The sequence below is a fragment of the Dipodomys merriami genome, unplaced genomic scaffold, assembly GCF_024711535.1.
Source record: "Dipodomys merriami isolate MVZ:Mamm:240054 unplaced genomic scaffold, mDipMer1.0.p SCAF_39, whole genome shotgun sequence".
Classification (NCBI taxonomy): Eukaryota; Metazoa; Chordata; class Mammalia; order Rodentia; family Heteromyidae; genus Dipodomys; species Dipodomys merriami.
The window spans coordinates 6505579-6577501 of record NW_027205492.1 but is presented as its reverse complement, the minus strand read 5'-3'; positions in this window follow the sequence as shown (position 1 = coordinate 6577501).

The following is a 71923-nucleotide window of genomic DNA, read 5'->3' as shown; positions in this document are numbered from 1 at the left end:
CCAGAGCCACTGATAGCAAGGCTGATTCTCCTCTACAGGATGGAGTGGTAGGGGAGAGGGGGGCAGGGGTGGACAGGGATACCAAGACACAGGGTCTTGGTATTTTTGGAGTCTGTGTGGGGCTAGGATCAGAGGACTCCTTTTCTTTGAGGCCTTCCCCTACACTAAGTGCTGGGTTACTTCTTGAATGCAGAGGTGACAGGGGCCAGACATTGTCTCCACAGGCTCAGGGCTCCATGACTTAGCTTTAGCTATGAGCAGGCCTTGGAGGCATCAGGCCATAATCTAGCTACTGAAATGGCTGAGAGCTCAGTGATGGAGTTGAAAACCCAGAGGCAGCCTGCACAGAAAGTCTGGGAGACTCGATTTCCTATTCACCATAACATACCAGAGGCATGACTCAAGTGGTAGAGCACCAACTTTGAGAAAACAAGACACCAAGAATGTAAGAACCTGACCTCTACCATATCTACCAGATTCCCTTAAAAGAAATCACTTATGGGCCGGGTGCCAGAGAATCACATCTAGAATTGTAGCAGCGCTGGAGACTGAGATCTAGGCATTGGGGTTTGAAGCAGGCCTGAGCAGATAAGTTAAGGATATTCTTCTCTTTGAATAACTACCAGAAAAGCTGGAAGTAGAGTTGTGCTTCAAGTGTTAATGATTAGCCTTGAGCAAAAGAAGCTCAGGGGTAGTGAGCAGGCCAGGAGTTCAAACCCAGAATCTAGCAAAAAATAAAAATAAAACCCCACTAATTATTAAACTATTATTTTAATTCTAAAAGAAAGCAGGATAATCTGTGGATTTGGAAACCAGACCTGGCAATGCTGGACTGCAGAAGATGAATAAGAGCTGAAATCTTGAAAGCACAGCAGCAGTAGCTCTCTGCTTCCAGCCCCAGTGCTCAGCACCCACTCTGACTATGAGAGCTCACTGCATCTGCCCACAGTGGGAAGTGCTCTTCTCGTGAATCCCAGGCCCACAGAGCTGAGGTGCTTACCTGAGCAGATGATGGCAGAGTCAGGATGGGAGTGTGGCAGTCCTGCTTCACAGCCTTCCCCGCTGGCTGGGGCTGAGGCTGGACCAGGGAATTCCACAGCCTCCTGTGGCCCGCTAAAAATGGGATACTGGGGATACTTTTAAAGGGTTTTGGAGATGTGGACGTGACTGGGATTTGGGGAGGACGTGCAGGACAAGCAGAAACCTCTACAGATCCTGGGTCTGCAGGTCAAGAGAGGCCTGGGGCTGTTCTCTAGCAGAGAGGTAGCTGCAGAATCATGGCTGTGGGGCAGGTTACAGTTCTGCCTTCTGTGGAAGCTGGTCACATGGGCTGAAATCATACAGAAAGGCAGGCAAGGTGAGGAGGGAGTAGAGGAAAGGAGAGAAGCCATGTGTCCTCATGGTGGGGGCTTGATGTCCCATTTGGGGTCCACAGCGGCTGTTGGTGGCGGAACGCAGTAAGAGGAGGATGGTGCTTCCTCACATTCAAATGATGACTGTACAGGATTCGAGCTAGCACTGAGGCAGAAGCTTAAATATTACAGCAGGCTGTGGGCATTGCTGGAGAATCTTCTTGATACTGCAAGCAGCATGGCTGGGAATGTGGCTTAGTGATAGAGTGCTAACCTTGAGCAAAATAAGCTCAGGGACAATGCCCAGGCCCTGAGTTCAAACCCCAGGATTGGCAAAAAAAGAAAAAGTAAAAGAATAAGGCAGTAGACTGACGAGGAAGGGGTCCAGGCCTGTAAGTTCGATATTCAGCAGGCTGATGTCAGGAACATTAAACATTTTTTAATTCTGAGAATAGAACTTGAAAGCACCTGATGCTTTCGTTCATTGGCTAGTACTTTACCAACTGACCACACCTTCCACCCTAAGAAGATTACAAATCAATGTGAACCCAGTGGAAGAGTTTGTTAAACTTCATCTGCAAAGTAACCTCCTAAACCTGGGCTGCATGCATTGCTCAGGGGCAGAGTGGCAACTGCGTAAGGAAGCTAAGTGTGCACAGAGGTCTGAGTTCTAACAATAAAAACTGAAGGAGTCCAGTGCTGGTGGCTCACGCCTGTAATACTAGCTACTCAGGAAGCTGAGATCTGGAGATTATGGTTCAAAGCCAGACCAGGCAGGAAAGTCTGTGAGACTCTTTTTTTTTTTTTTTTTTGTCGGTCGTGGGGCTTGAACTCTGGGCCTGGGTGCTGTCCCTCAGCTCTTCAGCTCAAGGCGAGTGCTCTACCACTTGAGCTACAGCGCCACTTCCAGTTTTCTGGTGGTTTATTGGAGATTGGAGTCTCACGGTCTCTCCTGCCCGGGCTGGCTTTGAACCGCGATCCTCAGATCTCAGCCTCCTGAGTAGCTAGGATTACAGGCGTGAGCCACCAGCGCCCGGCGTCTGTGAGACTCTTATCTCCAATTAACTACCAGAAAACCAGAAGTGGTGCTGTGGCTCAAGTGGTAGAACACTCATCTTGAGCAGAATAGCTCAGGGACAGCACCCAGGCCCAGAGTTCAAGCCCCATGACCGACCAAAAGAAAAAAAAGAAAAAGAAAAGAAAAACAAAACAAAACAAAAACCCAAAGAAGCAGAAATAAAACAAAACAGGGAGGCAGCCCTTGCAGAAATGTTTACTGTACTACTACTACGGCTGTGGTCTGTGTGCCATCTGGGGACAGGTGAGAGGACACACAGACCCCATCTTTGTGCACAGACAGAAGGAAGGGAAGAGAGGCAGGCCGGGATGCTGCTGGGTCCTGAGAAGGAAGGCCCATGGCGCTGCTCAGACCCTGGGACCTGAGCCACACCCAGGCTCTGGGGATGGAGGCACTGCAGGGGATGGAACACAGGCTTACAGGACCTGAAGTAGAACAGAGGCTGGGAGGCTGAGAGTGGAAGAAAGAGGCCACCTTTGGGGATCAGAGTCAGGAAAGGAGGGAGGGCCAGGTGTCGTTGGAAATGAGGGCAGCGTCAGTGACCCACAGACACATGGACAGGCCGTGTGCAGAGAGGCAGGATTTTCTAATACAATGAGCATGACAGAGCACATTTCTGTGACAGGTCCTATACTTGAGTCGATGGTCACCATGCATGTTGATTGCACAGGAACATGACAAGCACACAGAGAGTGTGGCAGATGAATGAGCACACGTGGCTGTGGGCTGACTGGATGCTACCCTGCCCAGGGGAAAGAAGCCCGCTGCTCTGACAATCCCCCATCTCTCATTGGGCAGCCTGTCCTCCAGCTCCCACCCCAGTCTCCTTTCTTCCTTGGGAGAGGTCAGAAAAGGGCCTGCAGTTCATCCTCCCTGCCACACTGGGGCAGTGGAGAAAGCATAGGGACCCAGACCTGGCTTCAGCTTCCAGTTGCAGAGCACAGCCAGGAGAGCAGAGTCCGGCCATGGGCTGCGCTCACTCACTCTGCCCAGAATTTGTATATCTATCTATCTATCTATCTATCTATCTATCTATCTATCTATCTATCTATCTATCTATCTATCTATCTATCTATCTATCTATCTATCTATCTATCTATCTATCTATCTATCATCTATCTATCTATCTATCTATAAAACACACATATATCTCTCTGTCTCTCTGTCTCTTTCCCTTTTTTTTTTTTTTTTGGGTCTGGTCGTGGGGCCTGAACTCTGGGCCTGGGCACTGTCGTCCCTCAGCTCTTCAGCTCAAGGCTAGCGCTCTACCACTTGAGCCACAGCGCCACTTCCAGCTTTTTTCTTTTTTTCTTATGTGGTGCTGAGGACTCAAACCCAGGGCCTCATGCATGCAAGACAAGCGCTCTACCACTGAGCCACCTTCCCAGCCCCTCTCCCTCTTTTTTGTTGGTCGTGGGGCTTGAACTTTGGGCCTGGGTGCAAGTGCTCTATCACTTGAGCCACAGCCCTACTTCTGGTTTCTGGTGGTTTATTGGAGATAAGAGTTTCACGGACTTTCCTGCCTAGGCTGGCTTTGACCACAATTCTCAGTCTCAGCATCCTGAGTAGCTAGGATTACAGGTGAGCCGCTGGCACCCAGCTACATTTTTTTTTTTTTTTTTTGGGTCCGATCATGGGGCCTGAACTCTGGGCCTGGGCGCTGTCCCTCAGCTCTTCAGCTCAAGGCTAGCGTTCTACCACTTGAGCCACAGTGCCACTTCCGGCTTTTTTCTTTTTGCTTATGTGGTGCTGAGGAATCGAACCCAGGGCCTCAGGCATGCAAGGCAAGTGCTCTACCACTGAGCCACCTTCCCAGCCCCCATATTTTTATTTATATACTTATTAAGTATTATTATTTCTGGTGGCAGTCCTGATATTTGAAATCTGGGCAAAGGAACTGTCCTTGAGTGTGTGGTGTGTGTGTGTGTGTGTGTGTGTATGTGTGTTTCTTATGAACAAGGCTGGCCCTCTACTACTTGACCCACAACTCAACCTCAGGATGTTTAGTGGTTAATTGGAGGTTAAGCATCTCAGAAACTGACTGGGCTCTCTTTTAACTGTGATCCTCAGATCTCAGCCTCCTTCCTGAGTAACTAGAATTTCAGGTACGGGCCTTCAAGGCCTGGTTTCTGCTTGGAATTTTTTGTGCTATCCACTAACAGGAAGAACAACTTTGCTTGAAAAGACCAGTTTATTCTGTGTCAGAAACGGGAGACCCAAACTTAGGTGCACCTGTCAGGAAATGCATGTCCCCTTCAGGAAAGGAAGCAGTTCACAAGCAGTTTCACAGCCAAAGAAGAAACAAAGGAAAGTCTACATTCATTGCACAGGCATTGGAGCAGGCATCAGGAATCAGCCACATTCCCAGCCTGGAAAGGGGAATGGTAAGGCAGGGGCCAGGCCACTAGGCTGCAACCCATCCTCCATGGCAGGGTGGATTTGGTGATGTTTCATATCCAATCACCAATATCCCACCACTGGACTCCAACAAATTGGCGTTTAATTAGCTTAAATTCCTGGGTTGGGTCTTGGTCGAAAAGAAGCCAGCCGCATTTGCACAGCTCCCCATCCTGCTCAGGACAGCTCCTGCTGGAGCAGACAAAGCAGGGGCTCACAAGAGTTTCAGGATTATAGCCAGGGATTTTCTTTAACAAAGTGTCATCAGTGTCGATTGCAATACAGTAATCTGACTTCCCCTTCTTCACAATTATATTATCTGTATTCATAGAGGATGGAGGGAGGTATTTAAGAGCTAAGACAGCAGGGTTTTTATCTCTGAAATACACGTACCCTGAGAAGGGCTGTCCTTTTGGTAGATTTAAAACAGAGTCAGGCCAGTCGCGAACCTGTAATTCCTGTTCAGCCTCATTGAACCAAAGAATGAGGGGTTCGTTCACTGAGAAGAGCGTAAGCTTTGAGTTGTTCAAAGTAGAATAAGATTCATCCATGAGAGAAGGACGTTTGGTAGGTATCACAGGAATAGAGCCACTGATGTCCAGACGGGACAGCAGCAGCAGCAGCATGTGGACTGTCCCCACAGTCACCAGGCTCCCCATTTGTGCCATCATTAGGACAACACAGCAAGGCAACTCCAACCACGTGGCAGATCCTAGAAGCTGTGCAGCCAGGTCTTCTGCAGGTCCTGAGGAGGGAGCAGGACCCTGGGGGATTGGAGTCGGTGTCCTGGGGCTCAGGAGCGTCCTTGCTGGCTAAGGGCTGTCCCCCTGGTTTCCTCAAGTCCACGTGGATGTGTGGAGGGAAGGAGGTTGGGGTGAGGGGAGGCACGTTGGTCCCAGCACAGCCCTGCAGTGTGGCCTATGGATTGAGCAGCAGGTTCCTGAGGCGGAGGGGTTTGAGGTGGCGTCTCTTCCTGTCCACACGATCACCTCCACTTGCTGCGAGAGGAATCTGCAGACAATTCAGGAATTTTAATTCTTCTTTCCAGACACAGGCACAGGTTCCCTGTAACCCAAGTGAGGACAGTACACAGAGAGGTCACAGACAAGCTGTGCCTGCAGCTGAGGGCGTCCGGGCCATGTCCAAGGACACAGACATAACAAGGACACTGAAGGAGACCAAGACTCCAGCCCTGTGCTTCTGGCTCCACTTGTAGCAAGGCTGCTTCCTCCTCTAGAGGATAGAGCGGGTGACAGGATTTTTTGGTTCTCTTTTGGATCTGTATTGGGGAGAGGGCTGAGATCAGGCGAGTCCTTTCCTTTGAGGCCTTCCCCCACACTATTTGCTGGGTCACTTCTAGAAGGCAGAGGTGACAGGGCCAGGCACTGTCATGCAAAGCTCTATCTATGAGCAGACTCCAGGGTCTTGGGCCTGTAAACCTGAAAAGCCAACCTGAATAGAAAGTCTGGAAGACTCCATCTCCGATTAACCATGAATGCACTAGACTGTAGGCATGACTCAAGTGGTAGAGCACCACATTTCAGAAAGCAAGACAGTGAACATATTAAATACCTGAATTCTAGCACACCTACCAGATTTTTTAAAAACCAAGGTCACATCTAGGTTGGGCATAACAGGCTCACGCCTATAATCCTAGCTATTTAGGAGACTGAGATCTAGCTATTGGGGTTGGAAGCCAGCCTGAGCAGGAAAGTTAGAGAGATCCTTTTCTCCAATTACCAACCAGAAAAGCTGGAAGTGGCATTGTGGTTCAAGTGGTAGAGCAAAAGAAGCTCTATCCTCTAGAGGAGGAAGCAGCCTGGCTACCAGTGGAGGCTGCAGCACAGGGCTGGAGTCTGGGCCTCCTTCAGTGTCCTTGTTATGTCTGTGTCCTTGGACATGAGTCGGAAGCCCTCAACTGCAGGCACAGATGAAGAAGTATGAAGTGCATGAGTTAAAAAAAAATTAAAACCCTCTAGGTACTAAATTATTATTATCATTCTAACCAAAGCAGGTCAAACTGTGGCTTTGGAAACTAGATCTGCAAATGCTGGCCTGCAAAGAAGGGTTCAGAAGGATGAATAGAAGCTGAAAGCTGAAAGGCACAGCAGCAGTCACTCTCTGCTTCCAGACCCTGTGCTCAGCATCCACTCTGACTGGGAGAGCTCACTGCATCTGTCCACAGTGGGAAGTGCTCTCCTCATGAATCCCAGGCCCACAGAGCTGAGGTGCTTACCTGAGCAGGTGATGGCAGAGTCAGGATGGGAGTGTGGCAGTCCTGCTTCACAGCCTTCCCCGCTGGAGGGGCTGAGGCTGGACAAGGGAATTCTGCAGCCTCCTGTGGTCCGCTAAGAATGAGACACTGGGCCTGAGACCGGGGGACATTTTTAAAGGGCTTTGGAGATGGGGACGTGACTGTGAATGGGGAGGACGTGAGCGACAAACAGAAGTTTCTACAGATGTGTGTCTGTAGGTAGGGGAGAAGGTGGCCTGGGGCTGTTCCCTGGCAGAGATAGCTGGAGAACTGTGCTGTGGTCAGACTATAGTCCTGACCAGGCAGGGAAATTGTGCTGAAATCTTAGAGAAAGGCAGGTAAGGGAAGAAGTCCATTGGGCTGGGGTGGGGTGAGGAGGGAGGGCAGGAAGGAGACATGCCACGTGTCCTCATGGTGGGGACTTGATGGCCCATTTGGGGTCCACAGCAGCTGTGGGTGGCAGGAATGCAGTGAGGGGAGGACGGTGCTTCACCACGTTTCTTCACATTCAGATGATGACTGTACAGGATGTGAGCTAGTGCTGAGACAGCAGCTCAAGAAGTCACAGCAGGCTGTGTGTGTGACTAGAGAACCTCATTTATTTATTTATTTGTTTGTTTGTTGGTCATGGGGCTTGAACTCTAGGCTTGGGTGCTGTCCCTCAGCTCTTCAGCTCAAGGCTAGCGCTCTACCACTTGACACAGCGCCACTTCTGGTTTTCTGGTGGTTTATTGGAGATAACAGTCTCACAGACTTTCCTGCCTGGGCTGGCTTTGAACCACAATCCTGAGTAGCTAGGACCGGCGCCTGGCTTAGAGAACCTTCTTGATGTAGGAAGAAGGCAGCAGACTGAAGAGGAAGGTGGGCCATGCTTATAAACTCCCTACTCAGGTGTCTGTTGTCAGAAAGATTGTAATTCTTTGTTTTGGTTTGAGACTGGGACTTGAACTCTGTTTAGCTCACTGGCTAGCGCTTTACCAATGGATCCACCCTACCCACGCTAGGAAGATTACAATTCAATGTGAGCTGCAGTGGAAAAATTCCTTAAACTTCATCTTTAAAACAACCAGCTAAAAAGGTCAGATAAGTTGATGTTAGGGAAATGAACCCTAAGATATGTATTCAAATTTTTATGCGATTGTTTCTAACACATTTATAAGATTATTTCTTTGTTGCTTTGTATGTCCCTCCCCCATGGTATAACCCCTGCTTTCACTGTATTTAATGTCGGTATAATCTGTGGAGGGGAAGGGAAAAAACAAATCGTTTAAATAGGGATACAGGTGGACCCATTGCAACAATGAGATGTATAAGTCATTATGTCAAAAACAGAACTTTACAACTTTGGTGGGTGGGGGGGGCAGGGGGAGGATGGGATGGGACGGGAAGGGGAAACAAAGGAGGAGGCTACAATGCTTGACAAGAAATGTACTCATTATCTTGCCCATGTAATTGTAACCCCTCTGTACAGTATTTTCACAATAAAAAATAAAAAATAAATAAAAGAACCAGTTAAACCCGGCAGGATGAATAAATCAGGGGGTAAAGCACCAGATGAGAAAGAAATCTAAATATGGCCAAGATCCTGAGTTCAAACCCCATCCTTACTAAAAGACAGAGAGAGAGACAGAGATACAGAGAGACAGAGACAGAGGAGACTGAAAACATTAAAAAATAAAGTAGGAAGAAGGCCATAGAAGAAATATTTGCTGCACAACTACCATGGCTGTGGTCTGTGTGCCACCTGGGGACAGGTGAGAGGGCACATCGTACCACTTTGTGCACAGACAGAAGGAAGTAAAGAGAGGCAGGCCGGGATGCTGCTGTGTCCTGAGAAGGAAGGCCATGGTGCTGCTCAGACCCTGGGACCTGAGCCACACCTGGGCTCTGGGGATGGAGACACTGCAGTGGATGGACCACAGGCCCACAGGACCTGAGCTGAGACCCAGGATGGGGGGCGGGGCTGAGAGTAGAAGAAGGAGGGCAGATTTTTGGGTCAGACTCATGGAGGTAGGGAGGAGGCATCATTGGAAATGAGAGGCAGTTACCCACAGACACCTGGGCAGGCTGTGTGCAGGGTGGCAGTATTTTCTAATGAAATCAGCATGGGGTACATATTTCTGTGACGGGTTATGTGGGAGATACTTGGTTCGGTGATCACTGTGTGTGGTGTTTGTACAGGCACTAGACAAGCACACTGAGACTGTGGGAGATGAATGAGCAAACGTGGCTGGGCTCTGATGAGATGCTGCTTCTGCTCACCAACCTCTCAATGCCTTGCTCAGTGTCTCTGCCTTAGCTTGGCTTGTCATTCCTCTCAACCCCTTTATGATGGTAAAAAACCGCCCCATGCCGTTGGTTCATGCCTGTAGTGGTCCATGTATGGACCACTATTCTGGGGCAAGAAAGTACGTGAGGCTCACCTCTAATTAACCACAAAATACCAGAAGCAGAGCTGTGGCTCAAGTGATAGAGTGCAAAAGCTCAGGAACAGATCCTAAACCCAGAATTCAAGTCCCAGGACTGGGAAAAAAATCTTTGCCTTAGAGCCAGACCCAAGTATGAGGTGTAGGTAGGGATGCTCAGTGATAGAGCACAGGGTTTAAGTCTCAATACTAGGGGAAAAAGCAACTTCAAGATGTCAGCATTAAGCTGGATTTGGGCCTTGGCTCCTGGTAGGTTCTGGGTAGAGGAAGAAGAGCATGGGATTTAGGCAGACATGGTATGGTGTCAGGTGACTGAGCACACGCAAGCTGGCCATGTTTAGACAGTCATTCCACAAGTTCAGCCTGAGCTCCTGCAGAAGCCACTGGGTCTGGAGGGCTCCAGGGTTCATCCATTCCACAGCTGTGTGTGGGCTCTGCACAAGGCAGCAACATAGACCTGAGAGACACTAAGAGCTATCTACTTCAGGATCCAAAGGGATTGCAACAAGACAAAGCTACCTGGACAAGCTTCAGAGTGGAAAAGAAGGTGCTGGCGGGGATGGGCTGGTGGGTGCTGCTTCAGACAGTCAGCCCCTGTTCTTCTGTTGGGATTTCTACTGGGAGCAGGTGGCAAAATGTGTTGTGCTGTTTTGTATTTCTGTTTTGAAAATATAGTGCAATACAAGTAAAGTCAGTTTGGCGTTTGGTCCAAGTAAGGCTTCCATGTCCATCTCAGGCTCCTGGGCTGGAGTGATGCTGGGGGTACTGGGCCCTCATGCAGTTCAATGACCCTTGTTTTGGTTCTACTTTGTGGAGCTGGAGTTAGAACCCAGGGCCTCTTACTTGCTAGGCAGCTGCTCTAACACTTAGTCTCACTGCCAGGACAGCTTTTCAGCAGTTAATTTCTGCTTTAGGCTACCTTTAAATCTCAGTTCTCAACATCTCAACCTTCCAACGTAATAAGCCTTAAAGATAACCCTGTACTCCATTACCTTCCCTAGTGTCTCCTGATCACTGATGAACTTCCTGTCCTGTGAATTTTCTCAACCTCATCTGTCACCTAGTGGGAGCCCATGGTGGGGTCCTGTGCCTGGCTTTCCTACTGCTTAGACACGTCATAAATCCATGCTTCCTCTAGGACTGAGCCTCGCTCCTGAGTGGACAGCCCCATTTTGGTCACGTGCCCTTGTTTTGACCTTGGTGTCCTTTGTGCTTCTTGATTCTTGCAAGTAACCAGCAAGATGGTGGGGGAGAGAAGAGGCTGGAGCGAGGCAGCTGTGAGTAAGCGAGATGAACCATAGCCTGGCTGTGAGTTCAAGCTCTGTTAATGGCACCCAAAATGAATGAATGAATAAATAAATGGGTGCTTGGATGGATAAGTAGGTAGGTAGACAGACAGACAGACAGACAGACAGATAGATGGGTGAATAGATGGATGGTTGGATGAATCAATGAATTTGTTGCAAGAAAAAGCTTGGTGTGTGAATCAATTGATAGAGGGTCTGCATACCAGGTGAATCTGTGGTCTTCATTTCAAACCCAAATGCAGTGTGTGTGTGTGTGTGTGTGTGTGTGTGTGTGTGTGTGTGTGTGTGTGTGTGTGTGAGAGAGAGAGAGAGAGAGAGAGAGAGAGAGAGAGAGAGAGAGAGAGTGTATGTGTGTGCATGTGTGTGTGTGTGTGTGAGAGAGAGAGGGGGGGGAGGAGCAGGGAATGCACCAGGATCCAGCACCTACAGCATGAGGGTATGCTTGCTGAGAGGTATGTTAGGACAGGACAAGTTCCAGGTGCAGCCCCAGGCCAGGAGGGCGAAGGCCTGGCCTGTGCCCTCCAGGATTCTGGATGCTGCTGGGCTCTCACTTTCTTGCTCAGAATTGCTGAGCTACCCATGGACACCAACAGCCATAACTCTGCTTGCAAAGGCCAAAGGCCTCATTTATTCTGTACCAGGGACCAGGCACCAACACCTGGGAGCGTCCGTCAGCGAGCGAGCGCCCCCTGCAGGTCCAGTTTACAATCAGTTTCACAGCCAAACAAGAAGGAAATATCAATGACTACAGGGCCCAGATACACTGGTGTGGGCACTAGGAAGGCAGGCTGGAGGAAAGGGGAAGTAATTTGTGGAGGTGTCACATATTAATCTTTGTTCTTTCTGCCCTGTTTGAATGATTGTGAAGTTTGAACTCAGGACCTTGACAGACAACATACCGTTAAACTTTTCTGATTGTTGAGGCCTTTGGGTTTTTGATAAGATTTTTTAAAATTTTATTTTTTTATTGTGAAAATACTATACAGAGGGGTTACAATTGCATGGGCAAGATAATGAGTACATTTCTTATCAAGCATTGTAGCCTCCTCCTTTGTTTCCCTTTCCCATCCCTTCCCTTCCTCCCCCACCCCCTTTTGATAAGATTTGATTACCTGTCATCCTCGCCCCACCATTCCACTCCAACAAATGGGCGGTATTTCAGCCTATGGGGTTGGGTAGGATCAAAGTCAATAGGAAACCAGCCACATTTGCAGGACCTCGTCAGCGAAAGACATCTGATGCTGTGGCAGTCAATGCAAGAGCCCACAAGCTTTCTAGGATTATAGCCCGGAACTTTCTTTAACATACTATGATCAATGTTGATAGCAACACAGTAATCTGACTTATTCCTCACAAAAAATACTTTATATGGATCTGGCAGAGAATGAGGGAAGAATTTAACAGCTAAGACTGCAGGGCTTTTACCTCTGAAATACAAAAACCCTGAGAAGGGCTGTCCTTTTGGCAGACGTAAAAGCGAGTGTGGCCAGTCGAGAGCCTGTAATTTCTGTTCAGCCGCATTGAACCTAAGAATGAGAGATTTATTTACTGGGGGGAGTGAGAAGTTTGAGTCTTTCCAAGCCAAATGAGACAGATCCACGAGAGAAACATGTGTGGCATCCCTGACGCGAACAGAGCCACTGGTGACCAGACAGGACAGCAGCAGCAGCAGCAGCATGTGGACCATCCCCACGGTCACCAGGCTCCCTGTTCCCAGCATCATTAGGACAACACAGCAAGGCCAACTGCAACCACGTGGGCAGATTCTAGAAGCTGTGCAGCCAGGTCTTCTGCAGATCCTGAGGAGGGAGCAGGACACTGGGGGGTTGGGGTGGGTGCCCTGGGGCTCAGGGGGCTGGCTAACAGGGCTGCCCCTGGAGTCCTCAAGTCCACTGGATACAGGTGCAGGAGAGGAAGTTGGGGGGAGAGGAGGAATGTGGGTTCCAGTGCAGCCCTGCAGGTGTGTGGACTGAGAAGCAGGTGACAAGGTCCTGGTCCCCAAGGAGCAGGGGTTTGAGGTGATGTCTCTTCCTGTCCACACAATCACCTCCACTTGCTGCGAGAGGAATCTGCAGACAATTCAGGAATTTTATTTTTATTTTCTTTTGATTTTTGCCAGCCCTAGGCTTGAACACATGATTTGAGAGTTGTACCTGAGGTTTTTCGGGTCAAGGCTAATGCTCTACGACTTCACACACAGCTCTGCTTCTGGCTTGTTTTAGGGAAGGGGGTTGTGATGAACTGAAAGTAGGAATCTCACAAACGTTCTTGCCTGTGAAGTCTTTGAACTGTGATCCTTAAATCTCAGCTTCCTGGTTGAGGTAGGATTACTGACCTGGGACATTGCCGCCCAGATCAGTTTTGTATTTTTAGTTCTCCATTCCAAACTCTTCCACAGGCAAAAGATTCTCTGTAACCCAGGACCAGCACCATGGCAGGCTCTGAGGCCGTGGGGAGGTCATAGACAAGCTGTCCCTGCAGCTGGGGGCGTCTGGCCCATGTCCAGAAGACACACACATAACAAGGACACTGCAGAAGGCCCAGACTTCAGCCCGGTGCTGTTGGCACCACTGACAGCAGGGCTGTTTCCTCCTCTAGAGGATGGAGGTGGATGGGGTTGGGAGAGCGGAGGAAAGCGAAGATACATGGTGTCCTTGATCTTGTTGGAGTCTATGGGGAGCGGGGTTCTAAGATCAGGGGAGTCCTTTTCTTTGAAATCTTCCCCATGGTAAGTGGCTGCAAATACGTTTTGAATGCAGAGGTGACGAGCTTGGTACTGTATATTAGCTATAAGCAGGCCCCAGAGACTCAGGCCTGTAAACCTAGCCACTAAAATGGCTGAGAGCTCCAGGATGGAGTTGAAAAGCCAGAGGCAGCCTGAACAGAAAGTCTGGGAGACTCTGTCTCAACTGAACCAAGATTACACCAGGTTGGAGGTATGGAGCAAGTGATAGAACACTGCCGCCTTTGAAAAATCAAGACTGTGAGAATATATGTTGCTGAACTCTAGCTCACTATGAGATGCCCTAAATGAAAAGCATTAAGGACTATATTTTTCTTATCATTAGAGCCGAGGCAGAACAAACTGTGCTTTTGGAATTGCTTTTTGGCAATGCTGGCCTACAAGGGTCCTGAAGGAGGAACAGGAGTTAAAATCTGACAAGCACAGCAGCAGTAGCTCTCTGCTTCCAGCCCCAGTGCTCAGCGCCCACTCTGACTGCGAGAGCTCACCGCATCTGCCCACAGTGGGAAGTGCTCTCCTGAATCCCAGGCCCACAGAGCTGAGGTGCTTACCTGAGCAGGTGATGGCAGAGTCAGGATGGGAGTGTGGCAGTCCTGCTTCAGAGCCTTCCCCGCTGGCTGGGGCTGAGGCTGGATAAGGGAATCTGCAGCCTCTTGAGGTCTTCTAAGAATGGCACACTGGGCCTGAGACCAGGGGCATTTTTAAAAGATTTTGGAGATGTGGACGTGACTGTGACTGGGGAGGACGTGTGGGACAAACAGACATTTCCACAGATCCTGTGTCTGCAGGTGATGGAGAAGGTGCCTGGGGCTGTTCCCTGGCAGAGATTGTGGAGAATTGTGCTGTGGGCAGACTACCGTCCTGACCAGGCCGGGAAACTGTGCTGAAATCACAGAGAAAGGCAAGCAAGGGAAGAAGTCCGTAGAGCTGGGGTGGGGTGAGGAGGGAGGGAAGGAAAAGGACATGTCACATGTCCTCAGGGTGGGGACTTGATGGCCCATTTGGGGTTCACAGCAGGTGTGGGTTGTGGGAATGCTTCATTGTGTTTCCTCACATTCAAATGATGACTACAGGATTTGAGCTAATGCTGACAGAAGCTCAAGAATTCACAGTAGGCTGTAGGTGGCGCTGGAGAATCTTCTCCATGTAAGAAGAAGGCAGCTGACTGATGAGGAAGGAGGTCCAGGCCTGTAAGCTCACTCCTCAGGAGGCTGATGTCAGGAAGATTACAATCCTTTTGTTTCTTTTCACAGAGGTTGGGACTTGAACTCAGTACCTGATGCATTTGCTAGCACTCTACTACCTGAGCCACACCTCCATCCCAGGATTATAATTCAGTGTAAGCCCTAGTGGAAAGTTTGTTAAACTTCATCAGCTAAACCTGACCTGGGTTTATACCTCAGGGGTAGAGTACCAGGTAAGTAAGGAAGCTGAGCATGCATGGGACTTGAGTTCAAAACAGAGTACTGTCAAAATGTTTTGTCAAAACAAAACAGAAAAAATAAAATTTGAAGGCAGCCCTTTCAGAAATATTTACTGCCTGTGATGGCTGTGGTTTGTGTGCCACCTGGGGACAGGTGAGAGGACACACAGACACCTTTGTGCACAGACAGAAGGAAGTAAGGAGAGGCAGGCCAGGATGCTGCTGGGTCCTGAGAAGGAAGGCCATGGTCCTGCTCAGACCCTGGGACCTGAGCCACACCTGGGCTCTGGGGATGGAGACACTGCAGGTGGATGGACCACAGGCCCACAGGATCTGGGGTGAGACCCAGGTGGGGAGCTGAGAGCAGAGGAAGGAGGCCAGGTTTGGGATTCAGAGGCAGGGAGGGATGGATGAGGCTTCTTCAAAAATGAGGAGCCATTATCACTGACCCATAGACACTTGTGCGGGCTGTGGACAGAGTTGTTAGGATCTTGTAATGACATCAGCCAGGCGGCACATATTTCTGTGTCATGCCAGGTGACTGAATACACACAGTCTGGCCATGTTGAGATAGTCCTTCCACAAACTCAGCCTGAGCTCCTGCAGAAGCCACTGGATCTGGAGGGCTCCAGGGTTCATCCATTCCACAGCTGTGTGTGGGCTCCAAACATGGCAGCATGATAGACCTGAGAGAGACACAAAGAGCTATCAACCTCAGGGTCCAAAGGGATTGCAACAAGACAAAGCTACCTGCACAAGCTGCAGTGCAGAGGGTGGAGAAGGAGGAGCTGGGGGATGTGCTGGTGGGCGCTGCTTCAGGCAGTCAGCTGATCATGATTTGGTTGGGATTTGTCCTGGGAGAAGGTGGCAAAATGTGTCGTGCTGTTTTGTTTTTGTGTTTTGAAGTTCTAATGATATACAAGTAATGTAAACTGGTGTTTTTTTTTGCTCCAGTATGGCTTCCAGGCCTGTCTCAGCCTCCTGGGCCGGAGTGATGCTGGGGTACTGGGCCCTCATGCAATTCAATGATCCTTGTTTTGGTTCCACTTTGTGGAACTGGAGTTTGAACCCAGAGCCTCTCACTTGCTAGGCAGGTGCTCTAACACTGAGCCTCACTTCCAGGCCAGCTTTTTGGCAGTTAATTTCGGCTTTAGGCTATCTTTGGACCTGAATTCTCCAGATCTCAACCCTCAGAGTCTTAAGATTGATGGGCATAAGCCCTAAAGACAATCCTGCACACCATTCCCCTCCCCAGTGTCTGCTAATCGCTGATGAACTTCCTGTCCTGTGAGTTTTCTGGTTTTAATCTGTCACCTAGTGGGAGCCCATGGTGGGGTCCTGTGCCTGGCTCTCCTAATGCTTAGACACATCATAAATCAGTGCTTCCTCTAGGGCTGAGCCTGGATCCTGAATGGACAACCCTATTTTGGTCACATGCCCTTGTTTTGACCTTGGTGTCCTTTGTGCTTCTTGATTCTTGCAAGTAACCAGCAAGATGTTGGGGGAGAGAGGAGGCTGGAGCGAGGCAGCTGTGAGTAAGTGAGATGAACCATAGCCTGGCTGTGAGTTCAAGCTCTGTTAATAGCACCCAAAATGAATGAACGAATAAATAAATGGATGCTTGGATGGATAGATAGGTAGGTAAACAGACTGACAGACGGATAGATGGGTGAATAGATGGATGATTGGATGAATTAATGAATGAGTTGTTAAAAAAAAGCATGACTAAATTGATAGAAGATCTGCATACCAAATGAGTCTGTGGTCTTCGTTTCAAACCCAAATATATTCAGGGAGAGATAGAGACAGAGAGCCAGGGGTGAGTACCTATAGCAAGGGGGTGCGCTTGCTGGGAGTAAGTTCCAGTTCAGACCCAGGACAGGAGGGCGGAGGCCTAGTGCTGTGCCTCCAGACCTTGGGATGCCTCTGGGCTCTGCTTACTCTCTCTGCTCAGAATTGCTGTTCTACCCATGGACAAAAACAACCACAACAACTCTGCTTGCAAGGCCAAAAGACTCATTTATTCTGCACCAGGGACCAGGCGCCAAGTCCTGGGAGCCTCAGTCAGCGATGGAGCGCCCCCTTCAGGGAAGGTCCAGGTTACCATCACTTTCACAGCCAAAGAAGAAGAAAAGATCAGCAAATGCATTGGCAAGAGTCCTCCTCTGGCTTTTTGGTAGGATTTGAGTTGTCTGGGCCTGACCACTCTACTCCAACAAATGGGCAGTTGTGCAGCTTATGGATCTTAGTAGGAGTAGGATCAAAGTCAATAGGGAACCAGCCGCATTTACAGGGCTGCTTCATCCGAGGACAGCTGGAGCTGTGGCAGTCAATGCAGGACTGCACGAGGTTTGTACCATTGAAGCCAGGAACCTTCATTAACATACTATGATCAGTGTTAATAGCAACACAGTAATCTAACTTATTCCTTACATAAACTACGCTATGTGGATTTGACAGAAAATGAGAGAAAGATTTAGCAGCTAAGACTGCAGGGTGTTTATGTCTGACATACAGATACCCCGAGAAGGGTTTTCCTTTTGGCAGACGTAAATAAGAATGTGGCCACTCAAGAGCCACTAATTTCTGCTTGGCCTCATTGAACCACAGAATGAGAGCTTTGTTCACTGAGGAGAGCGTGAAGTTTGAGTCCTTCCAAGTAAAACGAGATGGATGGAAGAGAGGATTATGTATGGCAGGCCTGTCAGGAACAGAGCCACTGGAGTTCAGACAGCACAGCAGCAGCAGCACGTGGACCGTCCCCACGGTCACCAGACTCCCCATCCGCACCATTATTAGGACAACACAACAAGGCCAACTGCAACCACGTGGCAGATTCTAGAAGCTGTGCAGCCAGGTCTTCTGCAGGTTCTGAGGAGGGAGCAGGACACTGCGGGGGGGGGGGGGGAGGGTGTCAGTGCCCTGGGGCTCAGGGGGTTGATGCCGGCTAACAGGGCTGTCCCACAGGTTTCCTCAAGTCCACGTGGATGTGTGCCCAGGAGTAGAGGCTGTGGTGAGGAGAGGAACGTGGGTTCCAGGGCAGCCCTGCAGCTGTGTTGCCTGTGGACTGAGAAGCAGGTGACAAGGTCCTGGTCTCCGATGGAGAGGTGGCACCTCTTCCTGTCCACGTGATCACCTCCACTTGCTGTGAGAGGAATCTGCAGACAATTCAGGATTTTATTTTCTTTTGCTTTTTTTTTTTTTTTTTTGCCAGTCCTAGGCTTGAACACATGATTTGAGCACTTTCCCTGATGTTTTTTGGCTTGAAGCTAATGTTCTACCACTTGACACATTGCTCCACTTCTGGCTTTTTGGGGGGATAGAGGCTTATGATGAACTGAAAATAGGAGTCTCACAAACTTTGTTTTCCAGGCAAGCTTTGAACTGTGATCCTTAGATAAGAGCCTACTGAGTAGCTAAAATTACTGACCTGAGCCACTGGTGCCCACATCAATTTTAATATTTAGTTCTTCATTCCAAACACTTCCACGGGCTGTAGAGTTGCTGTAACCCGAGTGAGGACCAGCACCACAGCAGACTCTGAGGCACAGGGAGGTCACAGACAAGCTGTCCCTGCAGCTGAGGGCTTCCAACCCATGTCCAGAGGACACAGACATAACAAGGACACTGCAGGAGGCCCAGACTCCAGCCCTGTACTGCCAGAGCCACTGATAGCAAGGCTGCTTCCTCTTCTAAAGGATGGAGCAGGTGGACAGGAAAACCAGAACACATGGTGTCCTTGCTCTTGTTGGAGTCTATAAGGCAAGGGGGTCCTGAGATCACAGGAGTCCTTTTCTCAAGGTAAGTGGCTGCAAATACTTCTTGAATGCAGAGGTGACAGGCTTGGTACTGTCCTGCACATTCAGGGCTCCATGGCAGAGCTTTAGCTATATGCAGGCCCCAGAGACTCAGGCCTGTAAGCCCAGCTACTGAAACGGATGAGAGCTCCAGGATGGAATTGAAAAGCCAGAAGCAGCCTGAATAGAAAGTCTGGGAGACTCCATCTCCAACGAACCAAGATTATACCAGATTGGAGTCATGGAGCAAGTAGTAGAGCACTGCCACCTTTGAAAAAAATCAAGACTGTGAGAATATATGTTGCTGAACTCTAGCTCACTTATGAGATGACCTAAATGACAATCACTAAGTATTGTATTATTATTGTCATGAGAGAATAGGCAGGACATCCCATGGTTTTGGAAACCCAATCTGGCAATGCTGGCCTGGAAGGGTCCTGAAGGACAAAGAGGAGTGGAGAGATGGAAAGCACAGCAGCAGTACCTCCCTGTTTCTAGACTCAGTTCTAAACACCCACTCTGAACTCACTGCCCACAGTGGGAAGTGCTCTCCTCATGAATCCCAGGCCCACAGAGCTGAGGTGCTTACCTGAGCAGGTGATGGCAGAGTCAGGATGGGAGGGTGGCAGTCCTGCTTCACAGCCTTCCCCGCTGGCTGGGGCTGAGGCTGGACAAGGGAATTCTGCAGCCTCCTGTGGTCCAAGAATGTCACACTGGGCCTGAGACTGGGGGACACTTTTAAAGGGCTTTGGAGATGGGAACGTGACTGTGACCGGAGAGGACGTGTGGGACAAACAGAAGTTTCCACAGATGTGTATCTGCAGGTTGTGGAGAAGGCAGCCTGGGGCTGTTCCTTGACAGAGAGATAGCTGGGGAATTGTGCTGTGGGCAGTCCTGACCGGGGCAGGGAAACTGTGCTGGAATCATAGAGAAAGGCAGGCAAGGGAAGAAATCCATAGGGTTGGTGTGGGGTGAGGAGGGAGGACAGGAGGCAGACATGCCATGTATCCTCAGGGTGGTGACTTGATGCCCATTTGGGATCCACAGCAGCTGTGGGTGGTGGGACACAGTGAGAGGAGGATGGTGCTTTATCACGTTTCCTCACATTCAAATGTACAGGATTCGAGCTAGCGCTGAGACAGAAGCTCAAGGATTCACAGTATTTGCTGGGTGTTGGTGGCTCACACCAGTAATCCTAGCTACTCAGGAGGCTGAGAAGTGAAGATCACAATTCCAAAACTGCCTGGGCAAAAAATCATCTTGAGATTCGTATCTCCAACTAACTATTCAAATATTGGAAGTGAAGCTCTAGCTCCAAGTGGTAGCATGGTTGCCTTGAGAATATTGCTCAAGGACAGGGCAGAGACCCTGAGCTCAAGACCCACACCTTACTGAAGGAAAAAACAAAACAGAAAAAGAATTCATAGTCTGCCTTGAGTGAGTGGTGCCATAGAATCTTCTTGATATAAGAAGCCGGCAGCAGACTGATGAGGAAGGGGGTCCAGGCCGGTAAGCTCGCTACTAAGGAGGCTGATGTCAGGAAGATTACGGTTCTCATTATTTTGGACAGAGAGTGGGACTCAAACTCAGTACCAGATGCTTTAGCGTATTGATTAGTACTCTACCAACTGAGCCATGCTTCCCACTCTAGGAAGATTACAAATCATTTCAAACCTTAGTGGAAAAGCTTGTTCAAATTCATTTGCAAATTAACCAGCTAAACCTGGCCTGTATGCATAACTCAGAGGGCAGAGCTCCAACTAAGTAAGGAAGTTGAGGGCTGGTGCTGGTGGCGAAACTGACTGAGATATGACTTGTGTGGCAGAGCACCTGCCTAACAATTGAGAGACCCTTACCTGAAACCCCAGAACCACCTCTGATGACCTCTGAAGTGGATTCCACCTCATTACAGACAACCTAGAAGATGCTTTTCTGGAGAAGGTTCTTTGCCACCAAAATTTTGGGGGTCCAGCGCCAGCAATGTATGAGCGTTAGGTGTATGAGGAGCAAGCAGGGACTGAGCTGGGTCAAGTCCCAAGTTCAACCTCTTCTATGGCAGGATATGAAGATGCACACTGCTCTGACATTCCCCTGTCAGCTCTCTCATTGGACAGTCTCCCCTCCTATCCACACCCAAATCTCCTTTCCTCCCTGGAAGAGAAAAGTCAGAAATGGTCCTGCAGTTCATCCTCCCCACCACACTGGGGCAGTGGAGGAAGCACAGGGATCCAGACCTGGCTTCAGCTTCCAGTTGCAGAGCGCAGCCAGGAGAGCAGAGGCCGGGCAGAGTGTGCCAGGCCTGGAGACGCCATGGGCTGTGCTCACTCACTCTGCCCAGAATTTCTTTTACTTCTTTACATACTTACTTTTTTTAAATAAGTTTTTTTTATTGTGAAAATACCATACAGAGGGGTTACAATTACATGAGCAAGGTAATAAATACATTTCTTATCAAGCCTCCTCCTTAGTTTTTCCCCTAAATCCCTGCCCTCCCATCAAGTTTATTTTTCAGCATAGCATTTTGTACATCTCATCTTTGTATACTTATAAATGTATATTTGTATATTTGTGCCGTTCCTGGGGATTGAAATTAGGGCCTGGATTCTATGCCTGAGCTTTCATGTTCAAGATGGCGCTCTACCACTTGAGCCATAGCTACATTTCTGGATTTTTGGTTGTTTATTGGAGATTAAAAAAAAGGCGGGGGCTGGAAAGGTGGCTCAATGGTAGAGCGCTTGCCTTGCAATGCATGAGGCCCTGGGTTCGATTCCTCAGCACCACATAAGCAAAAAGAAAAAAGCTGGAAGTGGCGCTGTGGCTCAAGTGGTAGAGCGCTAGCCTTGAGCTGAAGAGCTGAGGGACAGCGCCCAGGCCCAGAGTTCAGGCCCCACAACCAGACCCCAAAACAAACAAACAAAACAAACAAACAAACAAAAAAACACTTGTGGATTTTCCTGCTGGGCTTGTTTTGATCAGCTATCCTCAAATCTCAGTTTCTTCAGTAGGCAGGATTGCAGGCATGAGCAACAAAGCCCCAGTGTCTGCTCAGAATTTCAGTGCTACCCACTGACAAGAAGAACACTCTGCTTGCAACACCGAAGGACCAGTTTATTCTGTGCCAGAGACCAGGTACAAGGCTTAGGAGACAAAGTCAGCAAGCAGCGCCCTCTTCAGGGAAGGGAGCAGGTTACAAGCACTTTCACAGCCAAAGAGAAGGAAAGATGAGTGAATGCATTGCACAGGCACTGGTGCAGGCTTTAGGAAAGAGGAATGGTAAGGCAAGGGCCAGGCCAATAGGCTGAACCCCATCCTCCATGGCAGGTTATATTTAGAATCATTTCATTCCTGTCATCAACATCCCACCACCTGACTCCAACAAATTGGTGTAGTGTTTCCTTATATTTCTTGGTGGTGTATTTGCTAAGAACAAGCCAGCCACATCTGCAGGGCCACATCAGCTCAAGGCAGCTCAAGCTGTGGCGCTGCAGGCAGGGTGGCATAAGGCTTTTATCAGGAATTTCCTCTAACATAGTATCAAGAATGTCGATAGCAGTACAGAAATCTGTCTTATTGTAGTTTACCATTATATCATTTGTAGTTAGCTAGATATGAGGGAGGAATTTAGCAGCCAAGTTTCTGAAGTTTTTGCCTCAAATACAGATACCCTGAGAAGGGCTGTCTTTTGGCAGACATCTAAAAGAGTATGGCCAGTGGAGAGCCTGTAATTTCTGTTTATCCACATTGAACCAAAGAATGAGAGAGAGGCACATGACAAGCACACTGAAACTGTGGGATATGAATGAGCACACGTAACCAGCCTCTGATGAGATGCTGCTTTTGCTCACCAGCCTCTCAGTGCCTTGCTCAGCATGACTGCCTGAGATTGGCTTGTCCTCTCTTTCAACCCCTTGAAGATGTCAGAAAACAGCCCCGTGCCAGTGACTCATGCCTGTAATCCATCTGAGGATCACTATTCTGGGGCAAGAAAGTGCATGAGACTCCTATCTCCAATTAACCACAAAATACCAGGAGCAGAGCTATAGCTCAAATGGTAGCATTTAAAAGCTCAGGAACAGATCCTAGGCCCAGAATTCAAGCCTCAGGATTGGAGAAACAAAACAAAACAAAAGATGGGACAAAACATTTTTGGCTTAAGGTCCAGATCCAAGTATGACCTTGGGTAGGGATGTTGCTCAGGTGTGGAGAATTGGGATGCTTGAAGTCTCAATACAAAAAGCAAAAAGCAATTCAAGCAGCAAGCATTGAGCTGGAGTTGGGCCTTGGCTCCTGGGAAGCCTGGAAGGTTCTGAGTAGGGGAAGGAGAGCATGGGATTTAGGAGACATGGCATGGTGCCAGGTGACTGAACACACACAACCTGGCCATGTTGAGATAGTCATTCCACAAACTCAGCCTGAGCTCCTGCAGAAGCCACTGGATCTGGAGGGCTCCAGGGTTCATCCATTCCACAGCTGTGTGTGGGCTCCAAACATGGCAGCAAGGTAGACCTGAGAGACATGAAGAGCTATCAACCTCAGGGTCCAAAGGGATTGCAACAAGACAAAGCTACCTGCACAAGCTGCAGGGAAGAGGGTGGAGAAGGAGGAGCTGGGGGATGTGCTGGTGGGCGCTGCTTCAGGCAGTCAGCTGACCATGGTTTGGTTGGGATTTGTCCTGGGAGAAGGTGGCAAAATGTGTCGTGCTGTTTTGTTTTTGTGTTTTGAAGTTCTAATGATATACAAGTAATGTAAACTGGTGTTTTTTGCTCTAGTATGGCTTCTAGGCCTGTCTCAGTCTCCTGGGCTGGAGTGATACTGGGGTATTGGGCCCTCATGCAATTCAATGATCCTTGTTTTGGTTGTACTTTGTGGAACTGGAGTTTGAACCCAGGGCCTCTCACTTGCTAGGCAGGTGTTCTAACACTGAGCCTCACTTCCAGGCCAGCCTTTTGGCAGTTAATTTTGGCTTTAGGCTGTCTTTGGACCTGAATTCTCCAGATCTCAACCCTCAGAGTCTTGAGATTGATGGGCATAAGCCCTAAAGACAACCCTATATACCATTCCCCTGCTCCGTGTCTGCTGATCCCTGGTGAACTTCCTGTCCTGTGAGTTTTCTGGTCCTATTCTGTGAGCCCATGGTGGCATCCTGTGCCTGACTCTCCTAATTCTTAGACACATCATAAATCAATGCTTCCTCTAGGGCTGAGCTTCGCCTGAGTGGACAAGACATGTTTTATTCATCCTTTTTGCTGTGGATGACCTCGGTGCCCAGTGTGATTCTTGGTTCTTGCAAGTAACCAGCAAGATGCTGGGGGAGAGAGGAGGCTGGAGCGAGGCAGCTGTGAGCAGGAGAGATGAGCTGTAGATGGGCCCCTAGTTCAAGCTCTTTTACTGACACAAAAAATAAATGAATAAATAAACGAATGCTTGGATGAATGGATAGATAGCTAGATGAATAGATGGATGGTTGGATGAATCAATGAATGTGATGTAAAAAAAAAGCACAATTCAATTGATAGAGAGTCTATATACCAAGGGAGTCTGTGGTCTTCTTTTCTAACCCAAATATAATTCGGGAGAAAGTAAGATAGAGAGAGATAGAGTGTCAGGAGTGAGCACCTACAATGTGAGGGCACACTTCTGGGAGTATTAGGACAGAACAAGTTCCAGGTGCAGACCCAGGACAGGAGGGCGGAGGCCTGGTGCTGGGGCCTCCAGGCCTGGGGACTCCACTGGGCTCTGCTCTCTCTCTCTGCTCAGAATTGCTGGGCCAACGGTGCGGAGGTGGCTCATGCCTGTCATCCTAACTACTCAGGAGGCTGAGATCTGAGGATCGTGGTTCAAAGCCAGCCCAGGCAGAAAAGTCCATGAGACTCTTAGCTCTGATAAACCACTCAGAAAACCAGAAGTAGTGTTGTGGCTCAAGTGGTAGAGTGCTAGCCTTGGGCTGAAGAGCTCAGGGACAGCGCCCAGGCCCAGAGTTCAAGCCCCACAACTGACCAAAAAAAAAAAAAAAAAAAAAAGAATTGCTGTGCTACCCATGGACAAGAACAACCACAACACTGCTTGCAAGGCCAGAGGACCCCTTTATTCTGTACCAGGGACCAGGCACCAAGGCTGGGGAGTTTCAGTCAGCAAGCCAGCTCCCCCTTAAGGGAAGGTCCAGATTACAATCACTTTCACAGAACAAAGATCAATGACTACATAGCCAGAGACACTGGTGTGGGCACTAGGAAGGCAGTCTGCCTGAAGGAGGAAGTTGTTTGTAGAGATGTCAGACGTTATTCTCTGTTCTTTCTGCTGGGTTTCAGTGTTCTGAAGTTCAAACTCAGGACTTTGTTAAACTACCTTCCAATTTCCGAGGCCTTTGGCTTTTTGGGAAGATTTGACTACCAGTCATTCTTGCCCCACCATTCCACTCCAACAAATGGGCGGTAGATCAGCCTCTGGGGCTGGGTAGGATCAAAGTCAACAGGGAACCAGCCACATTTGCAGGGCCCCTTTTGCCAAGGACAGTTAGAGATGTGGCAGACATGGCAGGAGGCCACTATGTTTCTACGATTATAGCTAGGAAGTTTCTTTAACCTAGTATTGTCAATGTTGATAGCAACACAGTAGTCTGGCTTATTCCTCACAAGATACACATTATACGGCTGAGGCCGATCATGAGTTTGGAATTTAATAGCTAAGACTGCAGGGTTTTGATCTCTGAAATACACATAACCTGAGAAGGGCTCTTCTTTTGGTAAACGTATGAAAGAGTATGGCCAGTAAAGAGCCAGTAATTTCTGTCCTTGTTCCTTGAACCAAAGAATGAGAGATACGTTCACTGAGGATAGCGTGACGTTTGAGTCCTTCCAAGTAAAAAGAGATGGATCAAAGAGAGTATCATATGTAGCAACGCTGATATTAAGATAGCCACTGGTGTGCAGACAGGACAGTAGCAACAGCAGCAGCACGTGGACTGTTCTCACAGTCACCAGACCTCTTGTTTGCACCATCATTAGGACAACACAGCAAGGCCAACTCCAACCACGCTGGTAGATTCTAGAAGCTGTGCAACCAGGTCTTCTACAGGTCCTGGGGAGGGATCAGGATACTGAGGGATCCAGGTTGGTGCCCTGGGAATCAGGTGGTTGATGCCGGCTAACAGGGCTGTCCCCTGGATTCCTCAAGTCCACGTGGATGTGTCCCCAGGCATGGAGTTTGGGGTGAGGGGAGGAATGTGGGTCCCAGTGCAGCCCTGGGACTATGTGGCCTGTGGACTGAGAAGCAGGTGACAAGGTCCTGGTCCCTGAGGTGGAGGGGTTTGAGGTGGCGTCTCTTCCTGCCCACGCGATCACCTCCACTTGTTGCGAGAGGAATCTGCAGACAATTTGGGGTTTAAATTTCCTTTTGATGTTTAGCCAGTCCTATCTTGAACACATGGCTTGAACGCTGTGCTTGATGTTTTTTGAGTGGAAGCTAGTGCTCTTACCACTTCACACACAGCTCTGCTTCTGGCTCTTTTAGGTGGTGGGGGTTGTGATGAACTGAAAACAAGAGTCTCAGAAACTTTCTTTACCCCATTAGGCTTTGAACAATGGTCCTTAGCTCTCAACCACCTGAATAGTTAGGACTACAGTCCTGAGCCACTGGTACCCAGATCAATTTTGGACTTTAGTTCTTCATTCAAGACTCTTCCACAGAGAGAAGGGTCCCTGTAACCCAGGACCAGCATGGTGGCAGGCTTCAAGGCTACGGGAAGGTCACAGACAAGCTGTGCTTGCAGCGGTGGGTTTCAGACCCGGTGGGTTTCAGACCCAGAGGACACAGACATAACAAGGACACTGCAGGAGACCCAGACTCCAGCCCTTTGCCAGCTCCACTGTCAGCAAGGCTGCTTTCTCCTCTACAGGATGGAGTGGGAAAAGAGGAGGCAGGAAAACCAAGACACATGGTATCCTGGCTCTTTTTGGAGTTTGTGTGTTGGCGGGGGGACTGAATCCATTTCTTTGAGGCCTTCTCCATGGTAAAATGGCTGGGGTCACTTTTTGAATCTAGAGGTGATGGGTCAGACACTGTCCCGCAGGCCCAGGGCTCCATGGTAGAGCTTTACCTATGTCTCATAAGCCCTGGACACTCAGTCCTGTAAATGGCGCTACTAAAATGGTTGAGAGCTCCAGGATGTAGTTGAAAAGGCAGAAGCCAGCTTGAATAGAAAGTCTGGGAGACTCCATCTCCAATGAACCAAGAAAAGCACCAGATTGGAGGCATGGAGAAAGTAGTAGAGCACCACATGTGAAAAAGCAAGACAGTGAGAATTCTAGCTCACTTATGAGATGCTCTAAATAAAAAATGGCTAAGTACTATATCATTATTGTCATTGGAGTCTAGGAAGAACAATCTGTGGTTTTGTAAACCCAATCTGGCAATGCTGGCCTAGAAAGGTCCTGAAGGACAAAGAGGAGTTGAAAGCTGGAAAGCACAGCAGCAGTAGCTCTCTGCTTCCAGACTCAGTGCTAAGCACCCACTCTGACTGGGAGAGCTCACTGCATCTGCCCACAGTGGGAAGTGCTCTTCTCGTGAATCCCAGGCCCACAGAGCTGAGGTGCTTACCTGAGCAGGTGATGGCAGAGTCAGGATGGGAGGGTGGCAGTCCGGCTTCACAGCAGCCTTCCCTGCTGGCTGGGGCTGAGGCTGGACACGGGAATTCCGCAGCCTCCTGTGGTCTACTAAGAATGGGATACTGGGCCTGAGACTGGGGACACTTTTAAAGGGCTTTGGAGATGTGGACGTGACTGACTGGAGAGGACGTGAGGAACAAACAGAAACTTCCACAGATGTGTGGCTGCAGGTGGTGGAAAAGGTGGCCTGGGGCTATTCCCTAGCAGAGAGATAGGTGGAGAATTGTGCTGTGGTCAGACTACAGTCTTGACCAAGCAGGGAAACTGTGCTGAAATCTTAGAGAAAAGCAGATTATGTGAAGAAATCCATATGAGCTGGTGGCCTGCTGTAATCTTAGCTATTCATGAGGCTGAGATCTGAAAATCCACATTCAAAGCCAGCCAGCACAGGGAAGTCCAAGAGACTCTTATCTCCAATTAGCTACCAAAATACCGGAAGTGGTGCTGTGGCTCCAAGTGCTATAGCTCTAGCCTTGAGTGAAGAACTTTAGGAATAGTGCCCAGGCCCCAAGTTCACAGGTCTGTGGTGAGAGTGAGGAGGGAGGCTTGTGGTTCTGGTGTAGACTTGATGGTTCCGGTGCAGAACTGGGTGAGTGGAATCCACTTCAAGCAAGTGTGAGGGGCCATGGTGAAGTGCAGCTGGGATGAACTTATTCTCCATCTCCCTGCTGCTGTGTCTTTCCTGAGCTTGATGCGAAGTTGGCTCCCGATTGTCTCCAGTGCCCCCGTCCACCTTGCTTCTCTGTCTCTCGGTGCTGGGCTCCCGCAATCCCAGATGTGGAGGGCTTGTCCTGCACTGGGCCCTGGCTGTCTTCTCCACATGCGACTCAGCGTCTGCTCCTGCATCACCATGGGAGGATGCTGGGAGGAGCTCGTCCATAAACTGGTCACAGCGGTGCTGGCCAGGCGGCTCTGGTGGTTCACGCCTGTAATCCAAGCAGTGAGGAGGCTGAGGCAGGAGAATGTGAGTCTGAGGCTCGGTGGGCTGCATAGGGAGCCCCCATCTCAGGGAAAGACGGAAAGAAGAGTGGGAGCGAGACCGGCCACTGCCTGTGATGCCCAAGCAGTAAAGCCAGCCCTGAACAGGTGGCCCCACTGCGTCCTAGCTCCTCAGGACCCCGAGATGCAGAACTTCAGTTCCAAGTGGGCCAGGGCACCCCAATCCCCCTGCATACTCGTGTGCCCAAGACACAGCAAGGTGCTACCCTGGAGACATGGCTGTATAGGTATGGAGGCTATCTGGAAATGTAAGGCCTGAGTGCCAACCCCAGCATTTCCCCAGGGAAAGGCAAAATACATCAGGAACATAAAGTCCCTATTAAAGGACTCGAGGACTCCTGAGTAGGCCCCCAACCCCGGCTCTATCACTATCAGGTGTGACCAGGCTTTCTCTCTGGAAATCAATACCACACGTAATGAGAAGTGGGAATTTCTGGGAAGAGCAAGATAAGCTTTGGGGTGGGCCATGATCCCAGAGAGATCCTGGAGGAAGCATGGGGCCTGACTTGAAGCAGCAGGAAGGAGACATGCCACGTGTCCTCAGGGTGGGGACTTGATGCCCATTTGGGGTCCACAGCAGCTGTGGGTGGTGGGAACACAGTGACAGGTGGATGGTGCTTCATTGCATTTCCTCACATTCAAATGATGACTCTACAGGTTTTGAGCTAGTTCCAAGAAAGAAACTGAGGATTTGTGGGAGCATCATAACTGTTTGACTGAAGTTCATGTCTAGAAACCTTTTTATGTAATAAGGTTGGAACTTGTGGGGTACAGGTGGCTCACACTTGTAGTCCTGGGTACTGAGGTCTGAAGAATTGTGGTTCAAAGCCAGCCTAGGCAGAAATCTTGGTTCTACTCCTCCATCTCTAAACAACCATCAAAAACAAGGCTGGGTGGCTTATTCTGGGGATGAAGTGCCAGCTATATAAGAAAACTGAGCAAGCCTGGTGAGGATTCAGGAGAGAGGCCTAAAGGGAATCCTTGAGCCCTGTTCTGACTCCTCAGTGCCTGGTGACCTCCCGTGTGCTGGGTCTCGTGAGCTTCTGACACCACCACTGACACCAACATTGCTGAGTGGCCAGGCCATGTTTTGTTCATGCTTTTTGCTGTGGATGACCCTTTGTGCCTCTTGGTTCTTGCAAGTAGCCAGCAAGATGCTGGGGGAGAGACGAGGCTGGAGTGAGGCAGCTGTGAGCAAAGAGATGAGCTGTAGAATGGCCTGAGTTCAAGCTGTGCTAATGGCAGAAAAAATGATTGAATGAATGAATAAATGAATGGGTGGGTGTCTGGAAAGATAGAGATAGGTAGGTAGGTAGGTAGATAGATAGATAGATAGATAGATAGATAGATAGATAGATAGATAGATAGGCAGATAGGCAGATACATAAATGAATGGATGGATGGATAAAAGGACAGACAGATAGGTGGGTAGGCAGGCAGATAAGTAGGTGGGTGGGTGGATAGATAGACTGGTAGATGTATATCTGGATGAATCAATGAATGAGTAGGAAAAAAAACTCATGGTGCATGAATCAGTTGAGAGTGGGTCAACCTACCAAGTGAGTGAGTAGGCTTCATTTCAAACCTCAATACGAGAGAGAGAGAGAGAGAGAGAGAGAGAGAGAGAGAGAGAGAGAGAGAGAGAGAGAGAGAGAGAGAGAGAGAGAGAGAGAGAGAGAGAGAGAGAGCACCTGCAGCGTGAGGGCACGCTTGCTGGAATCTGTGTTAGGACAGAACAAGTTCCAGGTGCAGACCCGGGACAGGAAGTCTGAATCTGTGCCCTCCAGGCCTTGGATTTGCTCTGCTAGGATTTGCTCACTTTCTCTGCTCAGAATTGCTGAGCTACCCATGGACAAGAACCACCACAACTCTGCTTGCAAGGCCAAAGGACCAGTTTATTCTGCACCAGGGACCAGACACCAAGGCCTGGGAACCTCAGTCAGCAAGTAAGAGCCCCCTCAGGGAAGGTCCAGATTACAATAATTTTCACAGCCAAGAATAAAGACCGATCAATGACCACAGAGCCAGATACACTGGTGTGGGCACTAGGAAGGCAGTCTGCTTGAAGGGGGAAATTGTTCCTAGCAATGCCATATATTATTCTCTCTCTCTTTTGTCGGTGTGGGGATTGCACTCGGCCTGGGTGCTGTCCCTCAGCTCTTCAACTCAAGGCTAGCACTATCCCACTTGAGTCACAGCGCCACTTCCAGTTTTCTGGTGGTTTATTGGAGATAAGAGTCTCATGGACCTTCCTGTCCAGGTTGGCTTTGAACCTCTATCCTCAGATCTTTGCCTCCAGAGTAGCTAGGATGACAAGCATGAGCCTGGTGTCAGACATTATCCTCTACTCCTTCTGATGAGGACTGAGTGTTCTGAAGTTCGAACTCAGGACTTTGTGTTTCTGGGACAACCTCCCTACCACTAGGCTGCCCCTGGGTCTTTTCGTTATGATTTGACGTTGTGTCATCCACATCCCACCATTCCACTCCAACAAATGGGTGTATCTGCACCTTGTAGCTCTTGATAGGATCAATGCTGATAGGGAGCCAGCCACATTTGCAGGGCCGCCTCAGCCCAGGACAGCTGGAGCTGTTGCAGTAAACGCAGGAGGCCACAAGGCTTCGGCCATTATAGCCGGGAGCTTTCCTTAACATGTCATCGTCCTCAGCGCCGATAGCCACACAGTAATCTGATTTGAACCTGTTTGTTAGGTATCGGTTTAACCGGAAATGAGGGAGGTATTCAAAAACTAAGACCCCAGGGGTGCTGTCTCTGACATACAGATACCCTGAGAAGGGCTGTCCTTTTGGCAGACGTAAAAGCGAGTGTGGCCAGTCGAGAGCCTGTAGCTTCCGTTCAGTCTCATTGAACCAAAGAATGAGAGATTTGTTCACTGGAGGGAGCGTGAAGTTTGCATCTTGCCAAGTGAAACGAGATGGATCAAAGAGAGAATCACGTGTGGCAGCCCAGACAGGAAAATGGCCACTGAGGACCAGACAGGTCAGCAGCAGCAGCACGTGGACCGTTCCCACGGTCACCAGGCTTCCTGTTGACACCATCATTAGCACAACACAGCAAGGCCAACTCCAACCACGTGGGCAGATTCTAGAAGCTGTGTAGCCAGGTCTTCTGCACCGATAGAGGAATCTGCAGACAATTCAGGATTTTTAGTTCTCTTTTCCAGGCGCTTCCACAGGCTGAAGGATTCCTCCAATGCAAGTGAGGGCCAGTATCATGGGAGGCTCTATAGCCACAGGGAGGTCACAGACAAGCTGTCCCTACACTGAGGGCTTCCGACCCATGCCCAGAGGACACAGACATAACAAGGACACTGCAGCAGGCCCAGACTCCAGCCTGTGCTGTCAGAGCCACTGATAGCAAGGCTGCTTCGGCCTCTAGAGGATGGAGTGGGTCAGGGGAGGGAGGGGGCATAAACCCTGAGGTCTTTTGCTCAAGGCTAATGCCTCTGCCACTTGGAGCCTCAACTCCACTTGTGGTTGTCTGGTGGTTAATTGGAGAGTAGAATGTTCTGTCCTTTCTTGCCTGGGCTGGATTTCAGCCTCCTGAGTAGCTAGTATTACAGATGAAAGCCACCAGTGCTTGGCTTGGAGTCACTTCTTGAATTCAGAGGTGACAAGCGAACAGACACTGTTCCATAGCCCCAAGGCTCCATGGCAGAGTTATCATTATAGGTAGGCCCTAGAGTCTCAGGCCTGTAAACCTAGCTACTCAAATAGCTGAGAGCTCAATGATGGAGTTGAAAGCTAGCCTGAATAGAAAGTCTGGTAGATTCCATCTCCAATGAACCACGAATGCAGCAGACTGCAGCGTGTCTCAAGTGGTAGAGCACCACCTTTGGAAAAGTAAGGCAACAAGCATATAAGTACCTAAAGGGAGGTACTAGTGGCTCTCACCTATAATCCTAGCTTCTCAAGAACCTGAAGATCATGGTTCAAAGCCAGCATGGCCAGGTAAGTCTCTGACACTCTTATTTTCAATTAACCACCAGAAAACTGGAAGTGGAGCTGTTTCTTAAAATGATAGAGTGCTAGACTTGAGCAGAAGCGCTCAGGGACAGAGCCCAGGCACTGAGTTCAAGCCCCATGACTGACAAAAAAAGGAAGAACGAAAGAAAGAAAGAAGGAAAGAAGTAAAGAAAGAATGAAGGAAGGAAGGAAGGAAGGAAAGAAGGAAGGAAGGGAGGGAGGGAGGAAAGGAGGGAAAGAGTATACGTCACTGAGTTTTAGCACTGGTACCAGACCTCCAAAAAAATAAATCAGTAAGTACTAAATTATTATTGTCATTAGAGGCTAGATAGGACAATCTGGATTTGGAAACCCAATCTGGCAATGCTGGTCTAGAAGATTCCTGAAGGACAAAGAGGAGTGGAGAGCTGGAAAGCACAGTAGCAGTAGCTCTCTGCTTCCAGACTTAGTGCTAAGCACCCACTCTCACTGCATCTGCCCACAGTGGGAAGTGCTCTCCTCGTGAATATCAGGCCCACAGAGCTGAGGTGCTTACTTGAGTAGGTGATGGCAGAGTCAGGATGGGAGTGTGGCAGTCCTGCTTCAGAGCCTTCCCCGCTGGCTGGGGCTGAGGCTGGACAAGGGAATTCCGCAGCCTCTTGTGGTCCAGTAAGAATGGGACACTGGGCCTGAGACTGGGCACACTTTTAAAGGGCTTTGGAGATGGGGACGTGACTGTGACTGGGAAGGACGTGTGGTCCCAGCAGAGATTTCAGCAGATTCTGGGTCTGGTGGGAGGCTGTTCCCTAGCAGTGCAGATAACAGAGTTTGGCTGTGGGGCAGCTGATGATCATGGCCTGGGCAGATGGACTGCTGGAGTCATAGAGGGAGGGGGGCATTGGAAGGCTCAGATAAAGGTCAATAGGACATAAGAAGTATCAGATGTGAAGCTAGTGAGACAGCAATCCTTCAAGGCAGGGAAATGTCTGCGACCAAGAATGAAGGTGGCTTGTGATGTGATGAAGTTGCTTATGGTCCACTCTCTGCTTTGTTCAAGTTGAGCTCAATGTAAACAATTTCAACATCTATTTGCACGTCATGGAGGGAGATAAGGACAGTGCCTGCATCACAGATGTGTACAGGAGAACCTTCTCAAAATGTGATGAGAGCCAGGCGCTGGTGACTCACGCCTGTAATCCTAGCAACTCAGGAGGCTGAGAGCTGAGGATTCCAGTTTGAAGCCAGCCTGGGTGGGAGGCTCTTATCTCCAATTAGCCAGCAGAAACCTCAAAGTGGAGCTGTGGCTCAAAGTGGTAGATCATTAGACTTTAGCAGAAAAGCTCAGGGATAGTACATCCAGATTCTGAGTTCCAGCCCCAGGACTGACACCCACCCCCACCCCAAATGTGGTGAGATTGGAGCCTAGATGGTGGTGTATGCCTGTAATCTTTTTTTTTGTCGGTCGTGAGGCCTGAACTCTGGGCCTGGGTGCTGTCCATCAGCTCTTCAGCTCAAGGCTAGCACTCTACCACTTGAGCCACAGCACCACTGCTGGCTTTTTTTTGCTTATGTGGTGCTGAGGAATTGAACCCAGGGCCTCATGCATGCAAGGCAAGCACTCTACCACTGAGCCACCTTCCCGGCCCCATGCCTGTAATCTTATCAGTCAGAAGGCTGAGGCAAGAATTAGTTGGATGCTCAGCGGGCTCCACAGTGAGCCCCTGTCTCACAGAAACCCAGAGAGAGGAGCAGTGTATGTGAGAGAGAACAGACCAGCACACATGGTAATTATCAGGATGTATGTCAGACAGGCACAGGTGCCTTGTGCCTGTAACCCTCCTAGAAACTCAGGGTGCTGAGATCCAGACTGACTCCTAGGAACTCAGGAAGCTGAGATTGAGAATCCTATAAACTCAGGAACTGACATCTAGAATCCTAGACACTCAATAAACTGAGTGCTAGAATCCCTGTTAAAAGCCTGGGGAATAAATCTCAGATACTGCATTTTTGTCTCTAATTAATCAGCAACATGCTGAATTGGAGACATGGCTCAAGTAGTAGAGATAGAGAACAAGCTATTAATTAAATATCTAAGCAGTTGTCAAGAGCCAGTGGCTCATACCTGTAATTCTAGCTACTCAAAATAATTACATCTAAAGATCCTCGTTCAAAGCAAATCTGGGCAGGAAAATTCTGTGACACTTCTACATCCAATTAACAACCAAAATGCCAGAAGTGAAACTGTGGCTCAAATGGTAGTAGCCTTGAACAAAATCTCGGGGAGGGCTGGGAAGGTGGCTCAGTAGTGGTAGAGCACTTGCCTTGCATGCATGAGGTCCTGGGTTCGATTCCTCAGCATCACATAAGCACAATAAAAAAGCCGGAAGTGGCACTGTGGCTCAAGTGGCAGAGTGCTAGCCTTTAGCTGAAGAGCTGAGGGACAGTGTCCAGGCCCAGAGTTCAGGCCCCATGACCAGGCCCCCCCAAAAAAAAGTTTGGGGAAAGCATTCAAACCCTAAATTCAAACCTCAGGACTGGTACCAAAAAAATATCCACACACACAAACAAAAAACAAACACCTAAACCAGAGCTCAATTCCCAGTCACTGGGGAGAAGATACAAGTCATTGTTAAGGAATAAAGATGATCACATTGTTGTCCTGAAACCGAGACTGGGGATGGAGGCAGAGTAGCTACAGGAGGAAGAAACCCAGAGACGTCACAGCAGGCACTTAGCACGCACACTTCATGTCTATTGGACTCCAGAACAAATTCAATGCTTTTCAAGAAGTATATAAGGAGTTGGGTCTGTGCGTGCACACCTGTAATCCTAGCTAGTTGTGGGACACCAATAGGAAGATAGAAACCAGATTAGGCAAAAGCACAAGACCCTGCCTGAAGATAACCAATCCCCCAAAGTCTGGGAGCTTAAGCCCAAGTCAAGGTATGTCGACCAACATAAATTCCCTCACCTAGAGGATGTGGGAATCCCCGGCCCTACCCACCCTGGGAACCATCATATTCCCGGATGACTGGAAATCAGTACCGCACACAACTTAAGAACGTGGGAAGAGCTGGGAAGAGCTGGGAAGAGCAGGACCTGCTCTGGGCCAGGCTCTGATCCTAGAGCTGGAGGAAGCCATGGGGTAAGGACCTGAAGCAGGAGGCAGACATGCCCGGTGTCCTCAGGGTGGGAACTTGGAGGTCCATTGGGGTCCACAGCAGCTGTGGGTGGCAGGAACGCAGTGAGGGGAGGATGGTGCTTCACCATGTTTCCTCACATTCAAATGATGACTGTACAGGATTGGAGCTAGTGCTGAGATAGAAGCTCAAGAATTCATAGCAGGCCATGGGTGGTGCTGGAGAATCTTCTTGATGTATGAAGAAGGCAGCAGACTGATGAGGAAGAAGGTCCAGGACTGGAAGGTCAGGGTTCAGGAGGCTCATGTCAGGAGATTATAATTTCTTTTTTGGGAGGCACTGAGAGTGGGTCTCAAACTCTGTACCTGATGCTTTAGCTCAGTGGCTGGCGCTCTATCAACTGAGTCACACTTCCCACCTCAGGCAGATTGTAATTCAATGCGATCCCCAGTGGAAAGTTTGTTAAGCTTCATCTACAAAGTGACCATCTAAACCTGGGTTGGATGCTTCACTTAGGAATAGAGCAGCAGCTGAATAAGGAAGCTAAGTGTGCACAGGGTCCTGAGTTTTGACAATAAATAAAGGAATAGAAAATAAAATAAAATAGAATGGGAGGCAGCCCTTACAGAAATAATTACTATACTACTACTAGGGCTATGATCTGTGTGCCACCTGGGAACAGGTCAGTATAACACACAATTCAGATCTTTGAGCACAGATAGAAGGAAGTAAAGAGAGGCAGGCTGGGAGACTTCCTGAGAAGGAAGGCCCATGGTGCTGCTCAGACGCTGAGATCTGAGCCACACCCAGGCTCTGGGGATGGAGACACTGCGGGTGGATGGACCACAGGACCACAGGACCTGAGCTGGACCCAGGCTGGGGAGGCTGAGAGCAGAGAAAGGAGGCCAGGTTTTGGGATCTCTGAGGAGGGCAAATCCAAAATAAGGGCAGAGTCAGTGAATCCCACAGAGAGCTGGACAGGCTATGTATAGCGCATTAGGATTTTCTCATGAAATGAGCATGGTGGCACATAGTTCTGTGACAAGTCCCATGGGAGATACTTGAGTCAGTGGCCACCATGCCTGTTGTCTGCACAGGTAGGTGACAAGCACACAGAGACTGTGGCAGATGAATGCACACACTGCCAGGCTTTGATCAGAGGCTGCTTCTGCTCATGGTCTGGCAATGCCTTGCTCATAAGAAAGATGCCCTGTGTGCAGACAATCCCCTGTTGGCTCCCCACCCCCATCCCATTGCTTTTCCTCCCTGGGAGAGAAAAGGCAGAAATGGGTGCAGAGTTCATCTGCCCACCTCCCAGTGGGTTACAGAGAAATCACAGACACAGACCTGGCTTCAGCTTCTAGTAGCAGAGCAGCCAGAAGAGCACAGGCTGGGCATGTTCACTCTGTCCTAAATGTCATTTGTTTGTTTGTTTATTTATTTATTCATTCATTCATCTATTGTGACAATACTGGGGCTTGAAACCTAGACTTAGGTGCTGTCTCTAAGGTTTTTTATTTGGTGAAAGGCTGCCCAGCTTTCAACCATTTGAACCACATGTCCACTTCAGGATGTTTTGTGGTTAGTTGGAGGTAGCAGTCTCGCAGACTTTGTGTTTTGGCTGGCTGTGAACTGAGACCCTCAGATATCAGCTTCTTGAATAGCTCAGATTGCACGTGTGACCCACCAAGGCCAAGATTCTGCTCAGAATTGCTGTGCTACCCAGTGAAAAAAGACATGCTCTGATTGCAAGACTGAAAGACCAGTTTATTCTGCACCACAGTGCACAGACCCAGGCTTGGGAGCCTCAATCATGGAACAAGCATTCTCTTCAGGAAAGGAGCAGGTTCCAAGCACTTTCACAGCTGCAGAAGAAGGGAATACATTGCACAGACACTGGAACAGAAGTTAGGAAAGGGGAATGGTAAGGCAGGGGCCAGGCCACTAGGTTGCACCCCATCCTAGGGTTGATTTGGGGTTATTTCATTTCCTGTCAACAACATCCCACCACCGGACTCCAACAAATTTGTGCTTAATTAGCTTATATTCCTCAGTGGGGTCTTGATTGAGAAGTAGCCAGCCGCATCGGCAGGGCCGCTTCCGTACAGGACACAACACACTGGAGCAGACAAAGCATGGGCTCACGAGGGTTTCGGGATTATAGCCAGGAACTTTATGTAATAAAGTACCATCAGTGTCGATAGCAATACAGTAATCTGACCTACCCTTCTTTACAATTATGTTATCTGTTTTTAGCCGGAAATGAGGAAGGAATCTAAGAGCTAAAACTGCAGGGTCTTTATCTCTGAAATACAGATACCCCGAGAAGGGCTCTCCTTTTGGTAGATGTATAACAGAGAGTGGCCAGTCAAGAGCCTGAAATTTCTGTTCAGCCTCATTGAACCTAAGAATGAGAGATTTCCTCACTGAGGAGAGCGTGAAGTTTGAGTCTTCCCAAGTGAAATGAGATGGATCAAAGACAGATTCACGTGTGGCAGTTCCGACATGAAAACAGCCACTTGTGTCCAGATAGAACAGCAGCAGCAGCACCTGGACCATCCCCATGGTCACCAGGCTCCCCGTTCCCAACATCATAGCACAACACAACAAGACTAACGCAAACCACCTGGGCAGGTTCTAGAAGCTATGCAGCCAGGTCTTCTGCATGTCCTGAGGAGGGAGCAGAACACTGGGAGATCAGGGTTGGTACACTTGTACTCTGGGGCTTTGATGCCGACCCACAGGCCTGGCCTCTGGATTCTTCAAGTCCACGTGGATGTGTGCCCAGGAGTAGAGGTTGGAGTGAGGGGGAGGAAGGTGGGTCCCAGTGCAGCCCTGTAGTCTGTGAACTGAGAAGCAGGAGACAAGGTCCTGGTCTCCAAGGCGGAGGGATTTGAGGTGGTGACTCTTCCTGTCCACAGGATCACCTCCACTTGCTGTGAGAAGAGTCTGTAGACAATTTGGGGTTTTATTTTTATTTTATTGTATTTTATGTTCCTGTTTCTGTCAGATCCTGGCTAGCACTCAGCCTGGATAAATTGAAGATAAGAATATCAAAGTTTTTCCTACCTGGGCTGACTTTGAACTATGATGCTCAGATCTCAGCCACCTAAGTAAGTAGGAATTATAGACCCCAGCAATTGGCACATGGCTCCATTTTAGAGTTTTAGTTCTCTTTTCCTGATTCTTCCATGGGCAAAGAGTCCTTCTAACTGAAGGGAGGGCCAGCATCATGGAACTGATGGTTCTGAGGCCACCGGCGGTTCATAGACAAGCTGTCCCTGCACTGAGGGCATCTGCTCACTGTCCAGAGGACACTGACATAACAAGGACACTGCAGGAGACCCAGACTCCAGCCCTCTAAGGATGGAGTTGGGGGAGGGCAGCAGGGGAGGCAGAAAAACCAGAACACGTGGTCTGCTGGCTCTTGGATCCTGTTGGGGTGTGGGGCTAAGATTAAGGGATTCTTTTCTTTGAGATCTTCCCTGACACTAATTTAATTGCTGGGTCACTTCTTGAATGCAGAGGTGACAAAGGCCAGAAACTCACAAGCCCAACACTCCATGGCAGAGTTTTAGCTATGAACACGCCCTAGAGTCTCTGGCCTGTAAACTTAGCTACTGCAATGGCTGAGAGCTCAAGGACAGAGTTGAAAGGCCAGCCAGAAAGAAAGTCTGGGAGATTCCATCTCCATTAACCATACTGGAGGTGAGGCTCAAATAATAATAGAGCACCAAATTTCTGCAAGCAAGGCAACAAGAATATAAGTACCTGAGTTCTAGCACACCTACCAAATTCTCTTAAACATCATTAAGGTTCTTAGGTTGTACCTAAGTGAGAAAGCACTTGCCTAGTAAGAGCAACATCCTGAGTTCAACCTGCAGTACCAATAAAAAGAAAAGGCGAAATAATACAGTGGAAAACAACAACAAAAGAACAATAACAAACAAAAAAAAGTTTTTCCAGAGGCTGGTGGCTTATGCCTATATTCCTAGCTATGCAGAAGGCTGAGATCTGAGTTCAAAGCCAGCATAGGCAGGAAAGTCCTTTAGATCCTTGTCTTTTATTAACTACCAGAGAACTGGATGTGGCACTGTGACTCAGAATGGTAGGGCCCTAGCCTTGAGCAAAAGAGCTTAGGGACAGAACCTGGCCTTGAGTTTAAGGACCACAACCCACAGGAAAAAGAAGCCAGGGGCCAGTGGCTCACACCTGTAATCCTATCTACTCAGAGGAGGAGATAATGTGTGTTGGGGTTCAAATTCAGAATGAGCAGGAAATCCAGGTGACCCTTTCCTCCAATTACTGATGGAAGGCTGCTGAATCTTACCATCACCATATTGGCCACATGGTGGATGATGGGTACTGGGTTTAACTGGTGCCATCTTGTCTTCATGGTGGAGGCAGGGAAGTCCCACCTCCGGAGGGATGGGGGTGGCTGAATTCCTAGAGACAGGGGCAGGACTTGGGCAATAGGTTACTGGACCTGCCAGTCTTGGCTTGTGAACTCTCAAGCTCCCTGGGACCCTGCCCCCTGACCTGAGCTCCTGAGACTGAAGTCCCCTATTTAGGCCCAGACCAGCTCAGTTGTGGCTATGCCTTGCCACCTGTCTCCTGTCTGCTCATGTCCTGTCTCCTGGCTCTCCTCCTGTCAGCATGGCAGCTCACTTCAGCTTTCCATTGGAGCTGATCTAATTTGTTGGTATTGCTTTTCTGCTCTTTCTTTCCTTTCCTGGTCTCTTGGCTCAGTTTTCTGACAGTGTTAAGTGTATTTGCAGGTCTTTGTGACAAGAGTCTGCCTGTGTTTCCTAGCCCTCTAATTAAAACTCTTAATTTAACCTCTCAAAATATGGCTTCTCTGTTTTCTAACCAAATAACATTTACTACCAGAAAAGCTGACAATAGGTCTGTGATTTACGTGGTAGAGGATTAACCTTGAGAAAAAGAAGCTCAAGGATAACCTGGGACACGAGTTCTTGCTGCAGGACTTGCAAAATATTAAAGTAACAAGCTACTTAGTAGTAAATTCTTATGGTCATTCTAAGGAAAGTAGGACAATCTGTGGATTTGGAAACTAGACCTGGCAATGCTGGCCTGCAAAGAAGGGTTCAGAAGGACAAAGAGGAGTGGAGAGATGGAAAGCACAGCAGCAGTAGCTCTCTGCTTCCAGACCCTGTGCTCAGCACCCACTCTGACTGTGAGAGCTCACTGCATCTGCCCACAGTGGGAAGTGCTCTCCTCATGAATCCCAGGCCCACAGAGCTGAGGTGCTTACCTGAGCAGGTGATGGCAGAGTCAGGATGGGAGTGTGGCAGACCTGCTTCACAGCCTTCCCCGCTGGCTGGGGCTGAGGCTGGACAAGGGAATTCCGCAGCCTCCTGTGGTCCAGTAAGAATGGGATATTGAGCCTGAGACTGGGGACACTTTTAAAGGGAGATGGGGACGTGACTGTGACTGCAGAGGACGTGTGGGACAAACAGAAATTTCCACAGATGTGTGTCTACAGATGGTGGAGAAGGAGGCCTTGGGCTTTTCCCTAGCAGAGAGATAGCTGGATAATGGTGCTATGGGCAGACTACAGTCCTGACCGGGGCAGGGAAACTGTGCTGACATCACAGAGAAAGGCAGACGAGGGAGGAAGTCCATAGGGCTGGGGTGGGGTGAGGAGGGAGGGCAGGAAGGAGACATTTCATGTGTCCTCAGGGTGGGGACTTGATGCCCTTTTGGGGTCCACAGCAGCTGTGGATGGTGGGAACGCAGTGAGGGGAGGACGGAGCTTCACTGTGTTTCCTCGCATTCAAATAATGACTGTACAGGATTCGAACTAGTGCTGAGACAGAGGCTCAAAATTCTCAGTAGGTGTGGGTGGCACTGCAGGGTCTTCCTGATGTAAGAAGAAGGCAGCAGACTGATGAGGAAGGGTCCAGTCCTGTCAGCTCGCTACTCAGGAGGCTGAAATCAGGAAGACTGCTAGACTTGTTCAAATCTCAGAGTGGGAATTGAGCTCTGTCCCTGAAGTGCTATCTCACTGGCTGGGGCTCTACTGGCTGAGCCACGCTTCCCACCCCAGGAAGATTACAATTTAGTGTGAGCCTAGTGGAAACCTAGTGCCCTAAACATCATCTGTAAAGTATCCAGCTAAACCTGAGCCAGACGCACATTTCAGGAGGTAGAGCACTGACTAATTAAGGAAGTTAAGTATGCACAAGGGCATGCGTTCAAAACAGAGCACTTTCTAAAGAAAAAAAAAGAAATGAATGCAAAGAACAGAAAAAATAACTTAAATGGGGAGGCAGCCATTACACAAATATGTGCAGTGCAATCAGTGTGGTTGTGACAGTGAACTACACATTTGTGTGGATAGATAAGTGGACACATAGTCCCTACCTCTGTGCACAGATAGAAGGAAGTAAAGAGAGGCAGGCCTGGATGCTGCTGGCTCCTGAGAAGGAAGGCCCATGGCGCTGCTCAGACCCTGGGACCTGAGCCACACCTGGGCTCTGGGGTTGGAGACTGCGGGTGGATGGACTATAGGACCGTCGCTGGAACCTTGGCTGTGGAGGCTGAGAGCAGAGGAAGAGGCCATTTGTGAGGATCAAAGGCAGTGAAGGTAGGAGGGTTTCATCAGAAAAGAGGGGCAACATCTGGGACTCACAGACAGCTGGGCAGAGTGGCAGGATTTTCTTATGAAATGAGCATGGCTGCACACAGTTCTGTGACAGGTCTCATGGGAGATACTTGAGTCGGTGGTCTTTGTGCCTGTGGTCTGCACAGATAGGTGACAAGCACACAGAGATTGTGGCAGATGAATGCACACACTGCCAGGCTCTGATCAGAAGCTGCTTCTGCTCATGGTCTGGCAATGCCTTGCTCATCAGAAATGTGCCCTCTGTTCAGACACTCCTCTGTCAGCCCCCACATCCTATCGCTTTTCCTTCTTGGGACAAAAAAGTCAGAAATGGTCCCAGAGTTCATCCTCCCCCCTCCCAATGGGGTAGGGAGAAATCACAGACACAGATCAGCTTTCAGGTGCAGAACACAGCCAGGAGAGCAGAGGTCAGGCAGTATGTGCCTGGCATTGAGATGCCACGGGGCATGTTCACTCTCTCTAAAATGTCATTTGTTCATTCATTTATTCATTTGTTCATGCATTTATTTATCTACTTATATATTGGGACAGTCCTGGGGTTTGAATTCTAGACTTAGGTGTTTTCCCTAAGCTTTTTGTAATTGGCAGAAGTCTGTAGGTCTACAATTTGAGCCACATTTCCGCTTCAGGATGTGGTTAATTGGAGGTAACAGTCTCAAAGACTTTCCTGCTTGGGCTGGCTTTGAACTGGGACCTTCATATCTGAGATACTTCTTCTTTTTTTTTTCCAGAGCTGAGGACCTTACTCAGGTCTTTCACTGAGCTAAATCCCTAAGCCCCAAATCTCAGCGTCTTGAATAGCTCAAATTGAAAATGTGAGCCACCAAGGCCAAGTTTCTGCTCAGAATTGCTACCCACTGACAAAAAGTCATGGTTTGATTGCAAGGCTGAAAGACCAGTTTATTCTGCACCACAGTCCACAGACCACAGCTTGGGAGCCTCAATCATGGAACAAGCATTCTCTTCTGGAAAGAGAACAGGTTACAAACACTTTCACAGCCACAGAGAAGGAAAGAGGAGTGAATGCATTGCACAGGCACTGGAGCAGGCATTAGGAAAGAGGAATGGTAGGACAGGGGTCAGGCCAACTAGGCTGCACCCCATCCTCCATGCAGGGTCGATTTGGGGTCATTTCACTTGCTGTCAGCAACATCCCACCACCTGACTACAACATACTGGCGTGTAATTAGCTTATATCCCTCAGTGGGGTCTTGATTGAGAAGAAGCCAGCCACATCGGCAGGGCCACTTTTTCACAGGACACATTGCACTGGAGCAGACAAGGCATGGGCTCATGAGGGTTCCAGGATTATAGCCAGGAACTGTCTTTAACAAAGTACCATCAGTGTCGATAGCAATACAGTAATCTGACCTACCCACCTGTACAATTATGTTATCTTTATTTACCTGGAATTGAGGGCGGATTCTAAGAGCTAAGAATGCAGGGTCTTTATCTCTGAAATACAGATACCCCTTGAAAGGCTCTCCTTTTGGTAGACGTATAACAGAGTGTGGGCATTCAAAAGCCTGAAATTTCTGTTCTGTCTCATTGAACCTAAGAATGAGAGAGTTCCTCACTGAGGAGAGCGTGAAGTTTGAGTCTTTCCAAGTGAAATGAGATGGATCAAAGAGAGAATCACGTGTGGCAATGCTGATATGAAAACTGCCACAGATGTCCAGACAGGACAGCAGCAGCAGCATGTGGACCGTCCCCATGGTCACCAGGGTCCCTGTTCGCTCCATCCTTAGGACAACACAGCAAGGCCAACTCCAACCACGTGGCAGATTCTAGAAGCTGTGCAGCCAGGTCTTCTGCAGGTCCTGAGGAGGGAACAGGACACTGGGGTGGGGGGGTGGGGTGGAAGGGTCAGAGATCAGGGTTGGTGCTCTGGGGCTCAGGGGCTAACAGGCCTGTCCCCTGGATGCCTTAAGCCCACCTGGATGCATGCCCAGGTGTGGAGGATGAGGCAAAGGGAGGAATGTGGGTCCCAGTGCAGCCCTGCAGCTGTGGCCAGTGCACTGAGAAGCAGGTGACAAGGTCCTGGTCCCTGAAGTCGAGGGGTTTGAGGTGGCGTCTCTTCCTGTCCACACGATCACCTCCACGTGCTGAGAGACAAGTCTACAGACAATTTGGGATTTTTATTTTTATTGTATTTTATGTTCCTAGATTTGTCAGACCCAGGCTAGCACTCAGCCACTTATTTTTGCTGATGAATAGTATCAAAGGGGCTGAGAATGTGGCTCAGTGGTAGGGTGCTTGCCTCACATGCATGAAGCCTTGGGTTTGGTTCCTCAGCACCACATAAACAGAAATAAAAAAAAAGCTGGAGGTGGCGCTGTGGCTCAAGTGGTAGAGTGCTAGCCTTGAGCAAAAATAAGCTTAGGGACAGTGCCCCAGGACTGGAATTAAAAAAAAAAGTATCAAAATCTTTCCTACCTGGGCTGACTTTGAACTAAGATACTCAGATCTCAGCCACCTAAATAATCAGGATTACAAACCCCAGAAACTGTGGCACATGGCTCCATTTTAGAGTTTTTAGTTCTCTTTTCCTGATTCTTCCATGGGCAAAGAGTCCTTCTAACTGAAGGGAGGGCCAGCATCATGGAACTGATGGTTCTGAGGCCACCGGGAGTTCATAGACAAGCTGTCCCTGCACTGAGGGCATCTGCTCACTGTCCAGAGGACACTGACATAACAAGGACACTGCAGGAGACCCAGACTCCAGCCCTGCGCTGCTGGCTCCACTGACACAAGGCTGCTTCATCCTCTAGAGGATGGAGCAGGGGCACAGTAAAACAAGGATAATGGGTCTCCTAGCTCCTGTTAGAGCCTGGGTTGGGGTTGGGAGGTTAAGAATAAGGGGATTCTTTTCTTTGTGAACTTCCCCCACACTAATTTAATTGCTGGGTCACTTCTTGAATGCAGAGGTGACAGAGGCCAGACACTCAAAAGCCCAAGGCTCCATGGCAGAGTTTTAGTTCTGAGTACACCCCAGAGCCTCTGGCTTGTACACCTAGCTACTGCAATGGCGGAGAGCTCAAGGCAGAGTTGAAAGGCCAGCCAGAATAGAAAGTCTGGGAGATTCCATCTCTATTAATCATGAATGCAGCATACTGGAGGTGAGGCCCAAATGATAAAACAGCAAATTTCTGGAAGCAAGGCAACAAGAGTATAAGTACCTGAGTTCTAGCACACCTACCAGATTCCCTTAAGGATCACTAAGGTTCTGGGGTATATGTAGCTCAGTGAGAAAGCACTTGTGTAGCAAGTGCTACCACCTGGGTTCAACCTGCAGTACCAATAAAAAGAAAAGACAAACCAATACACTGGAAAACAACAATAACAAAAGAACAACAACAATCAAAAAAAGCTTTTCAGTGGCCAGTGGCCCATGCCTATACTTCTAGCTATCCAGAAGCCTGAGATCTGAGGACTGCAGTTCAAAGCCCACACAGGCAGGAAAATCCTTTAGACCCTGTCTCTTATTAATTACCAGAGAACCGGCCAGATGTGGCACTAGGGCCCTAGCCTTGAGCAAAAGAGCACAGGGACAGAACCTGGCCCTGAGTTCAAGGACCAAAACAGACAGGAACAAAAAAAGAAGCTGGGGGGCCAGTGGTTTTCACCTGTAATCCTGGCTACTCAGGAGGAGATATGTGTGTTGGGGTTCAAATTCAGAATGAGCAGGAAATCCAGGTGACCCTTTCCTCCAATTACTGATGGAAGGCTGCTGAATCTTACCATCACCATATTGGCCACATGGTGGATGATGGGTACTGGGTTTAACTGGTGCCATCTTGTCTTCATGCTGGAGGCAGGGAAGTCCCACCTCCGGAGGGATGGGGGTGGCTGAATTCCTAGAGACAGGGGCAGGACTTGGGCAATAGGTTACTGGACCTGCCAGTCTTGGCTTGTGAACTCTCAAGCTCCCTGGGACCCTGCCCCCTGACCTGAGCTCCTGAGAGACTGAAGTCCCCTATTTAGGCCCAGATCAGCTCAGTTGTGGCTATGCCTTGCCACCTGTCTCCTGTCTGCTCATGTCCTGTCTCCTGTCTCTCCTCCTGTCAGCATGGCAGCTCACTTCAGCTTTCCATTGGAGCTGATCTAATTTGTTGGTATTGCTTTTCTGCTCTTTCTTTCCTTTCCTGGACTCTTGGCTCAGTTTTCTGACAGTGTTAAGTGTATTTGCAGGATTGCAGGTCTTTGTGACAAGAGTCTGCCTGTGTTTCCTAGCCCTCTAATTAAAACTCTTAATTTAACCTCTCAAAATATGGCTTCTCTGTTTTCTAACCAAATAACATTTACTACCAGAAAAGCTGACAATAGGTCTGTGATTTACGTGGTAGAGGATTAGTCTTGAGCAAAAGAAGCTGGAGGATAACCCAGGCGCTGGTGGGTCACGCCTGTAATCCTAGCTACTCAGGAAGCTGAGATCTGAGGATCGCGGTTCAAAGCCAGCCCAGGCAAGAGAGACTGTGAGACTCCTATCTCCAATAAACCACCAGAAAACCAGAAGTGGCGCTGTAGCTCAAGTGGTAGAGCGCTCGCCTTGAGCTGAAGAGCCCAGGGACAGCGCCCAGGCCCAGAGTTCAGGCCCCACAACCGACCAAAAAAAAAATTATTATTGTCATTCTAAGGAAAGCAAAATAACTTGTGGATTTGGAAAGCAGCCCTAGCAATGCTGGCCTGCAAAAATGGTTCAGAAGGACAAATAGGAGTGGGGAGCTGACAAGCACGGCAGCAGTCACTCTCTGCTTCCAGACCCAGTGCTAAGCAGCCACTCTGACTGTGAGAGCTCACTGCATTTGCCCACAGTGGGAAGTGCTCTCCTCCTGAATCCCAGGCCCACAGAGCTGAGGTGCTTACCTGAGCAGGTGATGGCAGATTCAGGATGGAAGTGTGGCAGACCTGCTTGACATCCTTCCCCGCTGGCTGGGGCTGGGGCTGGACAAGGAAGTTCTGTAGCCTTCTGTGGTCCGCTAAGAATGGGACACTGGGCCTGAGACCAGGGACACTTTTAAAGGGCATTGGAGATGGGGACGTGACTGTGACTGTGGAGGACGTGTGGAACAAACAGAAGTTTCCACAGATGTGTATCTGGAGGTGGTGGAGAAGGAGGCCTTGGGCTTTTCCCTAGCAGAGAGATAGCTGGATAATGATGCTATGGGCAGACTACAGTCCTGACCCGGGCAGGGAAACTGTGCTGACATCACAGAGAAAGGCAGGCGAGGGAGGAAGTCCATAGGGCTGGGGTGAGGTGAGGAAGGAGGACAGGAAGGAGACATTTCACGTGTCCTCAGGGTGGGGACTTGGTGGTCCATTTGGGGTCCACAACAGCTGTGGGTGTTGGGACCTCAGTGAGGGGAGGACGGTGCTTCACTGTGTTTCCTTGCATTCAAATGATGACTGTACAGGATTCAAGCTAGTGCTGAGACAGAGGCTCAAAATTCTCTGCAGGTGTGGGTGGCACCGCAGAGTCTTCCTGATGTAAGAAGAAGGCAGCAGACTGATGAGGAAGGGTCTACTCCTGTCAGCTCGCTACTCAGGAGGCTGAAATCAGAAGATTGCTAGACTTGTTCAAATCTCAGAGTGGGAATTGAACTCTGTCCCTGAAGTGCTATCTCACTGGCTGGGGCTCTACTGGCTAAGCCACGCCTCCCACCCCAGGAAGATTACAATTTAGTGTGAGCCTAGTGGAAAAGTGCCCTAAACATCATCTGTGAAGTATCCAGCTAAACCTGAGCCAGATGCATATTTCAGGAGGTAGAGTACTGACTAAGTAAGGAAGCTAAGTATGCCCCAGGGCATGCGTTCAAAACAGAGTACTTTCAAAAGAAAAAAAAGAAACGAATGCAAAGAAAAGAAAAAATAACTTAAATGGGGAGGCAGCCATTACAAATATATTTGCAGTGCAATCAGTGTGGTTGTGACAGTGGACTACACATTTGTGTGGATAGATAAGTGGACACATAGTCCCTACCTCTGTGCACAGATAGAAAGAAGTAAAGAGAGGCAGGCCTGGATGCTGCTGGGTCCTGAGAAGGAAGGCCCATGGCGCTGCTCAGACCCTGGGACCTGAGCCACACCTGTGCTCTGGGGTGGAGACACTGCGGGTGGATGGACTATAGGACCGTCGCTGGAACCTTGGCTGTGGAGGCTGAGAGCAGAGGAAGAGGCCATTTGTGAGGATCAAAGGCAGTGAAGGTAGGAGGGTTTCATCAGAAATGAGGGGCAGCATCTGGGACTCACAGACAGCTGGGCAAGCAATATGGAGAGTGGCACATTTGTCTCCTGATACGAATATGGCGGCACATAGTTCTGTGACCTGTCTCATGGGAGATTCTTGAGTCAGTTGGCACCATATCTGGTGTCTGCACAGATACCAGAAAAGTTCTCAGAGATTGTGGTGGATCAATGCACGTACTGTCAGGCTCTGATCAGAGGCTGCTTCTGCTCACGGTCTGGAAATGCCTTGCTCATCAGAAAGGTGCCCTCTGCTCAGACATTCCCCTGTCAGCCCCCACATCCCAGTGTTTTTCCTGTCTGGGAAAGAAAAGTCAGAAATGGGCCCAGAGTTCATCCTCCCACCTCCCACCTCCACAGACACAGACCTGGCTTCAGCTTCCAGTTGCAGAGCACAGCCAGGACAGCAGAGGCTGGGCAGAGTGTGCCCGGCCTGGAGATGCCATGGGCTGTGCTCACTCTGTCCAAAATATCATTCATTCACTTGTCATTCATTCATTCATTGATTTATTTATCTATTGATTTATTGGGACAGTCCTGGGGCTTAGACTCAAGTTGTCCTTAAGCTTTTTTATTGCCAGAAGGCTGGTGCTCTACAATTTGAGTCACATGTTCACTTCAGGATTTTCTTTTGTTCATTGGAGGTAACAGTCTCACAGACTTTCCTGCTTGGGCTGGCTTTGAACTGAGACCCTCATACCTCAGCTTCTTGAATAGCTCAGATTATAAGCATTAGCCACCAAGGCCAAGTTTTTGCTCAGAATTGCTGTTCTACCCACTGACAAAAAGACATGCTCTGATTGCAAGACTGAAAGACCAGTTTATTCTGAACCATAGTCCACTGACCACAGCTTTGGAGAATCAATCCTGGAGCAAGCATTCTCTTCAGGAAAAGTAGTAGCTTCCTACAAGCACTTTCACAGCCACAGAGAAGGAAAGAGGAGTGCATTACACAGGCACTGGAGCAGGCACTAGGAAAGGGGAATGGTAGGGCAGGGGCCAGGCCACTAGGCTGCACCCCATCCTCCATGACAGGGTCGATTTGGGGTCATTTCATTTCCTGTCAGCATCATCCAACCACAGGACCCCAACATATTGGAGCTTAATTAGCTTATTTTCCTTGGTGGGGTCGTGATGGAGAAGAAGCCAGCCGCATCGGCAGGGCTGCTTTTGCACAGGACACATTGCACTGGAGCAAACAAGGCATGGGCTCACAAGGGTTCCAGGATTATAGCCAGGAGCTGTCTTTAACAAAGTATCATCAGTGTCAATAGCAATACAGTAATCTGATTTACCCTCTTCTTCGATTATGGTATCTGTATTTACCTGGAATTGAGGGCGGATTCTCAGAGCTACGAATGCATGGTCTTTATCTCTGAAATACAGATACCCCATGAAAAGCTCTCCTTTTGGTAGATGTATAACAGAGTGTGGCCAATCAAGAGCCTGAAATTTCTGTTCAGTCTCATTTTTGAATCTAAGAATGAGAGAGCTCCTTACTGAGGAGAGCGTGAAGTTTGAGTCTTTCCAAGTGAAATGAAATGGATTAAAGAGAGAATCAGGTGTGGAAAAACGGATAATAACACAGCCACTCAAATTCAGACAGGACAGCAGCAGCAGCATGTGGACTGTCCCCATGGTCACCAGGTTCCCTGTTCGCTCTATCCTTAGGACACCACAACAAGGCCAACTCCAACCACGTGGCAGATTCTAGAAGCTGTGCAGTCTAGTTTTCTGCAGGTCCTGAGGAGGGAGCAGGAAACTGGGGGATCGGTGTCGGTGCCCTGGTGCTTAGGGTGTTGATGCCTGCTAACAGGCCTGTCCCTGGGTTCCTCAAATCCACTTGGCTGTGTCACCAGGCTTGGAGGTTAGTGCGAGGGGAGAAATGGGGGTCCCAGCGCAGCCCTCCAGCTGTGTGTCCTGTGGAATGAGAAGAAGGTGATAAGGTCCTTGTTCCTGAAGCAGAGGGGTTTGAGGTGGCATGTCTTTCTGTCCACGCGATCACCTCCACGTGCTGTGAGAAGAGTCTACAGACAAATTGGGATTTTTATTTTATTGTATTTTATGTTCTTGTATCTTTCAGATCCAGTCTAGCTCTCAGCTACTTTTATTGGTAATAAATTGGAGATAAGAATATCTTACCCAGTTAAGAATATCTTACCTGGGCTGACTTTGAACTATGACGCTCAGAACTCAGCCACATAAGTAAGCAGGATTACAGACTCCAGCAACTGGCACATGGCTCCATTTTAGAGTTTTAGTTCTCTTTTCCTGATTCTTCCATGGGCAAAGAGTCCTTCTAATCCAAGGGAGGGCCAGCATCATGGAACTGATGGTTCTCAGGCCACGGGGAGTTCATAGAGGGCTTCTACCCACTGTCCAAAGGACACTGATATAACCAGGACACTGCAGGAGGCCCAGGCTCCAGCCCTGTGCTGCTGGCTCCATTGACAGCAAGGCTGCTTCCTCCTCTAGAGATGGAATGGGTGGACAAAGATACAAGGTCTCCTAGCTCTTGTTAGAGCCTGGCATGGGATAGGGGTGGGGGATTGGTTAAGATTAGGGGATTCTTTTCTTTGAGGCCTTCCCCCAATGCTAATTTAATTCCTGGGTCACTTCTTGAATGCAGAAGTGACAGAGGCCAGACCCTCACAAACCCAAGGCTCCATGGCAGAGTTTTAGTTCTGAGTACACCCGAGAGTCTCTGGCCTGTGCACCTAGCTACTGCAATGGCGGAGAGCTCAAGGATACATTTGAAAGGCCAGCCAGAATAGAAAGTCTGGGAGATTCCATCTCTATTAACCATGAATGCACCATACTGGAGGTGAGGCCTAAATGATAGAGCAGCAAATTTCTGGAAGCAAGGCAACAAGAGTATAAGTACCTGAGTTCTAGCACACCTACCAGATTCCCTTAAAGATCACTAAGGTTCTGGGGTATATGTAGCTCAGTGAGAAAGCACTTATGTAGCAAATGCTACCACCTGGGTTCAACCTGCAGTACCAATAAAAAGAAAAGACAAACCAATACAGTGGAAAACAACAACAACATCAGCAATTAAAAAACCCAGGTTTTTCCAGAGCGCGGCGCTGACACCTATACTCCTAGCAATCCAGAAGGAAATTCAAAGCCAGCACAGACAGAAAAGTCCTTTAGACACTTGTCTTTGGTTAATTACCAGAAAACCGGATGTGGCATTGTGACTCAAAGTGGTATTTCACTAGCCTAGAGCTAAATAGCTCAGGGACAGAGCCTGACCCTAAGGACCACAATGAAGAGGAACAAAAAACATTAAAAGCCCGGGGCCAGTGGCTCACACCTGTAAACCTAGCTACTCAGGAGAAGGAGATATGTGTGCTGGGGTTCAAATTCAGACTGGGCAGGAAATGTCGGAGACTCTTTTCTCCAAATACTGACAGAGGGATGCTGAATCTTACCATCACCATATTGGCCACATGGTGGATGATGGGTACTGGGTTTAACTGGTGCCATCTTGTCTTCATGCTGGAGGCAGGGAAGTGCCACCTCCCGGGGGATGGGGGTGCCTGAATTCCTAGATGCAGGGGCAGGACTTGGGCAATAGGTTACTGGACCTGCCAGTCTTGGCTTGTGAACTCTCAAGCTCCCTGGGACCCTGCCCCCTGACCTGAGCTCCTGAGAGACTGAAGTCCCCTATTTAGGCCCAGACCAGCTCAGTTGTGGCTATGCCTTGCCACCTGTCCCCTGTCTGCTCATGTCCTGTCTCCTGGCTCTCCTCCTGTCAGCATGGCAGCTCACTTCAGCTCTCCATTGGAGCTGATCTAATTTGTTGGTATTGCTTTTCTGTTCTTTCTTTCCTCTCCTGGACTCTTGGCTCAGTTTTCTGACAGTGTTAAGTGTATTTGCAGGATTGCAGGTCTTTGTGACAAGAGTCTGCCTGTGTTTCCTAGCCCTCTAATTAAAACTCCCAATTCAACCTCTCAAAATGTTTGTTTTCTAACCAAAAAACATTTACTACCAGAAAAGCTCACAGTAGATCTGTGATTTACGTGGTAGAGGATTAGTCTTGAGCAAAAGAAGCTGGAGGATAACCCGGGACATGAATGAGTTCAAGCTGCAGGACTTGAGAAAAAGTTAAAGTAAAAACCATTATTAAATTATTATTGTCTTTCTAATCAAAGCAAAATAATTTATGGATTTGGAAAGCAGCCCTGGCAATGCTGGCCTGCTAAAAATGTTCAGAAGGACAAATAGGAGTGGGGAGCTGACAAGCACAGCAGCAGTAGCTCTCTGCTTCCAGCCCCAGTTGTAAGAACCTACTCTGACTGCGAGAGCTCACTGCATCTGTCCACAGTGGGAAGTGCTCTCCTCCTGAATCCCAGGCCCACAGAGCTGAGGTGCTTACCTGAGCAGGTGATGGCAGAGTCAGGATGGGAGTGTGGCAGTCCTGCTTCACAGCCTTCCCCGCTGGCTGGGGCTGAGGCTGGACAAGGGAGTTCTGCAGCCTCCTCTGGTCTGCTAAGAATGGGACACTGGGCATGAGACAGAGGGACACTTTAAAAGGGCTTTGGAGATGGGGACGTGACTATGACTGCGGAAGACGTGTGGAACAACCAGAAATTTCCACAGATGTGTGTCTACAGATGTTGGAGAAGGAGGCCTTGGGCTGTTCCTTGGCAGAGAGATAGCTGGATAATGGTGCAATGGGCAGACTACAGTCCTGACCGGGGCAGGGAAACTGTGCTGAAATCACAGAGAAAGGCAGATGAGGGAGGAAGTCCATAGGGCTGGCGTGGGGTGAGGAGGGAAGACAGGAAGGATACATTTCATGTGTCCTCCGGGTGGGGACTTGATACCCTTTTGGGGTCCACAACAGCTGTGGGTGTTGGGACCTCAGTGAGGGGAGGACGGTTCTTCACCGTGTTTCCTCGCATTCAAATGATGACTGTACAGGATTCAAGCTAGTGCTGAGACAGAGGCTCAAAATTCTCTGCAGGTGTGGGTGGCACCGCAGGGTCTTCCTGATGTAAGAAGAAGGCAGCAGACTGATGAGGAAGGCTCTACTCCTGTCAGCTCGCTACTCAGGAGGCTGAAATCAGAAGATTGCTAGTCTTGTTCAAATCTCAGAGTGGGAATTGAACTCTGTCCCTGAAGTGCTATCTCACTGGCTGGGGCTCTACTGGCTGAGCCACGCTTCCCACCCCAGGAAGATTACAATTTAGTGTGAGCCTAGTGGAAAAGTGCCCTAAACGTCATCTGTAAAGTATCCAGCTAAACCTGAGCCAGATGCATATTTCAGGAGGTAGAGTACTGACTAAGTAAGGAAGCTAAGTATGCCCCAGGGCATGCGTTCAAAACAGAGTACTTTCAAAAGAAAAAAAAGAAACGAATGCAAAGAAAAGAAAAAATAACTTAAATGGGGAGGCAGCCATTACAAATATATTTGCAGTGCAATCAGTGTGGTTGTGACTGTGGACTACACATTTGTGTGGATAGATAAGTGGACACACAGTCCCTAACTCTGTGCACAGATAGAAGGAAGTAAAGAGAGGCAGGCCGGGATGCTGCTGGGTCCTGAGAAGGAAGGCCCATGGCGCTGCTCAGACCCTGGGACCTGAGCCACACCTGGGCTCTGGGGTTGGAGACTGCGGGTGGATGGACTATAGGACCGTAGCTGGAACCTTGGCTGTGGAGGCTGAGAGCAGAGGAAGAGGCCATTTGTGAGGATCAAAGGCAGTGAAGGTAGGAGGGTTTCATCAGAAATGAGGGGCAGCATCTGGGACTCACAGACAGCTGGGCAAGCAATATGGAGGATGGCACATTTGTCTCCTGATATGAATATGGCGGCACATAGTTCTGTGACCTGTCTCATGGGAGATTCTTGAGTCAGTTGGCACCATATCTGGTGTCTGCACAGATACCAGAAAAGTTCTCAGAGATTGTGGTGGATGAATGCACGTACTGTCAGGCTCTGATCAGAGGCTGCTTCTGCTCACGGTCTGGAAATGCCTTGCTCATCAGAAAGGTGCCCTCTGCTCAGACATTCCCCTGTCAGCCCCCACATCCCAGTGTTTTTCCTGTCTGGGAAAGAAAAGTCAGAAATGGGCCCAGAGTTCATCCTCCCACCTCCCACCTCCACAGACACAGACCTGGCTTCAGCTTCCAGTTGCAGAGCACAGCCAGGACAGCAGAGGCTGGGCAGAGTGTGCCCGGCCTGGAGATGCCATGGGCTGTGCTCACTCTGTCCAAAATATCATTCATTCACTTGTCATTCATTCATTCATTGATTTGCTGATTTATCTATTGATTTATTGGGACAGTCCTGGGGCTTAGACTCAAGTTGTCCTTAAGCTTTTTTATTGCCAGAAGGCTGGTGCTCTACAATTTGAGTCACATGTTCACTTCAGGATTTTCTTTTGTTCATTGGAGGTAACAGTCTCACAGACTTTCCTGCTTGGGCTGGCTTTGAACTGAGACCCTCATACCTCAGCTTCTTGAATAGCTCAGATTATAAGCATTAGCCACCAAGGCCAAGTTTTTGCTCAGAATTGCTGTTCTACCCACTGACAAAAAGACATGCTCTGATTGCAAGACTGAAAGACCAGTTTATTCTGAACCATAGTCCACTGACCACAGCTTTGGAGAATCAATCCTGGAGCAAGCATTCTCTTCAGGAAAAGTAGTAGCTTCCTACAAGCACTTTCACAGCCACAGAGAAGGAAAGAGGAGTGCATTACACAGGCACTGGAGCAGGCACTAGGAAAGGGGAATGGTAGGGCAGGGGCCAGGCCACTAGGCTGCACCCCATCCTCCATGACAGGGTCGATTTGGGGTCATTTCATTTCCTGTCAGCATCATCCAACCACAGGACCCCAACATATTGGAGCTTAATTAGCTTATTTTCCTTGGTGGGGTCGTGATGGAGAAGAAGCCAGCCGCATCGGCAGGGCTGCTTTTGCACAGGACACATTGCACTGGAGCAAACAAGGCATGGGCTCACAAGGGTTCCAGGATTATAGCCAGGAACTGTCTTTAACAAAGTACCATCAGTGTCAATAGCAATACAGTAATCTGATTTACCCTCTTCTTCGATTATGGTATCTGTATTTACCTGGAATTGAGGGCGGATTCTAAGAGCTAAGAATGCAGGGTCTTTATCTCTAAAATACAGATAACCCGTGAAAGGCTCTCCTTTTGGTAGATGTATAACACAAAGTGGCCATTCAAGAGCCTGAAATTTCTGTTCAGTCTCATTTTTAAACCTAAGAATGAGAGATTTCCTCACTGAGGAGAGTGTGAAGTTTGAGTCTTTCCAAGTGAAGTGAGATGGATTAAAGAGAGAATCAGGTGTGGAAAAACGGATAATAACACAGCCACTCAAGTTCAGATAGGACAGCAGCAGCAGCATGTGGACTGTCCCCATGGTCACCAGGGTCCCTGTTCGCTCCATCCTTAGGACACCACAGCAAGGCCAACTCCAACCACGTGGCAAATTCTAGAAGCTGTGCAGTCCAGTTTTCTGCAGGTCCTGAGGACGGAGCAAGAAACTGGGGGAGCCTTGGGACTCAAGGGTGCTGATGCCTGCTAACAGGCCTGTCCCTGGGTTCCTTAAATCCACTTGGATGTGTCCCCAGGCATGAAGGTTGGGGCGAGGGGAGAAATGGGGGTCCCAGCGCAGCCCTGCAACTCTGTGTCCTGTGGAATGAGAAGAAGGTGATAAGGTCCTTGTTCCTGAAGCAGAGGGGTTTGAGGTGGCATGTCTTTCTATCCACGCGATCACCTCTACTTGCTGTGAGAAGAATCTACAGACAATTTGGAATTTTTATTTTTATTTTATTGTATTTTATGTTCTTGTATCTTTCAGGTCCAGTCTAGCTCTCAGCTATTTTTATTGGCAATAAATTGGAGATAAGAATATCTCACTCAGGTGGCTGGGAAGGTATCTCAGTGGTAGAGCGCTTGCCTTGCATGCCAGAGGCCCTGGGTTTGATTCCTCAGCACCACATAAGAAAAAATCCGGAACTGGTGCTGTGGCTCAAGTGGTAGGGCACTAGCCTTGAGCTGAAGAGCTGAGGGACAGCGCCCAGGCCCAGAGTTCAGGCCCCACGACCCGACCCCCCAAAAAATAAAGGAAAAAAGAAAGGAAAAGAATATCTTACCCAGTTAAGAATATCTTACCTGGGCTGACTTTGAACTATGATGCTAAGATCTCAGCCACATAAGTAAGCAGGATTACAGACTCCAGCAACTGGCACATGGCTCCATTTTAGAGTTTTAGTTCTCTTTTCCTGATTCTTCCATGGGCAAAGAGTCCTTCTAATCCAAGGGAGGGCCAGCATCATGGAACTGATGGTTCTCAGGCCACGGGGAGTTCATAGAGGGCTTCTACCCACTGTCCAAAGGACACTGATATAACCAGGACACTGCAGGAGGCCCAGGCTCCAGCCCTGTGCTGCTGGCTCCATTGACAGCAAGGCTGCTTCCTCCTCTAGAGGATGGAGTGGGTGGACAAGGATACAAGATCTCCTAGCTCTTGTTAGAGCCTGGCATGGGATAGGGGTGGGGGATTGGTTAAGATTAAGGAGATTCTTTTCTTTGAGGCCTTCCCCCAATGCTAATTTATTTCCTGGGTCACTTCTTGAATGCAGAGGTGACAGAGGCCAAAGCTCCATGGCAGAGTTTTAGTTCTGAGTACACCCGAGAGTCTCTAGCTTGTGCACCTAGCTACTGCAATGGCTTAGAGCTCAAGGATAGATTTGAAAGGCCAGCCAGAATAGAAAGTCTGGGAGATTCCATCTCTATTAACCATGAATGCACCATACTGGAGGTGAGGCCCAAATGATAGAGCAGCAAATTTCTGGAAGCAAGGCAACAAGAGTATAAGTACCTGAGTTCTAGCACACCTACCAGGTTCCCTTAAAGATCACTAAGGTTCTGGGGTGTATGTAGCTCAGTGAGAAAGCACTTGTGTAGCAAGTGCTACCACCTGGGTTCAACCTGCAGTACCAATAAAAAGAAAAGACAAACCAATACAGTGGAAAACAACAACAACATCAGCAATTAAAAAACCCAGGTTTTTCCAGAGCCGGGCGCTGACACCTATACTCCTAGCAATCCAGAAGGAAATTCAAAGCCAGCACAGACAGAAAAGTCCTTTAGACACTTGTCTCTGATTAACTACCAGAAAACCGGATGTGGCATTGTGACTCAAAGTGGTATTTCACTAACCTTGAGCTAAATAGCTCAGGGACAGAGCCTGGCCCTAAGTTCAAGGACCACAACGAAGAGGAACAAAAAACATTAAAAGCCCGGGGCCAGTGGCTCACACCTGTAAACCTAGCTACTCAGGAGAAGGAGATATGTGTGTTGGGGTTCAAATTCAGAATGAGCAGGAAATCCAGGAGATCCTTTTCTCCAATTACTGATGGAAGGCTGCTGAATCTTACCATTACCATATTGGCCACATGGTAGATGATGGGTACTGGGTTTAACTGGTGCCATCTTGTCTTCATGCTGGAGGCAGGGAAGTGCCACCTCCCGGGGGATGGGGGTGCCTGAATTCCTAGAGGCAGGGGCAGGACTTGGGCAATAGGTTACTGGACCTGCCAGTCTTGGCTTGTGAACTCTCAAGCTCCCTGGGACCCTGCCCCCTGACCTGAGCTCCTGAGAGACTGAAGTCCCCTATTTAGGCCCAGACCAGCTCAGTTGTGGCTATGCCTTGCCACCTGTCTCCTGTCTGCTCATGTCCTGTCTCCTGGCTCTCCTCCTGTCAGCATGGCAGCTCACTTCAGCTTTCCATTGGAGCTGATCTAATTTGTTGGTATTGCTTTTCTGTTCTTTCTTTCCTCTCCTGGACTCTTGGCTCAGTTTTCTGACAGTGTTAAGTGTATTTGCAGGATTGCAGGTCTTTGTGACAAAGTCTGCGTTGTGTTTCCTAGCCCTCTAATTAAAACTCCCAATTCAAGGGGGCTGGGAAGGTAGCTCAGTGGTAGAGCACTTGCCTTGCATGCTTGAGGCCCTGGGTTCGATTCCTCAGCACCACATAAGAAAAAAGCCGTAAGTGGCTCTGTGGCTCAAGTGGTAGAGTGCTAGCCTTGAGCTGAAGAGCTGAGGGACAGCACCCAGGCCCAGAGTTCAGGCCCCACGACTGGATCCAAAAAAACCCAAAACTCCTGAAGTGCTGAGGGACAGCACCCAGGCCCAGAGTTCAGGCCCCACGACTGGATCCAAAAAAAAACAAAACTCCCAATTCAACCTCTCAAAATATGGCCTCTCTGGTTACTCACTGCATAACGTTTACCACCTGAAAAGCTCAAAGTAGGTCTGTGATTCATGTGGTAGAGAATTAACCTTGAGCAAAAGAAGCTTGAGATAACCTGGACATGAATTCAAGCTACAGGACTCTAGAAAATTAAAGTAAAAATCCAAAATTATTAAATTATTATTGTCATTCTAAGGAAAGCAAAACAATCTGTGGATTTGGAAAGCAGCCCTGGCAATGCTGGCCTGCAAAAAAGGGTTCAGAAGCACAAATAGGAGTGGGGAACTGACAAGCACAGCAGCAGTCGCTCTCTGCTTCCAGACCCAGTGCTCAGCACCCACTCTGACTACAAGAGCTCACTGCATCTGCCCACAGTGGGAAGTGCTCTCCTCGTGAATCCTAGGCCCACAGAACTGAGGTGCTTATCTGAGCAGGTGATGGCAGAGTCAGGATGGGAGTGTGGCAGTCCTGCTTCACAGCCTTCCCCCCTGGCGGGACTGAGGCTGGACAAGGGAATTCTGCAGCCTCCTGTAGTCTACTAAGAATGGGACATTGGGCCTCAGACCAGGGGACACTTTTAAAGGGCTTTGGAGATGGGGACGTGACTTTGACTGAGGAGGATGTGTGGAACAAACAGATATTTCCATAGATGTGTTTCTTTAGGTAGTAGAGAAGGCCCCTGGGGCTGTTCCTTGGCATAGAGATTGCTGGATAATTGTGCTGGGGGCAGATTACAGTTCTTGGAAACTGTGCTGGAATCACAGAGAAAGGCAGGCAAGAGGAAGAAGTCCACAGGCCGGGGTGGAGTGTGGAGGGAAGTCTGCGATTCAGTACAGAATCTGGTGAGTGGAATCCCCTTCAGGAAAGTGTGAGGGGTCCAAGAGTGAAGTTGAGATTTGATGAAATTACTCTCTGTCTTACTTCTGCTTTGTCTTTGTTGAGGTTGGTGCTAAGTTGGCTCTCGATTGTCTTCCAATGCCCCCTGTGCACGTTGGTTTAGTCTCTGGGCTGCTGGAATTCCAGATGGAAGTCAATACCACCATAAATTGAGAATGTGGGGAGAGCAGGCCCAGCACTGGGATGGGCCCTGTTGTACAGCGCCCCCTAGGGGATGGCATGGGGCCTGACCTGAAGCAGCAGCAAAGGAGAAAAGCCACATTATCTCAGGGTGGGGGAACTTGATGCCCCATTGGGGCCTGCTGTGGGCATTGGGGACCGAACGATGGGTGGTCAGTGCTTCACTACATTTCTTCACACTCAAATTCTTAGGTAATGCTGAGAACAAAGCTCAAGAATTCACAGGAGGGCCAGGGTGTCACTGGAGAAACTTCTAGATGCAAGCACTGATGAGGAAGGAAGCTGGTTCAGGCCTGTGAGTGTCCTACTCAGCAGGCTGATATCAGGAAGATTACAATTAAGTTTTTGGTCTGAGATTGGGAGTCCAACTCTGTAGCTGCTGCTTCAGCTCATTGGCTAGCTCTGTACCAAGTGATCATACCTCCCACCTCAGGAAGATTACAATTCAGTGTGAGTCCAGTGGACAATTTGTTAAACTTCATCTGCAAAGTGACCACCTAAACTTCAGCTAGATGCATCCCTCAGGGGTAGAGCAACGGCTGAGTAAGGAAGCTAATTGTGCACAGGGTCTTCTCTACTGAAAGGAAAACAAAGACAGTGGAACAGAAAAAAAATAAAATAAGTTGGGGAGACAGCCTTTACAGAAATGTTTACTACACTACTACCATGGTTGTGGTCTGTGTGCCACCTGGGGACAGGTGAGAGGACACACAGTCCCTCCTTTGTGCACAGACAGAAGGAAGTAAAGAGAGGCAGGCTGGGTGCTGCTAGGTCCTGGGAAGGAAGGCCATGGTGCTGCTCAGACCCTGGGACCTGAGCCACACCCAGGCTTTGGGGATGGAGACACTGCCAGTAGAGGGAACACAGATCTACAGGATATGAGCTGTGGGACCTTGGCTGGGAGGTTGAGAGCAGAGGAAGAAGGCCAGCTTTGGACATTGGAGGAAGAAGGGATTGAAGGGACTTCATTGGAAAAGAGGGCAATGTCAGTGGCCCACAGACACCTTGGCATCCTGTAGTTCATCAGGATTTTCTCATGAAATGAGCATGGCAGCACATAGCTCTTTGACAGGTCCCATGGGAGATACTTGAGTCCATAGCCACTGTGCCTGGAGTCTGCACAGGTAGGTGACAAGCACACAGAGACTGTGGCAGATGAATGCACACACTGCCAGGCTCTGATCAGAGGCTGCTTCTGCTCATGGATCTGGCAATGCCTTGCTCATCAGAAAGGTGCCCTCTGTTCAGACATTCCCTTGTCAGCCTGGGAAAGAAAAGTCAGAAATGGTCTCACCGCCTTGTGGGCTATGGAGAAATCACAGACACAGACCTGGCTTCAGCTTCCAGTTGCAGAGCACAGCCAGGAGATCAGAGGAAGGGCACAGTGTGCCAGGCCTCGAGACGCCATGGGGCATGCTCACTCTGTCCAAAATGTCATTCATTCGTTCATTCATTCATTCACTCATTTATCTATTTATTTATCGTGACAGTCTTGGAGTTTGAACTGTAGACTTAGATGTCTCAAATTTTTTTATTGCCAGAAGGTTGGCGCTCCACTTCAGGATTTTCTGTGGTTAATTGGAGGTAACAGTCTCTCAGACTTTCCTGCTTGGGCTGGCTTTGAACTGGGACCCTCAGATCTCAGCTTCTTGAATAGCTTGGATTGAAGCATGAGCCATTAAGGTCGAGTTTTTGCTCAGAACTGCTGTGCTACCCACTGACAAAAAGACCTGCTCTGGTTGCAAGATAAAAGGACCCGTTTATTCTATACCAGGGACCAGGCACCAAGGCTTGGGAGCCTCAGTGATTGATCGAGCGCCCTCTTCAGGAAAGGGAGCGGGTTACCAGCACTTTTACAGCCACAGAAGGAACGTGAATGCATTGCACAGGCCCTGGTGCAGGCGTTAGGAAAGGGGAATGGTAAGGCAGGGGCCAGGCCACTAGGCTGCACCCATCCTCCATGGCTGGCTTGATTTGGGGTCATTTCATTTCCTGTCACCAATATTCCACCACCTGACTCCAACAAATTGACGTTTAGCTAGTTTATATCTCTCAGTGGGGTGTTGGTTGAGAAGAAGCCAGCCGCATCGGCAGGGCCGCTTTCTCACAGGACACAGCACACTGGAGCAGACAAAGCAGGGGCTCACAAGGGTTTCAGAATTATAACCAGGGACTTTCTGTAACAAAGTATTATCAGTGTCGATAGCAATACAATAATGTGACGTATCCTCTTTTACAATTACATGATGTAGATTTAGCTCGAAATGAGGGAGCAACCGAAGAGCTAAAACCGCAGGGATTTTATCTTTGAAATACAGATATCCCGAGAAGGGCTGTCCTTTTGGAAGATTTAAAACAGATTGCGGCCAGTCAAGAGTCTGTAATTTCTGATCAGTCCCATTCAACCAAAGAATGAGAGAAGTGTTCACTGAGGAGAGTGTGAAGTTTGAGTTGTTCCAAGTAAAATGAGATGGATAAAATAGAGAAGGATATCGGGTAAGTCTAATAATAGCACAGTCCCTGGTGTCCAGACAGGACAGCAGCAGCACGTGGACTGTTCTCACAGTCCCCAGGCTCCCCATTCGTGCCATCATGAGGACAACACAGCAAGGCCAACTCCAACCACGTGGCAGATTCTAGAAGCTGTGCAGCCAGGTCTTCTGCAGATCCTGAGGAGGGAGCAGGACACTGGGGGATTGGTGTCGGTGCCCTGGGGCTCAGGGGTGTCCTTGCCAGCTAACAGGGCTGTCCCTTGAGTGTCCTCAAGTCCACCTGCAAGCGTCCCCAGGCGAGAAGGTCGGGGTGAGGGGAGGAATGTGGGTCCTAGTTCACCCCTGCAGCTGTGTAGCCTGTGGACTGAGAAGCAGGTGACAAGGTCCTGGAACCTCAGGCAGAGGCATGAGAGGCGGCGTCTCTTCCTGTCCACACGATCACCTCCACTTGCTGTTTGAGGAATCTGCAGACAGTTTGGAATTTTTATTTTTATTTTATTGTATTTTGTGGTCCTGCATTTGTCAGATCCAGGGTTCATCATCTGGTGATGAATTGCACATAAGAGTATCAAAGTCTTTCCTACCTGGGCTGACTTTGAACTATGATGCTCAGATCTCAGATCCCTAAGTAAGTAGGATTACAGACCCCGGCAACTGGGGGGGGGTCTTTCCTGACTCTTCCACAGCCAGAATGTCCCCTATAACCCAAGTAAGGGCCAGCATCGTGGCAGGCTTCGAGGCCACAGACAAACTGTGCCTGCAGCTGAGGGCTTCTGTCCCATGTCCAGAGGACACAGGCATAACAAGGACGCTGCAGGAGGCCCAGACTCCATCCAGCCCTGTGCTGCTGGCTCCACTGACAGCAAGGCTGCTTCCTCCCCTAGAGGGTGGAGCCCTGGGGTGGGGGTGGGAGCCGCAGTTGGAGGGTGGCTAGGCAGGAAAACCAGGACACATGGTCTCCTGGCTCTTGTTGGAGCCTGGTTAGATTAAGATAATTAAGGTAATTCTTTTCTTTGAGGCCTTCCCCCCCCCTCCCCACCCACTAATTGGGTCACTTCTTGAATGCAGGGGCCACTCACAAGCCCCAGGCTCCATGGCAGAATTTTAGCTATGAGCAGAACCCAGAGTCTCTGGCCTGTAAACTTAGCTATTGAAATGGCTGAGAGCTCAAGGATAGAGTTGAAAGGCCAGACAGAATAGAAAGTCTGGAAGATTCCATGTCAAATTAACCATGAATGCACCAGACTGGAGGTTGAAGATTGACTCCTATCCTGTTTTTCCAGGTGCATATACAGGTACTAGGCAACCCAGCAAAGATAAGTGCAGACTGCCTGACTCCAGCAGGGTGAGCTATCTAAGCCTCGCTGTAAACATTCCACTGTGGGCACAACCGAAATGCTCCTCACCTCCCTTGACCTAGTGGCTTTTTCATTAACCTCTGCCTCCTTGCTCAGACCTCATTAAACCCAGCTCCTGTCCCAGCTCTGACACACAGTCTCCAAGTCTGCAGGAAGGTCGCTGCTCTATCTCAATAAACAGTCCTCTCCTGGGGGAGATGGAATCCAGCCTGTTTCCTTCCTTTCTCCTTCATTTTCCTAACAGATGGTGCTGAGACCTGGGAGAGGAGAAGTTCCAGGAGTAATTGGATCCCCTCCATCTGCCTTCTGGCTGCCTCTCATTGAACCTTTTCCCCTCACTCTCTTTCTGAGGCTTCTCCCCTCTGGAGCACAGAGTCCCCCTGTGCCTCTCCCTTCTCCACCTTCCTCTTATTCTTCCCTCTCTCTTGGACTCTGATCTCCAGGCTGGAGGCTCTTCACCATTTGACTAACTCCATCCACCACCTAGAGCCTTCAGGACAAGGTAACTAGCCCAGTCGGTGTTGGAGGCACCCTGACCCGGACCACGGGACTCCAGGAGTCCCTCCCTTCCTGTCTGTGGGGTACCCAGAGACTTCAGGAGTCTCTCTCTCTCTCTCTCTCTCTTTCTCTCTCTCTCTTCCTGCCCCCCGACATCATTTAATTAATTAGGACCTTTGGGGCCACCCTCTCCTAATTATTGGGATCTGTCTGTCTGCCTTCCCAAAGTACCAGGGATGCCTGGAACAGTGGGACAGGCTCCATAGTTTTTTTTTTTTTTTTTTTTACCAATTTTCCCAAATTGTCTCCTAGAGACATCCCATTGGCTAACCCACAGTCTAATCATAAGAGTTTCAGCTGACTGATTTACAGTAGAAACCCCCCCCCCCCAAATCTGACTCCTTTGCCTACCGAAATCTGGCCTCACTAAACCATGGCCACTGCTGGCCTAAATTTGAGGCCTTCAGTTTTGCTCTTACTGATTTAAACAATTCTCCAAGAAATGGCGTGAAGTCAGAGGTCCCCTAAACCTAAGCCCTTCTCTGAGCTCCACTCCAGAGACCCCCACCCCACCCCCGCTCCTCCTGTTCTTCCCACCAAGTCCTTCTCTAATCTCCACGTGAGACTGCCACCCCAGCTCTCCTGCCTGGCTCACCAAACCCTTCTCTGCTATGAGCCTCCCAACCATCTCCTCTAGAAAAGTAACTCCTTATCTTGTAGCAGCTCAATCTGCCTCCCACCCCCTTTTCTTTCTCTCTCTCTCTCTCTCCCTATTATTTTCTTTGATGACCCCTAGGACTAAAGATCCTTTCCCCCTTGCTTTCCTAACTACACTCTTGCTATTTGCAGTTGGCCCACATTCTCTAAGCTAAACTGCCTGTCTGCTCCAAGCAAACTCCTTCTGATGACCTCTGTCCCTGTGCCTGCCTGCCTGCCTGTGTAGTTGACACAAGGTAGGGGTTGTAATAAACCTCCCAAGGTACAACAACAAGCTACCTTCCATGCTTAACCTCCCTCTAAACAAGCTCCTTCAAACTTACACATTTCTCAACTCCCTTCTATGGCTTATATGCCTTCTTCCCTTCCAGACCCAAACTAAAGGGCCTCTGCTCTGGCTCTTTCGTTCATCTGTCACAGACAGTGGCTGGCTAGCAAACTCACTGAGGCCAGCTTCTCTCTTTTACTGCTCTCTCCCTTTCCTACCCATAAATCCCATAATAAAAACAAACTAATCCTTTTTGTCTTTGGGACTCAGACAATTAATCCAATCCTTTTTGCTTTCCTGAGTCCATTCACTTCAAAATCTGGATTCTTAATTTCTCTTCTAGGAGACTAGAAGAGAAATCCCTCCCTCTTTCCTCTTCCAATAGCTCTCTCTATCCAATTACTCAAACATTCACTTTTCAGAATCCTCATTATGCCACATCTATCCCTTAAATGAACTCAGGTTAAAAGTGCTGCCTCCTCCCCTTACAAATCTGTTGAGCCACCCCCTCCCCCAATTCTCTCTACAGGTGTTAGAAGCTGACACCTAGGAAAAGACAAAGGCCACACGATGGGTTTTTCTATATCCCCACTTCCAAGTTTACTCCTGCAGGTATTTAAAGGTTACCTCATATAATGAGGTATGTCTCATTATCAAAAATTTAAAGGTTTTTTGTTTTTGTTATCAATGTTTATTCAAACATGAAAATTCTGTTAAATTCTTTTTGCTAACTCCTCTGGTCACTATGACATTCATCTTAGCTTTCCATTAAAGTTAATCTGGTTTATTGTATTTATTTATTTATTTTTTATTGTAAAGATACTATACAGAGGGTTACAGTTACATGAGTGAGGTAATGAGTACACTTCCTCTTGAACATTGTTACCCCCTCCATTGTTTTCCCCCTACCATCCCCTCCCTCCCTCCCTTCCCCGAGGTTCTTTTTTTTTTTTTTTGATTGTGATTAAGTGATTACATAATTTCTGGAAATTCACAGTATTGTGGAATAATGATGCTCATTTAAAGTCACAAGTTCATTCTAACTTTCCTGGAGCAAATTGTCTATCACAGTCTGTAATATATAACGGTGCTCACATGTTATATACCATATATGTGATCAGCAGCATGGGGATATTTGGTAGTGGTTCAACCAGATGAGTGGGAGTTCTTTGTTTCTTAAGTCCTGTTAGTTTTGTCATATCACCTAACATTTTGGATTTAGCATCCACTTATCAGGGAGACCATGTACTGTTTGTCTCTTCGTTCTTGGCTTACCTCGCTCAACATGATTCCTTCTAGCTCCATCCATTTCCCTGCTAATGCCATTATTTTGTCATTTCTAATGGCTGCATAATATTCCATTGTGTATAGATACCACAATTTTTGGATCCATTCATCTGTGGTGGGGCATCTAGGTTGTTTCCATATCCTAGCTATTGCGAACAGTGCTGCAATAAACATGGAGGTGCACGTGTCCTTGTATATTGGTTCCTGTTGTTCAGGGTAGATGCCTAGAAGTGGTATGACTGGGTCGTAAGGGAGGTTAATCTTTAGCTTTCTAAGGACCCTCCAGACTGCTTTCCAAAGTGGTTGTATAAGTGTACATTCCCACCAGCAGTGTAATAGCGTTCCTCGTTCTCCACATCCCCTCCAGCATTTGTCGTTGGCTGATTTGTGGATGTGGGACATTCTGACTGGGGTAAGGTAGTATCTCAGGGTTGTCTTTATTTGCATTTACTTCACCACCAAGGATGATGAACATTTCCTCATGTGTTTCTTTGCCATTTTTATTTCTTCATTTGAGAAGTCCCTCTTTAGTTCCCTTGCCCATTTAGTAATTGGTTTGTTAGGTTTGGGAGGGATTAGTTTCTTGAGTTCCCTGTATATACAGGATATTAACCCCTTGTCTGATATATTGCTGGTAACTATTTTTTCCCAATTAGTTGGTTGTCTTTCTAGCTTGGTTGCGATAGCTTTATCTGTGCAGAAGCTTTTTATTTTAACGTAGTCCCATTTGTCGAGTCTCTCTCCAACTTGTTGTGACCCTGGGACTCTGTTCAGGAAGTTCCTTCCTGTGCCTATTAGTTCAAGTGTCTCTCCTACTCTGTCCTGCAGTAGTTTCAGAGATTCAGGTTTAATGTTAAGGTCTTTAATCCATTTTGAGTTGATGTTGGTGCATGGTGATAGGCTGGGGTCCACTTTTAGTTTTCTGCATATGGCTGCCCAGTTTTCCCAGCACCAGCGGTTGAAGAGGCTGTGTTTCTTCCATTGTATGTCTTTGGCTCCTTTGTTGAATATCAGCTGGCTGTAGGCCTGTGGATTTATTTCTGGATCTTCTATTCTGTTCCATTGGTCTTCGGGTCTGTTTTTGTGCCAGTACCATGCTGTCTTTGTTATTATAGCTCTGTAGTAGAGTTTGAAGTTCGGCATGGATAGCCCTCCCATATTGTCTTTATCCCCTAGAATTGTTTTGGCTATTCTAGGTCTTTTGTTGTTCCATATGAATTTTTGGACTGTTTTCTGTATTTCAGTGATGTACATCATTGGGATTTTAATAGGAATTGCGTTGAATTTGTATATTAGTTTTGGAAGTATTACCATCTTTACTATATTAAGTTGGCCTATCCAGGAGCATGGGAGGTCTTTCCATTTCCTAGTGTCTTCTGCAATTTCTTTCTTTAACTTTTTATAGTTCTCATTAAATAGTTCTTTTACATCTTTGGTTAGGTTAATTCCTAAATATTTTATTTTTTGGGAGGTTATTGTGAATGGGGTTGCTCCCTTTATTTCCCTCTCTTCCTGTACATTATCAGTGTATAGGAAGGCAACTGATTTTTGTGGGTTTATTTTGTATCCTGCTATTTTGCCGAAGTGATTTATGATTTCTAAGAGTTTGGGGATGGAGTTTTTGGGATCGTGGAGGTATAGTATCATGTCGTCTGCAAAAAGGGATAGTTTAACTTCTTCTTTCCCTATGCGGATCCTTTTAATGTCTTTTTCTTGCCTTATTGCCCTGGCTAAGGGTTCTAGGACTATATTGAAGAGGAGTGGAGACAGTGGCATCCTTGCCTTGTTCCTGATTTTAGGAGAATTGGTTGTAGCTTTTCCCCATTAAGTATAATATTGGCTATTGGTCTGTCATAAATGGCTTTTATTGTTTTTAGAAATGTTCCTTCTATTCCTATTTTCTCCAGAGCTTTTAGCATGAATGAATGTTGAATTTTGTCAAAGGCCTTTTCTGCATCTGTGACGATAATCATGTGATTCTTGACCTTGGCTCTGTTGATATGTTGAATTACGTATTGACTTACGTATGTTAAACCATCCCTGTGTCTCTGGGATGAAGCCTACCTGGTTATAGTGAATTATTTTTTTTATGTGTTTCTGGATTCTGTTAGCTAGAATCTTGTTAAGGATCTTTGCATCTGTGTTCATCAAGGAGATTGGCCTGTAATTCTCCTTTTTGGTTGGGTCTTTGCCTGGTTTGGGGATGAGTGTGATATTGGCTTCGTAGAATGAGTTTGGGATAGCTCCCTCCTTCTCTATTTCTCTGAAGAGCTTGAGGAGTATGGGTATTAGTTCTTGTTTAAAGGTCTTATAGAATTCTGCTGTGAATCCATCTGGTCCTGGGCTTTTTTTTGTTGGAAGACTTTTGATAGCTTCCTGTATCTCATTATAGGATATTGGCTTATTTAATTGGTTAACTTCTTATTTCTCTAAAAATGCATCCATTTCTGCCAGATTTTCTTCCTTTAGAGAGTATAGCTTTTGAAAGTAGTCTGTTAGAATTGTTTGGATATCTTGGGTACGTGTTGTGATGTTTCCCGTGGCATCCCTAATCCTATTAATATGGGTTTCCTCTCTTCTTTTTTTAATTAATCTAGCCAATGGGCCATCAATTTTGTTTATTTTTTCAAAGAACCAGCTTTTTGTTTGGTTTATTTTGGTTATGGTTTTCTGATTTTCTAATTGGTTAATCTCTGCTTTTAATTTGGTTATCTGGCTTCGTCTAGTAGCTTTAGGTCCCATTTTTTCTTGTTTTTCTAGCTGTTTTAATTGCAACATGAGATTATTTACTTGGTCTGTCTCCATTCTCTTGATGTGGGCACTGAGGGCAATAAATTTGCCCCTCAGGACTGTTTTTGCTGTGTCCCACAAGTTTCTTTGTGAGGTGTTTTCATTTTCATTGAGTTGTAGGAAATGCTTTATTTCTTCTCTGATCTCTTCTGTTATCCAGGCATTGTTAAGGAGTGTGCTGTTCAATTTCCATGTATTAGAGAAATTTCTGCGGTATGCTTTGTTATTGAGAGCTAGCTTGATTCCACTGTGGTCAGATAGGATACAGGGGATTATGTCGATCCCTTTGTATTTGCTTAAGTTCCTTGCATGAACTATGATATGGTCTATTTTGGAGAAAGTTCCGTGAGCTGCTGAGAAGAATGTGTACTGTGTTGTTTTAGGGTGAAATACTCGGTAGATGTCAGTTAATTCCGCTTGGAGTATGGCCTCTCTTAATTCGGTGGCTTCTTTGCCAATCCTCTGGTTGGTAGACCTGTCCTTTGGTGAGAGTGGTGTGTTAAAGTCTCCTAGTATTATCGTATTGGGATCTATTTTATTCTGAAAGTTTGAGAACATTTGTTTGACATATCTGGGTGCACCAATATTTGGGGCATATAAGTTGATGATGGTTATATCCTCCTCTTGGATTGTTCCCTTTATTAATATGTAGTGTCCGTCCTTGTCTTTCTGTACTGATTTTAATGAAAAGTTTATTTTGTCAGATATCAGGATAGCTACACCTGCTTTCTTACTGGGGGCATTTGATTGGTAGATCCTTTTCCACCCCTTCACTCTGAGTTTGTTTGTATGTTTGGCTGAGAGGTGGGTCTCCTGAAGGCAACAGATGGATGGGTCTTGTTTTCTGATCCAGTCCTCAGTTCGTTTTCTTTGAATTGGCGAATTCAGCCCATTTATATTAAGAGAAAGTATAGAGAGATGCATTGTTGTCCCTGCCATTCCGTTTTCCTAAGTTTTTCTTCTTTCCTTTCCTCCTGTGCTTGCTCAGTTAGACTTTGAGTAACGCCTGTTTGGGGCAGGCCCCAGTTCCTGGTTGTTTTCTTCAGGTTGTGTCCCCCCTTTTAGAATTCTTTGTAATGCTGGCTTAATGTTTATGTATTCATTTAGTTTTTCTTTGCTATTAAAAGTTTGGTTTATTGTATTTAAAAAATATTCAAGTCACTTATTCTAAGGTCAATAATTCTTGCCAACAAAGATGTTTAAATGAATTTGCTTTCTGGCCAGCTGGATCTTGGTAATTTATAACAAAACTTTATTTACAGACAAAGGTATTTGTTTTAGAGTTTTTGTTTTCCTAACTGACCATGTGGTTTTATCATATCAGGCAAAATAATATCACTTTGTGTCTGGAATTCCAAAAAATTATGGCTGATTTTCATTTTTTTAAAAACCTAAGTGTGCCTTAAAACTTTTGTTTAGATTTGGTTGTATGTGTGTGAACATGTTCAACATAATCTCATTGTAATACATAAAAACTGTTATCATGGCATAAAAAGGTATCTTCTTCTATGTTTTGGCACTGATATTTCCTGAAATTTATGTTCCTTGACTGCAATTGTAAATTTTGTGTCAGAAGGAGTTAAATATCAAATGTGCTGTTTGTTTAAAGGGAACATTTATATTAAGGTAAGTAGTAAAAGGAATGAGGCTTAACTCTGCTCCTAACCAGCTGTGCTGAAGAACATCAGTAAGTGGATAAGGAATGTAAACAAAGAGGAAAGACAGTAAAGAAAGTCTTGGAAAGGGAAACTGAGAAATAAGAAATGAATTCCTCTGGATAACAAGGATTTGGTAAAAATTGTCTTACAAATCCAGAAGGTTCAAGTATCTAGCAGATGGTATGAGTATGTCTTATAAGTAAAGTTGGTAAAATTGATATGTAATTAAGTTGGCCATGATTTAAATAAGGTCAAAATTAATTCAATGATGTAAAACTAGCATCTCATTTTTTATGTTCCTTTATGAAAGTAATTGTGCATTATCAAGTTTGTCACACCAAATTAAGTGGCAACTAAACCAAAGTTCACTTAGATGTTTGTTTATGTTAAGGTCCCTCAAACGAACACCTTTAACTCAAATGCCATTTTCCCCTCTTTAATGTCTGTTTCCTAAGCAATTAGTATCCTAAAGTGCTGTGTTCAGTTAAAAACTAACTAGATTGTTCCATTGGTTGCTGTTTTAAAACTAGCAACTGGAACCCCCCAGCAATGAGCAATGCCAAATAGCATCTCGGTCACCAGGACATAGAAGCAGTTTGGAAGAACTGCTCAGCTAAGAGGGGATGGTGTCAGATCCTGAATAGAGTCACTTTGTGCTTGCCCTTTCCAAATTAACCAGAGCAGGGAGATCAAGAGAAAATAGTTAATAAGCATGCCTATCTAATATCCATACCTGTCTATCGTCTAACTGGACAGGAACTTGCACTCTTGCCTTTTTTACCTGCTATTTCTATTTCCCATCCATACTATGTAGTCCAAACATCTATCGTTCAGTTACATGGAAATTCCTTCTTCCCTGTAATAGGCCACAACTGGGATTATGCTCCAAATGGAACTTTTCTGGCTTGTGCCCAGGGTGTGTTTTCCTGTGTCATTTATATCAACTAGTCCTACCACCTTTTCATGCTTTTGCCTGATCTCACCTTTTTCAAGTTTCTCTCTAACAAGATAACAGCCCTCACTCAGAACACAACCTGGGAGAACGTCAACGCCATCCTATTGCTGTAGGCAACCAGAGGCTTCACTTACACCATCATGCCCT